General features: G+C 41.9%; 2 protein-coding genes across 2 annotated transcripts in view; one reads left to right on the forward strand and one right to left on the reverse strand.

Annotated features, from left to right (window-relative positions):
* CCNB3 (cyclin B3) overlaps nt 1–20 on the forward strand; it is a 49596-nt gene extending 49576 nt beyond the window's left edge. The window contains exon 7 of the mRNA XM_021711025.1: nt 1–20. This exon is cut by the window's left edge and continues 77 nt beyond it. Coding sequence (XP_021566700.1) covers nt 1–20 — 20 coding nt within the window.
* Nucleotides 21–18912: 18892 nt separating this feature from the next.
* On the reverse strand, nt 18913–60276 carry DGKK (diacylglycerol kinase kappa). The gene is made up of 24 exons (XM_008055319.1): nt 60133–60276; nt 59540–59646; nt 59097–59219; nt 57025–57127; nt 48465–48648; nt 47657–47765; nt 46739–46878; nt 45763–45844; nt 43933–44024; nt 42957–43056; nt 41514–41742; nt 39392–39496; nt 38843–38939; nt 36905–37012; nt 34435–34531; nt 34049–34156; nt 33275–33388; nt 32784–32918; nt 31197–31357; nt 30459–30600; nt 29405–29491; nt 26156–26266; nt 23506–23632; nt 18913–22540 (listed from the first exon to the last, which is right to left on the reverse strand). Exons 1-24 carry the CDS (start codon nt 60230–60232, stop codon nt 22476–22478), a joined length of 2826 nt encoding a protein of 941 aa, XP_008053510.1. The 5' UTR covers nt 60233–60276; the 3' UTR covers nt 18913–22475.
* Nucleotides 60277–68545: the final 8269 nt, after the last annotated feature.

The raw sequence follows: 68545 nt of genomic DNA on the forward strand, positions 1-68545 counted from the left end.
CTAAGGGCCTGGCATTGTAGCAGTAGCCACAGGCAGGCATATTAATAGGCTGTATTTAGTCTGTGCTTGAATTTGTCTTTTTATTCCTTTTCTTCATTTTTTTCTCTCTTTGTTTGTCTTTTCCCAGATAATGTTGTAAATATTTAAATTGTTTTTTATGAAAGAGAAAAAAATTTTGTCATATTTGATTAGAAACTTAATAAAAAATTAATGGTGGTTGTTAAAATGGTTCACCTCCTTGCTTGTTGCTCAGGACCCATGCATAGCCCAAGAATTTTTTTTCCTTCCTAGTAAAGGCTATGCCTCAGGTTCTAGCTTATCCAATTTCCTCCTCTGTTTAGAGGCTTTCTCTTCATTGGAAGAGGAATTGAGCTAAGTGTGAACTGATGAATGAGTCTGTTGAAGGAGCATTCTGGCAGGGGTGGGGGGTGGGGGTAGGTAGCATTCAACCCAAGGAGAAAGCCCCTACCTGACAGGCATGCTTCACTGTTTAGACCTGGGGTAGCTGGTTGCTCAGGCTAATACCCTTTAGACCCAATCTCAGGTTTCTTGCCTTTTTTTGTTTCTTCCTAGATGACGAAAGTTAGGGATCAGGATTTTAACCCCAAATGTAGCCCTGTTTTTGTAGTTAGGTGACTTTATAGAGTCTAAATGCTCTAAAATAATTTTTGGCCCTTGTCTTCTGCCAAAAGAAGAAATTTCTACCTGTGAAATCATCAAGATGTCCCATGAGTACAGTCATCAACCATGCCTGATGTTAAATTCATATAGCCTTAAGAAGTTCTACTCTTTCTCTCTCTGTCCTATCTTTGAATGGGATAGTTTTTTAGGTTGTCAGCAGAGTAGTTGAACATCCTCTAATGCCAGTTGTTCAAGAGCCACTCCCTCAATCCTACCCCTAGAACCTCCCCACAATCCAAGTAATGTCTACCACAGCAGACCTCCAGGACTCTAGGACTCTATTCTAGTATTATGATGGGCAATTATCCTGATCGTTCTATGGCCATTTGTTACCACTTGTCAGATATCAATCCTGGGAGATAGACATCTGATGGAGGGGACCGTCAAAGAAAAAGTTTTGGGGGAAATGCCTTTCTAGGTCTGTTCCAAGACTCCCCATACTCTTCTGGCCACATCACATTTTCTGATGGGTTGGGAACAGGAGGATGAGCATGTCAAGCCCTCTGGTGTCTCAGTGCTTTCTTTCCCTTTGAATCAGTTTCTCATTCCCCCTCCCACCTTAGTTTGCCTTGGAAACCAGACATCATTAGGTTCCTCCTACCCCTTTCCACTGCGTTGCCAGATGACCACAGGGTACAGCCAGAGAGGTCCAAGCTCTGCTTGACAGTAATTCTGCTGGCACAGTCAACTTTGCATAAACATGCTAAAAGCATTGGGCTGGAAGCCATCTTGCAAATCTTCAGCCTTAATGACAAGATGTATCTTGTACCTGCTTTTTAATTCTGGAGCTTCACATCATGGGGAAAAAAATTAACTGGTTGAATTATTCTCCCCCCTTTTTACCAACTTTGTTTTTCAGATGTGCTAATGAAACCATCTTTTTGTTATTGTTGTTGCAAGCTCCTCAAAATTTATTTACATCATTACCTCAAAATTAAGATACCTCTTAGAATTAGATCTTTTTATTTAGTACTGAAATAGGGACCCAGTGCTTAATTCACAGACACCAACATCAAAAGTATAAGTTATAAAAAGGTGAGGTTTTTATTAGCCAAGAGTCCGGCCAGCGGCCACTTGCCTGCTGGACATAACAGTCCCACAGCAAGGGGCACCCATATAGCTATAGGAGCTTACTTAAATGGGGGAAAACCACATTGGGACTTTCCAAGTGGGCCAAACCACAACATCCTGGAGGCCTAGGTACCTTTCAAGCAATGCTAGCGGGGTTCACAGAAGTGAAAAAAAGCTGTTAAACAGTTTAACCTAGTCAGCAGGTGCCAGTTTCCAAGAGGGGAACTTTTTTTTTTAAACTGTGCAAAGGTTGAGTACATGCTTAGCCTAATTTTTGACATTGTAGATGTCTTTTTAAGCCCCCTTCCACATTCCTCCCCTTTCAGTTGTTCCTGGAGTCAAATCATTGACTTTTTATACAGGGGATTATATTGAGTTTTGAGGACTATTAATTTTACTGATGACACACTATTTTTAACATAAACAAGGAGGCTTATGTATGAGTCTCAGTTTTTTCAAGGAGCAATAGTTTCACACCCCCATGCAGCACAGTGGTATTGTCCTGCTTTGTGGCAATGGGCAAGTATAAAAACCAACAGATTTAAGCCCTTTCTCATAAGCTAGTGTGCCGCATTCATCAGTATGTGTGCCCCTGAGGGTTAGACCTGGCCATAATTTACAAAGGTTAAAATTAAGGACAGGCTGCCCGCTTCCTTTGTAGGTGGCAATTACGGTCCCAGTGACGGTATTTCTCAGTTCCCAGGAATAGTTCCCTGGAGTATAGGGATTACACGAGTTAGGCCAATAGGCCTCAAGCTGGGGAAAGTATGCAAGGAATATGATTAAGATACCAGGGCCCACAAAAGTCTTATCTTTAGAGGATCTTCTCCAGTAGCTGGTTTGACGACTTTCCATGTTTCCAGGCCGTGGTGGTGGCTGCCTTTACTTGTGAATGACGAATCTAGGGGCAGACACCGCTGACTTTGACGGCCGTAGGAGTAGTAAGGATCACTATGTGGGGCCCTTTCCACCTTGGGGTGAGAGCCTCAACTTTGTGCCATTTTATCCAGACCTGGTCACCGGGCTGGAATGGGTGTGGATGTTCCGGAACCGGTTTCTGGAAGGCTGCCTGCACAGTCTCAGTGACAACTTGCTGAACTCTTTGAAGAGCCTGCAGTGACTGAAGCAAATAATGGTTAGACAGTTCTAGTGCTTTTTCCAGTCCAATTTTTGGAAGTAATGGCAGGAGCCATCTGAACAGAATTTCAAAGGGGGTTAGACCCTTGATGTAGGGGGTACACCTGGCCCTTAAGAGGCCATAGGGAAGGAGTGTTACCCAACCTTTGCCGGTCTCCAGGGTTAATTTGGTTAAGGTCTCTTTAAGCGTCTGATTCATTCTTTCTACCTGTCCTGAGCTCTGGGGATGATAAGCACAATGTAAGTTCCAATTTATCCCCCAGGTTTTTGCAATACTTTCAGTAAGTTTAGAAATAAATGCTGGGTCATTATCTGAGCCTATTGAGATAGGTAGACCATATCTTGGTATGATGTCATTTAAGAGCTTTTTACTGTTACAGAAGCGGTTTCAGTTTTTGTAGGAAATGCCTCGACCCATCCCAAGAAGGTGTCTACCAAGACCAGTAGGTATTTATATCCATATTGCCCAGGTTTGACTTCTGTAAAGTCTATTTCCCAATGTCTCCCGGGGGTTAGTCCCCTATCTCAGACCCATTGGGTGGATACACTGACCTTAGCATGATTAGTCTGCTGGCATGACATGCAGCCTTGAATGAGCTCCTGGGCGAGCTGGTTCAGATGAGGGAGATAGAATTGTTTTCTCACAAGTTCAGTTAGTTTTTTTTTTTTTTTTTTGAGTTGGAGTCTCACTTTGTCGCCCAGACTGGAGTGCAGTGGCTGCTCCCAGCCACCGCAGCCTCGACCTGTTGGTCTCCGGCGATCCTTCCACCTCAGCCTTCCGAGTAGCCGGAATTACAGGCATGTGCTACCACGCCCGGCTGATTTTTTGATTTATTGTAGAGATGAGGTCTTGCTGCCCAGGTGGGTCTTGAACCCGCGGGCTCAGGCAATCCACTCACCTCAACCTCCCAAAGGTGCAGGATTACAGGCTGAGCCACCGAGCCCGGCACAGTTCAGTTAGTTTTATCCTCCCAAATGAGTACCTCCGTGGAGCTGCCTTAGGATTTGTTGTCCCAGGACTCAAGGGAGGAAGGTTCTGCCCTCCTGAAGTTGAAGTTATCCATCTGGGTTTGAGGTTGTCTGCAATTTTTGTGCAGCGAGGAGGTCCTCTTCTGTATATTTTGGTGGCTCACATAGAACCAGAGGAGTCAGCACCAGCAGGCAGGTGGTTCTGCCGTAAGCAGTTTCTCTGGCTACTTAATCTGCTTTTTTATTTTTTATTGCCTCTTTTGAGTTTCCTTTTTGGTGGCCCGGGCAATGGATGATGGCGACTTGTTTGGGGGCCCATATTGCTGCCAGGAGGTCTAAGACCTCCATTTTATTTTTTCTAGTTTTCCCCTCTGCGGTGAGCAATCCCCGCTCCCTGTAAATTATCCCATGAATGTGTGCAGTTGCAAACGCATACCTGCTGTCAGTGTAGATGTTGACAACTTTTCCTTCACCTGCTTTTAGGGCCTCAGGGCAATCAGTTCTGCTTTTTGGGCTGATATTCCCTGCAGAAGCGGCTCAGCCCAAATAGTTCTCCATAGACTGACCATCGCTGCCCCTGCATATCTTACCCCATTCTGGATGAAACTGCTGCCACCTGAGAAAAGCGTTAGGTCGGGGTTTGTTCTCAGGACATCGGTTAGGTCCCAGCGCAGTTTCTGGAACTCAGTTGTTTCATAACAACAATGAGGTGGCCCCGTGGGACTTTCTTCTGGTAGTAAGGTTGTGGGGTTCAAGCTGGGAATATGCTGGAACTTGATGCAGGGCTGATCTAAAAGCAGCACTTAATAATGAGTTATTCAGGTGTTCAACATCCATTTGTCAGGGGTCCCTTGGAGTAAAGACTCCACTGCATGTGTGGCCGTGACAGTCAGATTCTGCTCCAATGTTAGTTTGTCTGAGTCCTTTACTAACATGGCAATGGCTGCTATAACCCACAGGCAGGGCGGCCAGCCCGAGGCTACCAGGTCCAGTTTTTTGACAGGTAGGCGACCGACCTGTTCCATGGGCCGAGCTTTTGGGTTAGGACTCCCCCCGGGTGATGCCTCATCTTTTATCCACATAAACGTGGAAAGGTTTTTCAATATCCAGCAAGGCCAGGGCTGGAGCTGAGACCAGGGCATTTTTAAGGGCTTGGAAAGCTTTGTCCCCCTCTGGTGTCCATTTAAAATTAGCCTCTGGTCCCTTGGTTATTTCATAGAGGGGTTTTGCGAGTTCAGCAAACTTAGGAATCCATAGTTGGCAGTATTCTATAGCTCCCAAGAATTACTGGACCTGCGTTTTGCTTCCTGGGGCCGGGATGCCTGTTATAGCCCGAATGCGCTGGGCAGTCAGGGATCTTTTACCTCCCTCGAGGTTATACCCAAAGTATGTGCCTACAGTCACACAGAGCTGAGCCTTTTTTGCTGACACCCTATACCCCAGAGTCTGAAGTTCTTTAAGCAGGTGCCTGGTGGCACGCAGGCACTCACCTTCTGATGTGGCTGTGATTAACAGCTCATCTACATACTGTAGCAGAGTCACTTCAGTGTGCTGTTGCTAGAAAGCTCGGAGGTCTTGACGGAGAGCTTCATCGAACAGCGTGGGAGAGTTTTTAAATCCTTGTGGGAATTGTGTCCAGGTTAACTGACCATTTTCCCCTTTTTCAGGATCTGTCCATTCAAAAGCAAACAGGAGTTGGCTCTGCTCAGCCAATGGGATGCTGAAGAAGGCATCCTTAAGGTCCAGGACAGTGTATACCTGCCTCTCTGGAGTTAACCTGCTGAGGAGGGTGTACGGGTTGGGGACTGTGGGATGGATATCCTCCACTTGCCTGTTGACCTCCCTGAGGTCCTGGACAGGGTGGTAGTCTCCTGTGCCCTCCTTTTTGACAGGAAGAAGCGGGGTATTCCAGGATGAGTGGCACGGCACTAGGATTTCAGCTTCCCAGAGACACTGGATGTGAATTGCTATGCCTTTTCGAGCCTCTGGGAATATAGGGTACTGTTTCACCCTAATGGGCGTTGCCTGACTTTTGAGATGTACAACTACTGGCGGTTGATGGATGCCAGCCCAGGGGAGTTTAATTTGGCCCAGACTTGGGGAAACTCAATCTACAGCTGGGCCAGTAGTATGGCGTTTGAAGAGTTAAGAGGGACCACACCTTCTGTTAACATGTATTCCTCACATAGGGGAACAGTAACAAGAATTTTTGATGCCCCAGTTGGGTTTAGGCTTACTGCTGCTGTGGTTTCCTCAAAACCTATGTTGGCCTTAAACTTGTGTAAGAGGTCACGTCCCAGGAGCGGGTACGGGCAGTCTGGCATTACTAGGAATGAATGAGGTACTTCCCCTTTTCCCAAATTTATTGTTCTTTCAGTGGTCCAGGGGCATAATTGAGTCCCAGTTGCCCCCTGGACCAAGGAATGCTTATTCTGAAGCAGGCCGTTGTACTTTTGGAGGACTGAATACTCAGCCCCCGTGTCCACTAAGAAGTGGACAGGGCCTCCCCCCACCGTAAGTTTCACCCTTGGCTCCAGGGGGGAATTGATAGAGCCCCGGCTCCATCAGTCAGTTTGTAATTGAAGCACAGGAGTAGATTTCAGTGGGCACCCCCCCAGAGGGCACTCTTGTGGTTGGGGTGGCCTGCCTGGGCAATCTTTTACCCAGTGCCCAATTTTTTACAGTAGGTGCATTGATTTTTTGCTAGTGGAGTTTTTCGCCTGGCCATCTTTTTGATTTGTTGGTCTTCAAGCAAGTCCCTGCTATGATAGACCTTCTGGACTACCTCAGTTAATTCTGATAAATTTTTCCCTTCAAATCCTTTAATTTTCTGCAATTTTTTTCTTATATCAGGGGCTGACTGGAAGACAAAGGCTATAACTAAAGCCCTCCGATTTTCTGGAGCCTCTGGGTCTATGGGAGTATACGTCTGATAGGCCTCCATAAGGCATTCCAGAAAAGCTGTGGGAGATTCCTGTGGGCCCTGAGTTACCTCACTTACCTTAGAAAAATTTGTGGGCTGCCTGGCGGCGGCCCGGAAACCCCCCATTAGAGTTTGGTGATGGGTGGTGAGACACTCCCTACTGTGATCGGTGTTTGGGTTCCAATTAGGCCTCTCAGTGGAGAAGACACAGTCTACATGGTCCTGCTCTGCCGGTCTGCCGTCTGGTCCCAGACCAATTTCCTTGCCTCCTAATGGATTCATTCTCTTTCCTCCACAGTAAAAAGGGCTTGGAGGAGCTGTTGGCAGTCATTCCAAGTGGGCTGATGGGTGAAGAAAATAGTTTCTAAAAGGCCTATAAGGCTCTGAGGTTTTTTGGAGAATGCCGGATTTTGTTGTTTCCAATTGTAAAGATCACTAGTAGAGAAAGGGACATAAACCATAAAGGGCTGGCCTCCCGAACCTCCTGCGTCTAGTCCTGGGGCCTGTCTCAGGGGGAGGACTGTGGGAGTTTGTGGTTCTGAGTTCCCCAAAGACGAGTTGGGGCTAGTCGTTTTATTGGGGGCAGTTGGGCCCTTGAGAGATGCATGGGGAAGAGGGGGATAAAGGGGCTGATATGAGGACCCACTCCTCGTGAGTGATGGGCTGAGAACCTTGTGGGCCCCCTGCTCCTACTCAGATGTTGAGTAGGGCGGGGGAATTTCATCATCCTCCGGTGGGCTCTGGAGGACTGGAGGTTTGGCTTTTGAAGTTTTCTGTAGGGCTAAAACATGAGAAGAATTAGCTCTCTTTTTGTCTTTCTTCATCCATGATGGCTGCTGCATTACTAGGAGGTACCAGGCAGTGATGTATGGGATCTGGTCCAGGTGGCGTCGATAGATGAACTGTTGGACCTTCCCCCCTATGGCAGGGTTGAAGGTCCCCTCCGGTGGCCAGCTGCAATTAGGAAATGTGGGCCATTCGAGGGAACAAAAGGTGGTTAGGTTTCCTTGGTTTACCTGATAACCTGACTGCTGTGTCATTCCTAGGAAATCCTTGAAGTGGCACAAAACCAGCTGCAGAGGGGTGTCAGGCTTAGAGCACTGCTGCCCCATAATGTCGATAGCAATGACAGACACAACAGTGACTAACACTGAACAAATAAAGATGATAACACAAACTGAACAGACAGACCTAACTGCCCAAGGGCAATACTGGAGGGTCCAGTGACGTCTCACTGGGACCTCGGACCCAGGAATTAGTGCTGCGTCCAGCTTTCCTGTGGGTCCAACCAGAAGTGTGCACAAACAAAACAGGAGCTTGACTCACCTCTCAGAGGCTCTGGGGACATTGTGAGTCTGCCAGAGATGACAATCAGCCATTTGCAAATCCACAGACTCACCAGACCTGACGAACACTGAGGTTTGCAGGTATGCAGACCCACAAGGTCAGCTGGTGATTGGGGCTGGGGATTAAGCTCTCAGATCTCCCCAGCGAGCCCCCAAATGAAATAGGGAGGACCGAGTGCTTAATTCACAGACACCAACACCAAATGTACAATTTATAAAAAGGAGAGGTTTTTATTAGCCAAGAGCTGGGCCAGCAGCTACTTGCTTGCTGGACATAACAGTCCCCCAGCAAGGGGCGCCCATTAGCTATAGGGGCTTGCTTAAATGGGGGTAAACCACATTGGGACTTTCCAAGTGGGCCAAACCACAACATCCTGGAGGCCTAAGTACCTTTCAAGCAATGCTAGCAGGGTTCACAGAAGCAAAAAAAAAAAAAAGCTGTTAAACAGTTTAACCTAGCTAGCAGTTGCCAGTTTCCAGGAAGGGAACTTTTTTTTTTTTTAGCTGTGCAAAGGTTGAATACATGCTTAGCCTAATTTTTGACATTGTAGATGTCTTTTGAAGTCCCCTTCCACAGTACCTTATTAAAGAAACACATCTATTTTCTTTATCAACTGCATTTGTTTTTATATTTTGATGACTTAAGCCAGTTCAGAATAACTGGCTTTCTTTGTAACCTCATGTATTTTTTAAAACAGTTTTATTGAGATATAAGTCACATACCATTCAGTTCACTCATTTAAAGTGTATAATTCAATAGTTTTTAATAATTTACAGAACTGTGCAATCACCACCACAATCTAATTTTGTAACATTTTCATCATCCCATAAAAGAAACCCCAAACCCATTAGCAGTCAGTCCCCATCCCCACCCCTCCATGAGCCCTAGACAACCATTAATTTATTTTCTGCCTCTATAGATTGGCCTATTCTGGACATTTTGTATAAATAGAATCATACAATGTTATAGAAAAACATAAGAACCTAAGATGAGAATATTCCTGACACAAAGAAATATACACTTAAAAAAACTTTCTTGAAACATTTGTAATTTGGGACATTGAACTGAGAGTGTCATTGTTAGCTTTATAAGACTTGTCTAAATGCCTATGGGAGTCTTGGTTTGTTTGCTACTAAAGCCTATGGGAATCTTGGTTTGTTCGCTACTAAGACCACTAGCTGGTAACTTTTTTTTTTTTTTTTTTTGAGTTGGAGTCTCACTCTGTCGCCCAGACTGGAGTGCAGTGGCCGCTGCCGGCCACCACAGCCTCAACCTGCTGGGCTCCGGCGATCCTTCCGCCTCAGCCCTAGCTGGTAACTTTTAAAGAAATGTATGTGAAAGAATTTTCTTTGTCTTGCCCCTTCAAAAATGATATAAAAGCTCTGTATTAACTAACATTAAATTGTCATCTGTTCAAGAAGCAGGTGTCCATGTATATGATCTTCGTCCATCACCTATCCGTCTCTCCTTCAACACTTCCCACGACGCTTGCGGGGCGGGCCCCTGCAAGGTTGTAGCATGTACTTCATTTCATTGTATTGCTGAATGATATTCCATTGTATAGCTATAGATACATTTAGTTTATTCAGTCATTAGTTGGTAGAAATTTGGGATGTTTCTACTTTTTGAGTATTGGGAATAAATCGGCTATGAACATACATATATATGTTTGTGTGGACTTCTGTTTTCATTTCTCTCGGGTGTATACTTGAGAGTAGAATTGCTAGATTATAACTCTATTTTTAATCATTTGGGGAACCTCCAGCCTGTTTCCAAAGTGGCTACACCATTTTACATTTCTATAAGCAGTGTACTAAGGTTCTGATTTCTCCACATCCTCTCCAACACTTGGAATTATATGTCTTTGTGAGTTTAGCCATCCTAGTGGGTATAAAGTGATACCTTATTGTGGTTTTGTTTTGCATTTTTCTGAAAGCTAATGATGTTGAGCATGCTTTCATGTGCATATTAGCCATTTGTGTGTATCCTCTGGAGAAGTTATTCAAATCCTTTTCCCATTTTTTTCTTAAATTTTAGAATCATGGGGTACATATGAGGATTTGTTTCATAGGTATCTTGTGTGAAGACGAGGTTTGGGCTTCTGATGAGCCCCCTTTCCCCAAGTAGTGAGCATGGAACCCAATGGTTATCCCTTATCCCCCTCCACTTTAGCAGTATCCAGTGTCTGTTGTTCCCATCCTTGTGCCCATGTGTGCCCAGTGTTTAGTACCCACTTATGAGTGAGAACATGCATTATTCAGTTTTTCATTTCTATGATAATTCATATTGAATAATGATCTACAGCTGTATCCATGTTGCTGCAAAGGACATGATTTTATTCTTTTTGAATGACTGCACAGTATTCCATAGTGTATATGTACCACATTTTCTTTATCCAGCCCACCTGGGTTGGTTCCATGTTTTTGCTATTATGAGTAGTCTTTTGCCCATTTTTAAATTTTTAAAATTTTTTTATTTATTTGAGTTGGAGTCTCACTCTGTCACCCAGACTGGAGGGCAGTGGCCACTCCCGGCCACCACAGCCTCGACCTGCTGGGCTCCGGCAATCCTTCCACCTCAGCCTTCCAAGTAGCTGGAACTACAGGTGTGTGCTACCACACCTGGCTAAATTTTTGATTTATTGTAGAGACGAGGTCTTGCCAAGTTCCCCGGGTGGGTCTCAAACCCGCAGGCTCAGGCAATCCTCTTGCCTTGGCCTCTCAAAGTGCTGGGATTACAGACTGAGCCACTGAACCCGGCCTTGCCCGTTTTTTGTTTTTTGTTTTTATTTTATTTTAAAGATGTGGGCTACAGTTCAGGGTTAAGTATACAAATGTTCATTATGCAGGCACCCTTGTTGATGAGGTGTGCCCCCCACCCCTTCCCTGGCAGTTTGCCACTACTGCCAATCCCTTTTGTATAGTATTATAATTGTTCAAGGTCCCCTTATGAGTGAGATAATATGGTACTCAGTTCTTTGTTTCTGTGATAGATCACTCAGTATTATAGACTCTAAGTGCATCAAAATTCATAATTTTATCCTTCTTTATATCTTTGCCCACTTTAATAGGGTTATTTGTCTTTTATTATTCAGTGATAAGAGTTCTTTGTATATTCTGGATCATATATATGATTTGCAAATATTTTCTCTGATTATGCAGATTATCTTTTCACTTTCTTCATAGTATTATTTGAAGCATAATAGTTTTTAATTTTGATGAAATTCAATTGATCTATTTCTTTAATATTTTTACTTTTGGTGCCATGCCTAAGAAATCCAAGGTCTTGAAGATTTACCCCTGTATTTTCTTCTAAATGTTTTGTAGTTTTATCTCTTATGTTTAGGTTCTAAATCCATTTTGAGTTAATTTTTGTATATGGTGTAAGATAAAGTTCCAACTTCATTCTTTTACATATGGGATATTCAGTTGTCCCAGCACTATTTGTTGAACCAAGTCATATTTGCCTCACTTAATTGTTTTGACACTTTTGTTGAAAATTAATTACCTGTAAATATGAGAACTTATTTCTAGATTTTCAGTTCTATTCCATTTACCTATATAATGTCTATCCTTATACCAGTACTGCAGTGTTTTTTTAAAAATATTTTTTTTGTGTGCTCCCAGGAATTTTTTCTTTCTTTAAAAAAATTTTTATTTTAAAGATGTAGGATACTCAAATCACTGTATAAAAAGATGTTTTCAATTGACAAATAAAATTTGTGTTAATCTAGCTTTGTAGTAAGTTTTGAAATCAGAAAATATGAGTCCAACTTTTTTCATTTTCTTCAAGATTATTTTGGCTACTCTGGTTTTCTTGCATTTCCATATTGATTTTATCATCAGTGAGTCATTTCTGAAAATGAGTCAACTGGGATTGTATTAAATTTGTAGGTCAGTTTGGGGAGTACTGCCATCTTTAACCATATTAAGTCTTCCAGTCTCTGAACATAGATATCTTTCCTTTTACTTAGGTCTTTAATTCTTCTCAACAATGTTTTGTAGTTTTCAGAATATACATCTTATATTTCTTTTGTTTTATTTATCTCTAGGCATTTTTAATGGAGTCATTAATCTTGGATCAGTTTCAATTTTTTTACTTATTTCCCTACAAACATTTTTACTTCTTTACCTCTCTCAAGTATCTTTATTTCCTGTCTTAGAGGTTGAACTGACCTATCTTATGTTCAAGGCAACTCATCTACCTTAGGACTTTTCTCCATCAAATGTCCTCATTCTTCTCAGTTCCTCCCCCTGCTTTTCCCTGGCACCTTCCTTCTCTTCCTCTTTTCTCCTCACTTCTTCTAGTCTCTCTTGCCACACCCACACAAAATGAAAAGCAAAACAAAATAAAATGATTTATCTGCATCCCCTCCTGCCTGCCATCCATTTCATCTCTTCTTACTAAACTTCTTTAAAAAGTACACTGACTTACTAAATACTATAGATATGAGGGGGACCCCTAAAAAAACCCTAGAATTAATTTTTTTAAAATTGTATATTTATTGTTGCATGTTTAAATTTCAGTCACCTTCAAAGTACTCTCCATTTGATGCACTACACCTATTGAGAAGCTTTTCCAATGCTCAAAATAGTTTTTGAACTCATTTTGATGCCTTTTAGTGCTTCTGCTGATTTTTGTTTTACTTCTCCCACAAAGTGTTTCCCTTCGAGGACTTTTTTCATCTGGGGAAGCAAAAAATGTCGCTCAGGGTAAGATTGGGTGAATAGGGAAGGTGGGGCACAGGGGTCATGCTGCTTTTGGTCAAAAACCGCTGAGCACTCAGTGCAGTGTAGGCAGGTGTGCTCATAAATCACCCATCATGAAATGGACAAACATGTTGAAAAAATCTCCAAAAGAAATTCACTGAAGCCAAACACAACCTCTCACAACTGATGCTGATGGGTTCCTGGAACACTTACCTAATGGGGGAAGCTTTTGGAGGGTCCCCCTCATACTCATGTTCTATTCAATCCTTAACCCTCTGTAATCTGGCTTTTCCTCCCTTGCATGTCATTGATGTGCCTTTTGCTGAAACCATTGGTGATTTTCTGGCTGGAAAATCTAGTGGACAGCTTTCAGCTCTGTCTCACTGGACACCTTTGACTACCTTTGACACATGTACTTGAATTCCTTCTTGGCACTCTCTTGGTTTCTAGGCCATTTTTCTGTTTTCTCATCTTTCTGACTTTTTCTGTCTTCTCTGTAGGCTGTTTTTATACCATCTGCCCCTCACAAGTTGATATTCCCTTAGTTTCTCATTTTGGTTCTCTGATTTATCTCCCTGGGTGATCTTAGCTACTCCCATAGCTTCAGCTGCCATCAAGCCATTGACTTTTGAGACTTGGTCTTCAACCCAAACCTGTGGCCCTAGGTTCAGGCTTATGTTTTTCTTCGGTTGGCCATATTCACCTGAATGCTACACAGTTACCCCAAACTGAACATGTCCAAAACTGAATTTTTCTTCTTACTAACATATTCTGTACCTTAATCACCATCCACCTTGTCACCCAAATCAGACACTAGGGAGTTCATCTAGACTCTCTTTTTCCTCTCTAATAATTATTCAATCATATTGATTTTTTTTTTAACGTTCCATACCTAAATTTAATGCTGACCACTCATGTCCTTAGACTTACACACGTTTCAATTATGGCCTTATATGAGGGTGACCTCATTACATCTTGCTGATTTTATCTCACAAATATTTCTTGAATTGGCATTCTCATATTCTTTTCTACCACTAGCAAGGTTTGCAATCTCATCCTATTGCCTGGATTACTATGGTAGTTTCCTAACTGATCTCCCTGTCTTCAGTCTTGTTGCCTTCAAACTCACCAGAATGATTTATTTCAATCAATTTTAGGATTACAGTTCTGGGTAAGATGGATAAGTAGATACTACCCTTTGTTCCCCACTGATCACAATCATAAAACTTGGAAAGAAAGCTTAGCACAGCTAATTGAGAATTCTGAAAAGTAAACAGCAGTAAGCAGATTGGAGAACTCCAGAATCTGAAGAAGCAACAAACTGGTGGTGAGTTTCTCACTTTTTTTTTCCTTCTGGGATTCCCTGGGCTGAACTTAATCCTGCTGGAAACCAGGAAGGGAGCACTGGAGAAGCCCTTTAGTTCTGACTTGAGAAATAAGAGAAAGAATTCCTAAAGCTCAGAGAGAGGGGGAACATTTCCATCTTTTTCCTTATTCTCTCTTCTTTCATTTCCTGACCCCTGGAGAATTAAGGAATGGAAACAACAATGATAGCGGGGGGTGGGGGAGACTTCAGGAACCAATATTCTCAGGGAGGGGATCCATTATCTCTGTTTGATGGAGCTGTGGCCTCAAGAGAACAGAGCCACACTCTTGCTTTTTTCTCTCTCTGTCCTCCCACTGCTTGTTTCCAGATGTGGCACCATTGCAGACATGATCAATTTCCAACTAGAGGACTGAAAGGGAAGCACTAAGAACTGGGTAGTACTGGGGAGAATGTGGAGAGGTGAGAGCTCAGGAAAGTGACCCCATGAAGTTTTTTTTATGTGTCCCTGGGTGTGTATTCTTATTCGGTACATGGGTTGATCCAGATCCTAATTGGCATGCCAAGTAATTTGAGACCTGAGCTAACAGACATCTATCTAGATTCCAGACTGACCATTTAGTGACATATACACCAGACAGATCTGAATAGCACTGCAAAGACTTTGAAAACTGAACTGACATTAGACCTCCCAACCCACAGAAGGGAGGTGGAAACTTGTGGCCTGAAACTAATAAAAAATATAAACATTTTCTATAGAATTGAAGGGAGACCTACAAACTTATACTCAAAACGCCAGGTTATACTCCAGAATGATTAGGCATTTGAAGAACCATAAACAACTCAACTTGCATGACAAAAGACAATGAAGAGATATCAATAACAAGAGGATACAGGTGTTAAAATGATCTGACAAAGACTTTGTCAGCTACATAAAAATCTCAAATGAGCAATTGCAAACACTCTTGGAACAAATGGTAAAATATAAAGTCTTATCAAATAAATAGAAGATATAAAAAAAGAACCATGGAAATTTTAGGATGGAAAAATACAATAACTGAAATTAAAAACTCACTGAATGGACTCAATAGCAGAAGAGAGATGACAAAGGAAAGAGTAAACTTGAAGGTATATACATAGGAATTATACGATGTGAATGACAGAAAAAAGATTGAAAAAATTAACAGTGCCTCTCGTATTTGTGGGACAATAACAAAAGATCTACTGGAGTCCTAGGAGAGGAAAAAGAGATCGGTGCCAAAAAAAAAAAAAAAAAAAAAAATCTTTGAAGAAATAATGGCAAAATTTCAAAGTTTGGTGAAAGATGCCAACCTGTAGGTTTAAGAGAATGGGTGAACCTCAAGCAGGAAAAGCTAAAACCCACAAATAGATAAATCATAGTCAAACTACTGAAAATAAAGACAAGAAATAGAGGAAAATGATGTATTATGTACTGTAAAGGGGAACAACAATTTGAATGACTGTAGATTTATCATCAGAACTCTGTAGACCAGAAGAAAGCAACACAAAATTTTTCAAGTGTTGAAAGGAAAGAGTTATTAACCCAGAATCCAATATCCAGCAAAAAAATCTTTCAGGAATGAAGGTAAAACTTAAAACACAGTTTAAGATGAAGGAAAACTTAGAAAATTCACTGCAAGCAGAACTCCTCTAAGAGAATTGCTAAAGAAATTTCTTCATACAGAAATAAAATGATGGTTGTAGAGAGTGGAATGATAGACCATGGAAACTGGAAAGGGCGAGGTGTGTGTGTGTGTGTGTGTGTGTGTTTGTGTGTGTGTGGTGGGGGGTGGATAATGAGAAATTACTTAATGGGTACAATGTGTGTTATTCAAGGGGTAGATACCCCTAGAAGTCCTGACCTGACCACTGTGCAATCTGTGCTGTAACACAATTGCATACATTTATACAAATAAAAGAGAAATGAAATGATACCAAAAGGGAAATGGGAACATAAGGAATGAAGGAAGAGCAACACAAATGGTAAATATCTGGGTAAATATAATAGACTTCTTTTGAGTTTTGTAAAACATGTTTGATGATCAAAAGCAAAAATTACATTTTCTGATGGATTTTTGATGTATGTATATATAATACATCAGACAGTGATAGCATAAAGTGGGAAGGATGGAGGGCCCAATATGCTGGTAAGGTTTTTGCATTGCAATTAAAGTGGTAAAATATGGATTCTAAGTAGACTGTGAAAAGTTTGCATTTTGTAATCCCTAGAGCAACTAATAAAAAAATTATACAGAGACATGTCAAAGCCTCAATAGATAAATTAAAATGGGATACTAAAAATATTCAAATAATCCAAACGAAAGCAGGAAAAGGCAAACAGAGAAGTAAAAAACAGGGACCAAACAGAAGATAAATAATAAAATGGCAAACCTAAATCCAGTCTCATCAATAATTACATTAAATGGTCTAAACATAGCAATGAAAATAAAGATATTGTCAGAATGGATTACAAAAGCATGACCCAACCATATGCTGCCCACAGAAACTCACTTCAAATATGATGATATGATAAAGGGTTGAAAACAAATACCATTTGAAAACTAACCAAAAGAGGATTGGCACAAGTGGGACACTGCCAGGGGAGGAGGGGGCACAGAGCATGAATAAAGGCACCTGATCCCAAACCAGGGGAAGTGGGAGCCAAAGAGAAACCCAAACTTCACCTGTACGATGAACACTTATCTACTCTCTCCTGAATTGTTCCCCACATCTTTAAAATAAAATTAAAAAATTTTAAAAAAAAAGGGAAAAAGAGGGCTGGAGTAGCTATATTAACATTAGACAAAGTTGACTTCAGAGCAAATAAATTGTCAGGGATAAAGAGAGATGTTATAGTTTGATAAAAGTGTCAATTCACCAAGAAAATGGCAAACCTAAATATGTTTACTCCTTTTTTTTTTTGATTTATTGTAGAGATGAGGTCTCACCAAGTTGTCGAATCTGTGGGCTCAGGCAATCCACTGGCCTTGGCCTCCCAAAGTGCTGGGATTACAGGTTGAGCCACCGAGCTCAGCCATGTTTACTCCTAATAACAGTTTCAAAAGACAGGAAGCAAAAATTGATAGAACTGAAAGAAGAAATGAAGAAATCCACACTTCCGGTTTTAGTAACTAATGGAAACTAGCATACAGAAAAGTAGAAACAATATTGAAGAAATGAATAACATCCCCAGCCAACTGAATCCAGCTGTCATTTATAGAACACTCCACCAAACAACAGCAGAATACACATTCTCCTCAAGTTCACATGGAACATTCATCGAGATAGACCATATCCTAGGTCATAAAACAAGTCTTAACCAATTAAAAAGGATTGAAATCATACAGAGTGTGTTCTTTGACCATAATGAAATTAAAAATCAATAACAGATTAATAGTAAAATCTCCAAACACTTGGAAATAACATGCTTTGAAATAATTCATGGGTCAAATAAACTGGAAACCACTCAAAGGTCCTTCAGTGGGTGAATGAAAAAACCAACTAACTGGTGGATCCATGTCATGTAGTTGTATTCAGCAATACAAAGGAACACACTATTGATTCATTTGATAACTTGGAAGAATATGAAAGGCATTATGCTGAATTAAAGAAGCCTGTCTCAAAAGGTTACATGTTCTATGACATTCTTGAAAGCACAAAACCATAGTGATGGAAGATAGATCAGTGGTTAGGTTAAAGTGTGATTATAAAGGAATAGTATGAAGGGGATTTATGTGGCAGTAAAAATTGTTCTGTATTCTGATAGTTGTGGTTATATGAATCTCTGCATGTGTTAAAATTCCCTGAACTCTACACCAAAAGGGCAATTTTATTGAATGATAATTTTAAAAATAGACTTAAAAATTCAAGTCTAATGGTGCTTTACTAGTCTACCAGATACAGTACAGACTTCATACTGTGGATGACAGGGCCCACCCTGGTGGTAGCTCCTCAACAGAGCCATTTCCCCTCATAAAGCCTAAGAATGTAGTTTTGATGAGGGTAGATTGAAATGTGGTCCTGGAGGTCACAAATGTTTTATCTCTAAATAAGAAACAGTTTTTAACATTGGAAAGTCAAGGATTTAGAAGAGCCGAGTTCTCACCTGGTGTAGCATCTTGTGGAATCTTAATCTTGTACAGCCTCAGTTGCCTACCTATTAAATATGACTAAGTAACAGGCTCCCTTAGGCTTATTGTTAGTATGGTAGAAATTAAACCATTTTTGAAGTCAGGACTAACCAATTTTGCATCTGAATAGAATGCCTTTTCCTACCTCAAAGTATTCTAGAGGGAAGAAGAATGTATGGTGTATGTGTTGAGGGGAAACAGATTGGATTGTCAAAACATTTTCAAAGTGGTTTATACGTTTGTTTAGCAGTCTGGGTGGTACTCCACCCCACTTGCCTCCCCAGGAACTAATTCTTTTCACTGAGATCTGTATCCTGCAGAGGATTGGCTTCTACAACAATTACAATGGCAGGTATTTCCCCCACAGGATCATCCTGAGGCGTAGCAGGTTTTAGAACTATTTGTGGCAGCTCTTTTGGTGTTGTGATCAATTCTGATGGAGATCCTTGGCTTCTGCTGCTGTCTTCCCTCACCTGCCATTCTGACCTGCATGTGACTTGTCAGACCACACAAGCTTGGATGACCACACAAGCCCACCACCCCTCATTTCCAGCACCAATCAACTCTCCCCATGCTGAGATAAATGATGAAACACTGGTGTTATGTTTATCCATTTATTAAAATATTTTAAGAAGCAATACTTTATTAACTTTGAGGACCGGTGTTCCATTTTTTGGGGGGAAGAGGAATAGGCACACTTTGTGGACCTTTTCTTTCTGCTTTTTCCTGTTATCCCATGATTACCCAACCTTCCTCCCCCAACCAGCCCCTGGCCCCGCTGCTTATTTGCAGGGGCCTCTGAGGAAACAAAAAACCCAGAACAGAAAACAATAATGGATTACAGATTAGGAGACAAATAGACAACTGCATTTCCACAAACCATATAACCAATCAAGGTCGCATATAGGATGGAATGATGCTAATGGGTTTGATTGCTTTGGTATTCATTTCTGCCTCTAGTGAAACTAAAAGCCTTCTGAAACATTTGTCCCGAGGAAAGATGTTGACCCCAACAGTTTCTTCTGGCCAACCTTTAATTTATTAAGTTGAGAATATTTCTTACTCTTCCCTTGCCCTTTCGGATGCATCACAGGGCCTTTTTGGAGAGAGGACTGATAGTTGTTGACCTCCTGTAGTATTGACACCAGAAGCAGTTGGTGGCAGTTCGCATCTATTGGCTTTTTCTTCTCTCCTGTTCTGGCCAGAAATTTCCCACTCAATCAATTCCTCAGAAAGTGCTACCAAAGATGCAAGCAAACCCCAGAGCTTTAGCTCTTAATTGTGTCTGAACATAATTGAGATGGATATTTGGCGTCTGGCCCCACCACCCAAGCAACTGTATTACTGCAAGTAGTTAACAATGAAGTCCTGAAAGGAACTTATACTCCCAGGGGCTAAGACAACTCCCTTGAGAGAGGGATCACTTCTTGCTTGGTTTCCAAGTGAGTACATGCAAGAACAGATGCTTGGCAAGCTGTCTTCCTTTTCAGGAAGCTACTGGTAACTTAGCAACTTAGGAGGTAACTGAGGGATTTACTAAACCACACCAGCTTCTGGGCCTTGTCATATATCAACTCTGCTCTATGAGCTGACTCTAGCCCCAAATCTTAGTGGTTTTATTCAATATCATTCTAACTCAGGCTGGGAGGATGGGTGGATGAAAGGAAATCCAGATGACACAACACAGAAACAGCAGCATTACAGTGTACAAAGTAAGCACAAGAGATGGAGTCCTATTACAGTTTACTATCAGTGATGAAAATAGTTACAGGACACAGCCCTGCTTAGTCACTGCCAAGATAAAGCTACCCTCTCCCAGGTTTCCTTCTGTTTCCTTAAATTTGCTCATTTGGAAAGTTTCCCTTTTGAAAAAGGCTCTTCTGAGGAAAATGCAATTTGGTTCCCAACTCTGTACGTGTGTGTGCAGATGTTAATGCCTGCAGCCATGGATGAGCCAAGTCAGGCTGCAATGGTGACCTTGTTGATTTCATCGAATACCTCCTCCTGGGACGAAAGTGATGCAGAGAAAGCCAAAGACACAGCAACAGCACACTACCCACTCAAACACATACAATAAGTTAACACATTCTAATACTTAAGTAAATTTTAAATGTTTTCTGTCATCTTTTTCATTGACTGTCTTCTCTAGTTGTAGAGCTAGAACTTTGTGTTTGTTTGGCACAGCAATCAGATATTTGGGGACAATCCCCTTGTTAGTATTTTTCTCCTCACCCCTATAGAGGTGGAACACAGGTGGCTGGTTTAAGTGGGTTAGGCTGGTGGAGTTCCAGAGCTGAGAACCAGTGAGTGGAGTCTGGATTGTGCACCTCAATGAACCAGCCATTGGACTGAGTCAGGTAATTGAGCACGCTAAGTTTGTCTGAGAAGTGGGGAGAGGCCAGTTTTCTCTTGATAAGTGGGAAGGGACACTTACCCAAAGGTATGAGTTGAGGGTGGGATGGGGATGCAAGGCAGACCAGAGAGAACCTCTCTGGGCACTGGGGTTTGGTTAGATTTGCCTGACTGGGAGCAGGCGGTTTTAAAATACTTTTTAATAAAAAAGTCAATTAGGATTTGGAGCAACTTAGGCCAGTTTGTTTTCATGAGAAATTTGAAAGAACCACAGAGAAGCAGAGGCTTTTAGCCTCCATTTCTCCAGGCTCATGTTTTTTTTTCTGTTCACACTGAATGCCCCCTGTACTCAAGGGAAAAGGGCAAAATGGGAGCTTTGAGGGGGATTTGGGCAGTGACCCAACAGCCTGTCCAAAAGATGCAGGCCAAGATGGAGCCTGTGGGGAAGGGCCTAGGCTGTGACTTGATTGTCAGGCAGTCCCTAGTTCAGGCATCTAAGTCACAGAGCTCAAGGCCTGGTTGCTCCATTAAGTCATTTTATTGGGGAAAGGGACAGCACAGGCCAGGGTAGTTGCTGATGTAAAGTCTAGGATAAATAGAGCAAAAAAGGCAGCATGCCAGCTTAACCCCCTTCTCTAGGGCATTGGTGTTTTTGTTCCCCTTCTGTGGCCTGGCTAGAATTTTAAGGGGGCGTCAGAATCAGCTGGGCTACAGGTAGATCCCAGTCACTGCTAAGACGCTGAAAATGCACCAAAAGATTAGAAGCTCCACCAAGAACTAGGGTAGTTGGTAGAGGTGTATGTATTATAGGGTAATGGGGGCTGGAGGGGATTCCTGGGTTAGCACAATAAATTACAGGGTCACTTAGAGGTCGAGTTGTATTTTCAGTTCTTAAAAATATATATATGTATATATATATATATATATATATATATATATACATCTTTATGCTATACATAATTTATACTGCAGCACAGCGGCAAACATTTAGTTAAAAAATCCAGCAAGAATGCAGGCAAACACTCCATGGAGGCATGCAGGCTAGGATCAAGGCAGTAAGAGAGGAGCCTGTATGGTTGCATGAGGGGTGAGTTCCAACCAGTGGGCCCACCCAGCCACCAGAGCACCACCTAGACATGTGCAAAGACGTACATGCACACATGGAAAAACAAAGGGTTTGCAGAGAGAGAGAGAGAGAGAGAGAGAACTAGAACACAGTTACCACATCTACAAGAAGAGATTTCATGTGGTCATCTTAACAGGCAAGTGGACAAGCCCCCAGGATCTAATTCTCATTTTAATGGGCCAACTAGAAGAGATCTGGAGTTGCAAGTTGTAATTGGCAGGGATTGGGGGAGACACACAACCAAGCCTGGCTGTCCTGCCCCCTCTCTTCATCTCTCTGAGAGTCTGTCTTTCATTCATTCCTAAGTATCAGCAGTTTCTCTGCAGGTTGGAGGAAACCATTCCCAAACTCCTTGAAGAGGTGAATTCCCATGAATCTTTTACAGATCCCAGGCCATTCATCAAGAGCTTATCCCAATAAATACTGTAAATGCTCAAGTTGCACAGAGAGAAGAAGGAGAACTGAACAAGACAACTCGGAACAGGAATCTTTGGCCAACGAGGAAATGTAAACCTCTAAGGAGACCTGACTGAGTCCAGGAAAAATGTATTAGTGTAAAGAATTGGAGGGTCTTTCTTGGTGGTGCTCATGTTTGTTCTGAAATGATTTAGTCTAGCCTGTATTGAGGTTTTGAGAGTTTTTTCTAGTAAAATTCTAAGTGAGTCTTCCTTCCAACTTTCAAGGGCTACAGTTGAGATCTTGATGGTGCTGGAGGATCATCTTCACGATTTCTGCGATGCCACAAATTGCCTTTAGAGGGGAGAAAAAACAAATATAAAAATAATGAGGTTAGCACATTTCCAGACACTCAAATATGTGAACCCCCAAGAGAGCAAAGAGTGTTAGCAGGCAGACTTGTTTGTTTTATTGTATCAATCATCTCTGAGGCATAAGAGAAAACCAGCTAACACTATGTGAGCCAAACACAAACAGGATGAATTCTCAGAACCTGATAGTCTATGGAGCTGCTACTTACTCCATCAGAGTCTTCAGAAATGCTCTTAAACACCATAGTCTTCCAACTGGCAGGTTCTTAGGCAATCCAACCAGTTGGACAATACCTGTGACAGCTTGGTCCAAGAGATAATCTCTTGGCATCTGTGCAAACTCTTGCTTCCTCAAAAACAAATTGCTAACTTCTGTCCCTTTCCTCCCATGTCCACTATTGTTATATCTCTCAAGCTTCCAGGTTGTCTAGGCCCCAAATAGGTGAAACCATGGACATCAGAATTGACATGACTGACAACTCTAAGAGAATGTTCTTTTGAATCCCACTGATGTACCAATAATGCTTAAGACCAATTCTGAAGAAGGAAGGGATGGAACCAAAATTCAGACAATGAAATATGTAGAAATTTTGCATTTCCAGGAACTAACTATAACAGATAGGAATAAAAAGGGTTCAGCTAGGTCACGGAATCTATTCCTGACCCTTGGGAATGGACCTAGCAGAAACATCACCGCCTATTTGCATTTTTCTTTTCAGCTGTGTATATCATGGAGACCGCTTCTCCCCCTACCGGTGTTCCTGTCACTCTTTAACTCACACGTTGCACAGTTGTCCAAGAGATTGCTTGGAATTATCTACGACTGGTTTCCAGGTGGTCTCCCCCTTTATGCCCATGAACATTTCTGATGGAGGCTTCAGAACCCTAGGAGGTAGCTAGGCTGCTGGGGAAGTCTTCATGATCCCTATGCCTGCGGGGGAGACTTACCAATAAAACCCTGGACTCTTTGGCCTAGTTTAGGCTTGTCTTCCTCTTCCACCTTCTTCTTCTTCCCCAATTTGGGGAACTTAATTTTCAACCTGAGGCTTCTACTGTCAGTGTCTGAAGATTTTTCCTTGGAAAACACAGCAAGAGGAAGGTCAAAACGTTAGTTGTTCAGAAATAATTCCTAGAGTCTGGCAAGGTAGTGAACAAGGATCGCTGCAGAAAGCAGACAGATCTGCTCTCTATCCAGATATGAGAAACACCTCTATCACTGGCTGTATGCCCTGGGAAAGCAGTGGGTCTTTACCAAGAGGCTATCAGGTGCCAGGTGCCTGGCTAGCATTAATCAATTTTCTCATATAAGCCTCAAAACAACCTTGCAAAGTGGCTATTATCATACCTATAGTAAAAATGAGTAAGCAGATGCTCCGAGAGCTTAAGTACTTCACCAGAGGTCATGTGGCTAGGGATTAGAAGGGTAAGATTGCTAGGGCCACTGCTAGCTCATATGGCTTCTCTGCATGAATTAGAAGAAAGCATCCCTTCCTTTAGATGTACGGTTTGGTGAGCCTCTACTACCCCCTTGGCCGAGTATCTTCCTTTAGGGAAGACCTTGTCTCTCAGGCCATCTGCTTTCCTGTCTAGAATGCAAAGAGGGTTCTCTAAACATAGCTCTTAATTATGAATGTGCAGATCATGCAGGCTCTGCAATTCCAGCTCACCCTCCCAGTCTTTCACTCCTGCAAAAGTGTGATCATTTTAGTACTGGTCTCGTTAAACACAGTTTTGAGGTTAACTTTGTTGCCAGAAAATCCAGCCAAGCATATTTCAAGAAGCTTTGGGATTATCTTCCTTTCGGGATTACTTATACATCTGATCCCCTCCACGAGGAGAAGAGTGTCAGCCAGTCCCCACCCGCTTCCTTGTCTCCTATAGCACTGCTCCTGGTTGTGTACACTAGCCTTCAAGGATTGCCTTTCAGACGCAACACCAAGGAAGGGCCCAGGACTTCCCCTCAGCCGGAATCTTCTGTAGCCTTAAGATGGGCAAATTTGGTATCAAGGGAATAAGCAGCACTTTCCTTGCTTTCTTTCAATCCACTCTGCCCTTCTTTAGAGCCTCACTTCTTCATCTCTATGGAAATGCTGGAACCCAGAAAGAGATGATGTCTTAAGCCCAGGCAGATTCACATGTCATTTGGAATCTCAGGACATGGACTGTGTTTGCCTCATTTCTCTCAATATGCAGCCCAGTTGCCTAGTTCAGGAGCTTTGTGAGAGAGTGCTGAACTGGGTAAAAATGGAAGGGGCTGCAACAAGAGTTTGCTTCCTCTTCTGCCTAACAGTATGTTTTCCTTTCCCAGAGAGCTATGGGTTAAGAGCAGCAGGCCACAAAGGGCCTTGAAAAGTGCTTGAGTCATCAGCAAAGGCACATGAGAAAGTTGTTAAAATCCAAGACCTGAATTTGTATGTGGATTTTTTCTGAAATGGTAGCCTGACTGTTGCACTGTCCATGTCCAGACATGCCTATATGGCTTGATCACATGCATATAATCAGTGTATGGAGTCAAAAAACAGGTACAATGTGTAGGGGACTAGAGATTCCAGCAAGTTGAAATGAGTGGTTCTATGGTGGGGAACTTTCAAGAACAAAACCGTGTCAGACCATAAAAGGATAGTAGTAGATCTTTATGTCATTAGATTTATGAAATGGGATTATTTTTCAATCTTAGGAAAACACTCAGAGTTGTCCAAAAATGATAGCATCCCTATAGCTATATTGTAGCCACTGATGCTGTGCTTGCTTTTCTTTTAAGCCACATAGCTGCTAATCTCCCAGAGGGTGAGGGATAGGAAGCAGTAGGGAGAGGTGATATTTGGAAGATTTAATCACCGGTATGGCCTGGGCACCATCCATTTAAAAACAGGTGTTGAGCCGGGCTCGGTGGCTCAACCTGTAATTCCGCGCCTTTGGGAGGCTGTGAGTGGATTGCCTGAGCCCGCGGGTTCGAGAACCGCCTGGGCAACTTGGCGAGCCCTCATCTCTACAATAAATCAAAAATCAGCCGGGTGTGGTAGCGCGCGCCTGTAGTTCCAGCTACTCGGAAGGCTGAGGCGGAAGGATCACCGGAGCCCAGCAGGTCGAGGCTGCGGTGACTGGGAGCAGCCACTGCACTCCAGTCTGGGCGACAGTGAGACTCCAACTCAAAAAAATAAAAATAAAAATAAAAAATAAAAAATAAAAACAGGTGTTGTGTTGGCTGTAAACAATTGGCATGGCCATACTGGTATATGTACCAGATAAAGTTCAGCCCTGGCAGCAGGTACTGAGCAGGGAGGGGGTAGTTTGCAGCTAGGAGAGCAACACAGAAAAAAATGATCTTGCTTATTCTTTCTTGATCATCTCTTACTATAGAGTGAATCTTCTTTCTGGTTCTTTCCCACGGTCATCTCACTTTTCAGTATTTTATGCCTTGTCTTATCTACTTACGATGAAGAGATGGAGGGAGGAAGGTCCATTTTAAGCTGCAGCTGAAAGTCACCACTGGACTCCCTCTACTACAGTCATTCATGTGTCCTGGCCCACACTGGAAGGTAAGGAACTAAGAAAGAGTCCCTCTTGCCCTTGATTTCTCAATCCCCAGGTTACGCACCTCTGGAATAAGGATTGACTTCATCCAGTCGATTTCTGATAGCTTTTCAAATTCCTTATTCATGGCATCCAGGGCGGTTTGCAGTGTGGCCTCATCTTCAGCATTTCTCAGCTGATACAGATGGGGAAAAGTGAGTGTCCAATGCTTAGTACCTTTGTAAGACTTTTGCTGTCTCCCCCACCTCCAGTCCTGACTAGTGGCCAAGAGACCACACGGTGCCAACTTGTATCTACTTTAGCCTGTAACCAGCTCTTTTCTTTATCACTAGGGATATCCAGAAAACAACCAGATTGGGGGGCTCTCCTTGGGGCTGGGCATGCTCACAGTATAGCAAGTGGAGAGGACTTTTGACTAGTATCAATTAACACTGAGTTTTACCCTTGTAGCTTAGGGTCCAGGACAAGGGTCCTACTCTTGACCTCAAGTTCCTGGAGATAGCCCAGTGTTCCCCTAAATAACAGCTATCAAGTTGTAAGGGCATACTGTAATCCAGGCACTGTGCACACATAATTTCATTCCATCTTAAAGCCTTATGATGCCTTCCAAGGTACTATTCTCATTTTATAAGTGATGGAACAGACTCAGAGAAGTTCAGTGCTCAAGATCACATAGCTAGACAGAACCCTGGTCTGCTTAACTCTGTAGCCTACCCTCTGTGCAACACTGTCCCAGCAAAGACATGTGGGAAGGCCAGATGCTGGGGGGAATCTGTATTGCACACTTACTGTAATTCAAAGGCTGTTTTGTGGAGTAGGAGAAAGCTAGAGGGAGACTGGCTTAACCTTTCTCTTCCTGGAAGAGAGGGTCTCCCTCCCCAGACTATGCTTTAGCTTCCTAGCTACTTACTCTTAGTAATTAAGAAACGAGTTCCAGATGGCTTGTTCTACAGGTTCAGGAAACAAAGATTAGGTGCTCCCTTGTAAGCCCCAGAACCCACAGGATGAACTCTGTACAGTCTGTGGGTGACTTAAAATAGATTCTTTTGGGACCATCTCCAACTCAGTTAGACCAGCAACACAGGTAGAGATTGTTTATGTTCTAGCAAGCAGTGAGCTAGGAGAACAGATGCACACTGACATCTTGAGCTCTGACATGCTTACAGCCCACCTAACCTGGCCTCACCTCTCCTCCCCGGCATGTACTCTTTCAATCTGGCACTTATGTGGCTTCTTGCTATGCACAGGCCACTTGCTGCTCCAGCCATAGGTCAAGCCTTGCTAGCTGTCACAAATGGGTGGCATGTGTTGGGAAGCAGATAGGGTGGGAGGCTATGGTCAGTAAGGATGGAATACTAAGGGAGTAACAAGTCGGTGCTGTCAATCTCTTTTGCTTTACAACTATTGACTTAGGACAACACAGGCTTAGACGCATGAGGTGTGTATGCCAAACAAAGGAACTGGGAGTTACTGAGTGCACTTCCCTTTATCAGTCTATATCTCTTTGCTAATACTAAGCTTCTTGCTGCCCTCCTCAAGGGGCGGAATAGCACCAAAGGAAGCAAGCCTTCTCCACATCCCTCCTCTATGACAGCTTTTCTGGAGATAGATAGATGGTCATTCTTAGCTGCTGCCTGCCTTCTGGCCTCATGTGGATGTGTGTATGTGTTGGGAGTGAGGGTCCTTACGGGTTCTATGGGATGGGAGCCTTCTCAAATGTGGTATGTGCTCAAGTTGGGTTGTTGTCTGCTACAAACCAATTTCCAGGTCATAAGCCTCAAGAAAACCTGAAGAGCAACAAGAGACTAAATTGCCTTATTTCTTACTGCCCAAACTGGCAAGGCCATTGAACTCTGCCTGTATATAGAAGGCACATCGGTTGCTTTTGTCTATGACTGAAAGACTAGGTCGGGGCTCAGATGCTGGGATAGCCTGGCCTGATTGTCTTAGCACTCTGCCCCCTGTGCAGTGTGCCAATTAGATGTGCACATGAAAAGAGGAAATGGATGCACTTCTTGCAATATCAACTCAGAAGTCCCTCTTCAAATAAATCTTAATTAGATGAGAGGCAAGCACAGCACCTGCCTCAGGGCCTTAGCAGCCAACCCCCAAGTGGGACAATCATGATTAGTTACCAGAGCACACTCACCAAGTGTGCCTATGGGCTTTGCATTCTGAGAAACATACAACTAGTCTTGTGACTCCAAAATGGAGCCTCAGTCCATTCTTGCTACCACTAATAAAGGCTACCATCTGTTGAGCCTCTACTGTGTGCTAGGCACTGATAGATACTGGATAATATACAATAGTTTGCTTAATCCCCACAACAACCTGGGGAGGTAGGGATTATAATTCCTATTGTGAGATATGGGAACTAAGATCCAGAGAGGTGAAGTAACTTCACACAGCTAGTATTATGGGTTGAATTGTGTCCCCTGCAAGAAGGTATGTTGAAAACCTAACCTATGGTACCTCAGAATGTGACCTTATTTGAAAATAAGGTCAGTGCAGATTTAATTGGTTGTTTGATTGAGGTCATACTGGATAGGGTAGGCCTCAATCCAATATGACTAGTGTCATATAGAAGAACATGGCCATGTGACAACAGAGAGACACAGGGAGAGCATCATGTGAAGATGGAGGATAGGAGAGATGCATTTACAAGTCAAGGAACACCAAAGCTTGCCAGAAAATCACTAGAAGCGAGGAAGAGGCAGGGAAAGACTCCTATACAGGTTTCAGAGGGAGCATAGCCCTGTAGACATCTTGATTTTAGATTTCTAGCTTCCAGAACCATGAGACAATAAATTTCTGTTGTTTTAAGTCACCTGGTTCTTGGTATTTTGTTATGGCAGCCTTAGGAAGTGAATACAGCTAGTAAGTGGCAGATTTGGGATTTGAACCCAGAGTTGTCACATTTTCCCCACTATTCCATGCCACCTTCTCGCATGGGAAAGAGGTATGTAGAAAATTGGGAGATACCAAACAGTTCAAAAGAGCTCACCCTATTCTACTGCAGCCGTATCAGGTAAGATGAGAACACCCTACTTTTGATTGGCCTGGCTTGGACCCAGGAGACATTTGTCAAAGGAGAGGCTGAGACTTTCTTTCAAGGGTATGGTAGTCCCTATGGATTAGCATAACCCATGAAATGATATAATCAGTGACAATCCTGGGTGACACAGCAAGGACTTCCAGGCAAACACCTGGCCAAAAGCTCCCACATGTCTCCAGTGCCCTAGAACCAAGCACAGACCATGACCATCTTCAGATGGGGTACTTTGCCCTCCATGCTCCAATCCCCTGCACTCACCAAATTTTCATCCAGGAAAGCTTTGGTGTCATCGTAGAGCCCTTTAAGACTAAATGTAACATCTACTGCATCGTTTCTGCTTAGAGTCTGAGAGGAGAAGAAAGGAAAAGAAAGGAAGGGAAAGGACAAAGACAGAAGAGTTGTTGGTTAGTAAGCATGCAGCTGGATTCTTCAGAAGGTAAAAGCAGGCTAATAGGACATGGCTGCAGGTGAAAAAGTAATATTCAAAATATAGCACAACTAGCACAGCAAATGCCAGCTGTCAACCACTGGTACAGCTATATTCGTATGTCCTATGAAGTGACACAGCACAACTTGGCTTTTGGCATCATTGATTGGTTGCAGTGGGTATAGGAACATAGGGAATATGTAAACCGAGAGTAAATTTGAGGTCACTTGTTATCCCTAGGCTAAAACCATCTTTCCCATGGCAGGTAGAGTTAGACCTTACCATCTCTCTTCTTGAAACTCCAGGCATTGAGCTTCAGGCTTTCTAACTAAGTTCAGGCCCTGACCCTATTGTATCTTTCACCTGGCACTAAAGTCACTTTTTAAAAACATCACTTAAATATTCCAGCAGTGGATAAAGTCATGGGATAGCACATTTAACATTAGGTGTCCTTCGCTTAAGAAGGAAATGAAGGCACCCTGGAGCTTTGGTTCCAGTGACAGTTATCATCACTTTATCAGGCTATTCAGGGATTCACCTGGGATGAAGAATGGCCAAGGCCAAGTTTCTCTCCATTCATTGACCATCTCTCCCCTGAGGCTGGTATGGTGGATGGCTATCAGGGAAGAGGACTAGTTCTCAGGCTGATGAAATCTGCTATGGGATTCCCCCAGTAGCTACCTTGAACCTATAACAAGTCCAGGAATGAACTTCCCATCCACTCCATATGGGAAGAGTTCTGTCTTCCCATCCACTCTATCTACTAGTTTCCTGCCATATCGTTTTCCCAGTTTCTCCATCCAGCCTCTGGCTCCCCTTCTTTCCCTTTCATCCCCTTTTCTATCTGGTTTGACCTCGTTCTGTCATCTGCCCAGTCCCCCTTACCTCAATGGGAGTACAGGAAGCTGCTCCTGCTTCATTGCCACTGTCTTGGCCATAAAATATATCGTTCAGGATGTTAGCACTGGTATTCACAGAATCCATGAGGACAGACACATGCTGGTGGACCTTGCTCAGGTCATTAAGTCTGTAATAAAGCAAGGATTTATGAATTGATGAATCCTTGAACTCAGATTGATGAATCAAGAGTTCTGAAGGACTTCTGGCCTGGGATCTGGTGAGGGTTGAGATAAGGGTAGAAATTGAAAGCCCTGGGTACCTGACTTGGACTCTTTACTCCTTGTTACCTCTGCTCTTCTCTAGGCAGCCACTCATGTCAGAAAACTTTTCTACTCATCTCTAGGTATTTGTCTCATTTGATTTAGATACTAGGAACTCGGGGAGGGTGGGAAGCTGGAATATAGGGAGAAAACTGACTCTAGGAACTCCAAGATCCTCTTGACATTTAAGTGCAAGGATAACATTCTTAGTTCTATCATGTCTGGGGCAGCAGGAATAGATCCAAATTTATCTCTGGGCCTAACTGGGGATGTCCAATTGGCTTATTGCTGAGCACAAAGAATATTTCTTGTCTGGATTATCAGGGTCCCAGGCAATCTTCAGAGTTCTAGGTGAGACTCCTTTCTGAGGCCAGGCTCCCCAGTAACCAACAGACACAAATTGGCTTCTTCTCCCTATCCCTTGTTGGGATTCCCAGCCCTGTATCTAGACCAGTTCACTCACCTGCTGATGAGGTTTTCTGCAAGCCGAGCTAAGTGCTGCATCTGGGCATACTCCTCACCAGAGAGGCTATCTTGAGATTCCTGGGAGTCCAGCTGGGGTTGAGAGGCAGCTTGGATTTCAGTATGTTTGCACTCCCACATTTTCATGGAGTTCTCAAAGTCCTGGAGATGAATACAGTGGCAGATCCCAATGATTGCTGTAACTAAGAGGGCACGTGACAGATGTATCTGTGAGTCTGACATATGTGGGTAGTGTGTAGGTGGATGGGTACTGTCTATATACCTACATATCTATCCATCATTTTATTCAATGTCATTTCTAGGCACTTTTAGTTTTTGCTGTTGTCAGTATGCTGGGTCTTGGGACACCAGGCTTGGATCAGATAGACGTCTGTTTTCCAGAAGCTCCTATATAAGGGCACCATGGCCGATAAGACAGTGGGACACCTTTCATGCTTTTCTTTGTTTGCTTTTTTGCCAAATCTAGGCAATTTAGAGCCAGACCTATATAATTTAATTTTGAATTATGCTTCTGTCATATACTAGTGGTGTGAGTGTTAGCAAATTATTTAACCTCTCTGGTTCTCATTTTCCTTGCCTAAGTATAAACAACTCATAGGATTGTGGGGGAGGACCTACATGAGAGAAATGTAAAGTGCCTAGCACAAAGTAGGCAGTTTGTAAATTGGACTTTCCCTCCCTTCTCTATTGCTGTTTCTATGGTCTCTTCACAGGTCAGAGCACAAGAAGCCTCCAAACACTGAACATCTATCTGATCTATAATGGCTCTTTCCTAAGCTTTAGAAGATTTAGCTGAAGTGGATGACATTTGTGAATGCAACATTTTAAGGAAACTTAGAGGAACCTAAAGACCATATTCAATGCAGAATCTGCTGTTGATGGAGCAGATTTTTCCATAACCACCTAAGGTCTTTCTCTGTCTTTGCAGTGGAGAGAGGAGGATAACCTTGTTCAGAGTCACGGAAGGAAGCTCATTGTCTCATTCTCTTGAACAGTGGTTTGCAAATGTCAATATATATCAGAACGTCTCGAGAAGCTTATTTACAAATGCAGGTTCTTTTTTTTGAAGTGGAGTCTCACTCTGTCATCTAGGCTGGAGTGCAGTGGCATGTCCACAGCCACCCCAGCGTCGACTTGCTGGGCTCCGGTGATCCTTCTGTCTCAGCCTTCCAAGTAGCTGGAACTATAGGCGCACACTATCATGCTTGGTTAATTTTTATTTATTTATCATAGAGACGAGGTCTTGCCAAGTTGCCTGGGCTGGTCTCGAACCTGCAGACTCAGGCAATCCACTCGCCTCAGCCTCCCAAAGTGCTGGGATTATAGGCTGAGCCACCGAGCCCGGCCCAAATGCAGGTTCTTAAGAACTACTTATCCCCCTTCTGTTCAGTGGGTCTGGTGTGTGGCCCAGGAATGTGCCTTTATAACCGGCACCTCAGATGACTGTGATGCAAGACACATGCAGACTTCCCTTTGAGGAATTCTGCTTGACTGGAAGTGTTCAGTACTCAAGTAACAGCTATGGATGAGGCAGTGTGGGACCCCAAGCAAGTTTTTCCCCTCTTACCCGATCTCTTGTCAGCATCTGGGCAGCGTTCTTGTATCTAATCTTGATAAGGCCTGGCCTCTGAACCCAGGCCTCCCCGTCCACCTGCACCGGGATACCTTCTTCACCATCAATGGTTATCATCACTTCACGGCACTGCCAGAGAAGACAAAGGAGAATGGGTAAGAGAAACGAGACAACTGTAGATAGAAACGAGACAACTGCTATAGATCACTCTGACAGTTATGGCCTGAATGTGTATCTGAAGCAGCACTGGCAAGAATGTGAATCAAATTATCCCAGGAAGAAACACCTGTTTCCTAGGGGATTTTTGCTCCATCAGTCTCTGCCACCTCTGTCTCCAAACTCAGCCAGCGCCTAGCTGTCCACCAGATAACCTATCCCCTTTACCCTGGCACTTTTATACCAGTTAATTCCTAGGACTACCCCACATCCTGGGTTGTAGTAAAAAAAACTCACCCCCCCCTTATGCCCACCCAGCTTCTGCCTACCTGGGCAATGCGATGATGATGCAGGTTGATGATACGGGACATTGCCATCTGCACAGAACCAAAGATTGCTACCACCTCCAGCTTCCCATCATCTATGGCAGGAGCCTCATATTCCTGAGGAAGAAGAACCGCATCACATTTCCCACACTTGAAAAACCACACCTTGTCTATACCAAGCAGATGTGCTTTGAAGGCTCTTGATGAGAATTTTTCTACCTCATGAAGAGTGGAAAAAAACTGCATTATTAAAACGGGAAAAGATGAGGCCAGAAAGCCAATCTGGGAAAAAGACACTAAGACCACAACTCTTAGCCCCCTTTGAGATCATGACTCTAAGCCAGTTCCCTCCTTGTCCAATCCAGCATCATAAGTCCCCAAGGCCAGTCTTATTTGCCCCATGGCCTTCTGGGGGTGAGCTCACAGTCAAGAGATTATTGCTAGCTTCCTAGGGGATTTTACTGACAGACTTCCTTGGAGAAAAGATCATGACCTAGGTAGCCTTTAAAGGATCTGTCAGGCCTGAGGAATGAAAAATTCAAAGCCCAGGCAACACCTAGGAGCTGACCTAATCCTGAGGTCTTTGGCTGAGTTTTTGTGCTCTGGGATGATAATTGCCTTATACACTGATTATACAGCCACTGCTAATAATGCTTCCCAGCCCACCTCCTCTTCCCCCATTCTCCACTTTCCACTCCAGTCAGCCCGAAACTCCTTCCTGAGAGACCTCCGTGGGATCGTGCCTTTGGCCCTTCCTGTTTCTTGTTCCATACTCACTGTGGTTGCTGTGTTGCTTCCCCAGAAGTTGACACCTCCGGCATAGCTGGTAATGTTGAGTACTACAATGCCTTGCAGGTTTGGCAAAGAGATGGCTTCTCCATCACACTGAAAGGAAAGAGTAGCTCTCGTTGGCTGGATCACCAGGTACCAATATGAAGGAATGTTTACGGAGCTAGGGAAAGGGGCTCAGTCTTCTCTTCACACTATCATTTGCTTATTCATAAAATGGAAATCTATCTTCATGCCTTCCTCCCATGAGCTGTGAGTGAGGATTACAGACTTAAAGCTCAGGAAGAAACAAAGATATAGGGGAAAGTTGATTCTCAAGGCCATGAGATTTCCTTTCTCCACGCCTAGGAAGGACCATCCCTTTCCCCACTAACCTCCAGGTGCACTCGTTCTTCCAGTTTCCTGTAAGAGCGCTGCAGAAGTTCCCTGCTTCCCAGAAGGCCATACCACATCTTGTTCTTAAGGCGGCTACTACAGGGAGACAAGGGCAGAGAAAGATAGTCAGATGGTGAATAATGTATAGATAAATGAATGGAGAAAGACAGGAAGGGAAATCATCTTATTTCTTAAGTGCCTTTTTATAGAGGGGAGTCATTCTAAATGGTAACTGCACACAGAGGGGCTGCTGGGATAGTATAACTGGTATCCCCACGCAAACACCTGCAGAAATGGGTTCCTGGGCCCCTTTGAAGCCTCAGCATTCTATTAATAAATACATTTTCCAATTCTCCTTACTGCTGGATGAAACAGGCTATATTTAGAAAGCAATGCTCATAGAAAGTTGTGAGCATAGCTGGCTGATACACAACAGCTACCCTGGCAGTGCCACTCCAGGAGCACAAGATTTCAGTTTCTTGGAGTCAATTTCATCTGAAACACATGACTCTTAGATTGCAGTTTTTTGAAGCAACAATTTTTCTTGCAAGGTGGAAGAGTTTTCCAAACACCAGACCCACATATTAAATACTTAACTCAGTACCCTAGAATAGAGCTAAGCTTAATAGGGAGATTTTTAGAGGAGGAGCCAGTGGAGAAAAATGTGAGACAAAGATATCAGGAGAGTTAGTGTAGAGATGGGAAGCACAGGGTCCTTTGATAAAAAATGATGGGGTGCTTACAATCACCATAATCCCTTGGATATAGTTTACTATGAGTAAAGTAGAGCTATAGCAATGAGTGATCACAGGGAGTGAGTTTGGAAATGTAAGATGGCTAGCACAAAATTATTTGGACTCTGTTTAAAACCATGAGTTCTCTGGATGCTTTAGTGTCTATAAAAACTGGGGCTTGCATATATGGAAATACACAATACCTAGAACAAGCAAAACAATTCTGAAAAATGAACAAAGTGGAGGACTTTCATCTCCCAATTTCAAAAATCACTATAAAACTTCAGTTATCAAGACAGTGATGTATTTGCATAGAATAGACACATAAATCAATGGAATAGAAGTGAGAGTCCAGAAACGAACCCTTACATTTATGGTCAATTGGTTTTCAGAAAAGGTAACAACACAATTTATTGGGGGAAGGATAGCTGCTTAAAAAATAGTACTAGGGTAATTGGATATCCATATGCAAATAGATAAACTTGAACCCTTACCTTAGACTCTTACACCATACATAAAAATTAACTCAAAGTGGATCATACACTGTTTAACTCTTAACATCATGTAATAGTTAAAAATATTACAAATTTTAGAAGAAAAATGAGGAGCAAAATTTTAAGACCTTAGGTTAGGCAAATATTTTTTAGATATGGCACCAAAACCATGTTCCATAAAGAAAAAAATGATCAACTGAACCTCTTCAAAATTAAAAACTTTTGTACTTCAAAAGATACCAGTAAGAAAATGAAAAGATAAGCAACAGACTGGGGGCAAATATTTGCAAATCATATATCTGATAAAATACTTGTTCCTCAGCCCAGGCTTGCTCTGAAAAAGAGGTTCTAGTGGCAGTGACAGGGGTGGGATGGGGGTGGTATGCTTCTTTTATAGCTTCAATTTACCATAAGAACTCTGAGGCTACCTTATTACGTCATGTCTGTAGTACAAAGGTACCAGAAGGTGCCAAGCAGGCAACGTTGGACAGGTAAAATCAATGGGTACAGGGGAACAACGTTAAGAACACCAAGAACCAGCCGGGCTCGGTGGCTCAGCCTGTAATCCCGTGCCTTTGGGAGGCTGAGGTGAGTGGATTGCCTGAGCCTGCGGGTTCGAGACCCGCCTGGGCAGCGAGACCTCATCTCTACAAAAAATCAGCCAGGTGTGGTAGCGCGTGCCTGTAATTCCGGCTACTCAGAAGGCTGAGGCGGAAGTATCGCCGAAGCCCAGCAGGTCGAGGCTGCAGTGGCCAGGAGCGGCCACTGCACTTCAGTCTGGGTGACAGACTGAGACTCCAACTCAAAAAAAAAAGAACACCAAGAACCAATAAGGAAATCTTTGGTACTCTGTAGCCTTGCCAAGTAAAAACAGACCTGAAGCTACTACTAAAACCTGGTTAAGCTCTCACAGACAAAACAAAGATGGACAATGTGCTGAATCGAGTCAATGTAATCTGTTCTCAATAATAGTGACACAGGTAGCTGTGTTTACACAGCAGTCCACAGGTCTAGTCTATGAAGGCAGCTCCAAGTCCAGGATGCCAGTGCAGTCATCACGGATCACCCATACACTTGGGGCATACTGTCCCAGTAGGCTAGTCCTGGGATCAATGCAGTTTATTTCCAAAGGGCCTCTTTCTTTCTTTCTGTTGCTTGTCTAAGGGGTAGGGAATGTAAGATTATATATATGCATTGTGATTGTGTGTTTACATGTAGGGAGGGGAGTTTCTTTTCCTTACTTGTATTGTTCTGGGTGTTCCTCTCTTCTGGTATTGAACTCCAGAGAAATTTTAGCATCCAGTCCAATTCCAAAGTAGTTGTTCATGACACATTTTTCTTTGAAGCGTCTGAAATTAGCCAAAGAAGAGGAAAGACATTGGTGCAAAAAGGTGCCAATACTATCATGAATCTGCATGATGGAAAACCACTGAGGGAAGGCCTCCTCCACACTGGGCACAAACCATAATGTGCCATTGTGTTGCAACTGGTTTATTAGTTGTAAGAAAGAGTGCCCAGTCAGCTGGGAAGCTTCAGTTGGATTTGGGCTCATAGTAAAGAAGCAACATTCATGATCTTAGTCATCTTTAGAGGCCTCATATATGAGTGGTCCATATTTTCTTCATTTATAGTAAAGGGAAATAGAGTCATTGGCTTCATAAAGAACTCTCAAGTATCCTGGATAAAATATGGCCAGGAGTTGTGGCTCACACCTGTAATTCCAGCACTTTGGGAGGCCGAGGTGGGAGGATTGCTTGAGCTCAGGAGTTTGAGACCAGCCCAGGCAACATAGCAAGACCTCATCTCTACCAAAAAATTACCAGGCATCGTGGCTTACGCCTGCAGTCCCAGCTACTCCAGAGGTTGAGGCAGAAGGATCACCTGAGCCCAGGAGGTCAAGTCTGTGGTGAGCCGTAACTGTGTCAATGCACTCCAGCCTGGGCAACGGAGTGAAACTTTGACTCAAAAAAACAAACCAAACCAAACCAAACCAAACAAACAAAAAAATAAAAGTGTCATGACAGTCAAGTCTGCACTACAGCTCTCAGTGATGTTGATATCAAAGGGCAAAGTGACTGCACGCTTGCAGGGAAAGACTGATAAAGTAAGGTAGATATGTATACAACAGCAACAGCAACAAAAGTCAAGCTGTTTTCAAGTCTCCTGCATCTGTCTAGGTGTCAATATCAAAACCAATGATGTGCTAGAGCCAGTTGGTACCAGCCCATGTCAACTGATTATGCATATCTCTTCCCAACTCTGCATTCAATGGCATTATATCAGTAACTTGAAACAGGCCACGATGGGAGGGTTTACACCAGAAATAAATCAGGGCTTTTCCCTCTTAGAAAGCTAGTTGTTAAGCATTTGCCAACACACTATTGATCAAAATTCATTAGGTAGATCCATGAGATCTCAGACATAAACTTGAGACATTGGTAAAGTGGAGATACGTAGGAGTTAGAAATAGGAATAAGAATTATTTTCTTAAATAAATTATTTAAGAAAATGTACATAAATTGTTAGCTGTGTCCTTTTGAGAAATTGAAAATGGGTACAATTTAGCTATTTAATCATAGAGTACCTTTTTATTCATTACTAAACTGACCTTACATCTCTCACGTGAGATTTACTTTCTTTGACCACACTCCAGAGAGTGGAGTTTCTCTAACTGATATTCAAACTGACCTTAATGGAACTCAAAATGAGTGAATGTGGCAGAACTTGGCTGCAGGTAATATTCTGAAGAGGTAGGACTGGAGAGATAGATGTCCTTAGATTTGCTACCTGGTCCCCTAATGATTTTTGTATCTTTAACCATTTACTGTTAAGGGCAATAGTGAAAAAAACAAGTCTGAAAAAAAACCAACTTACATTTATTAATTGTTTACAATAATAATGTTAATAACTGCTAACACATATAACACTTAACTACAGATGCCAAGCACTACTCAATGCAAGTACTTTTTGTATATAAACTCAATAAATACAACAAACACGTGGCAAGTTATAGAATTATCTTCATTTTACATGTGAGGAAACAGGCTTGGATCGGTGTGTCACTTGCGTAGGTCACAACTAGTAAGTAGAGTCAGGATTTGACTCTGGATATCCTGAGATTGTGTTCTTAGCAAAGAAGGGAAAAAAGCATTTAAAAAGTGACTGAGTTAAATACTTACATAGTTTCAGGTGTAAAATGTAAATGTTCCAAGTTAAGGTTATCTAGGTCCTCGCTTTTGAGAGAAGATATAGAAGCTAAAGTGTCACAACGAGAACCTAGATACAAAAGACATTACCTTGGTGTCAGATGCAAACAAACAAAAAGCCCTTTTCCCCACTTGTATTTCACCCCATTTCCTCTGTGGAGGCAAGGTCAAGCTCAGTGACCTTCTCCTAGATAACATTCAGGGTTCTCATTCCAAAGTAGGATTTTCTTGGGTGGATAGGGACTTCCACTGAGAGAATAGTAAGGTTGAGCTGCTTGCCGGCTGGCAGTGCAAACAGCTTAAAATCTTGAGTTTCATCAGGCCAGCGTTTTCAAAGTTACTAATGGGGTCATCACTCTGAACACTGGCATGGGATCTTACAGTGTGAGATTTCTTGGAAAGGAGGAGGGGTGACTACTGCAGGATTATGACTAAAAGAACATGAAAAACACATATTTATTCTATGGGAACTAGACAACAGTGATGAAACCTAGAGTAAGAGAAGAAGAGAAAGAGCCTTACGGTGTCTTGGGCTCGTCTGGTTAATATCTTCTGAATCATCTCCCAGGAAGAAAGTTGAAGTAAAGTTCTTAACAGATATTGTCTGTCTGCTTTCTTCATCTAGAACTATAGAAAAAAAGTGGGAGGAAGAAAGGAAAGAAGGGAGAGAGGGAGGGAAGGAGGGAAGAAGAAGAGAGGAAAAGAGGATTGTTTATACTTATTGAACATTTATTCATTTTGTTTAGTTAATGCCAGTCAGTGTGTGGGTAGATGATGGAGACTCCCATTTGACTATCACCTCTGCTCCATGGGGCTGTTTGTCATCTCAGCTTCCTTACAGTGTTGCTGTAAGGTGTTTTCATATTCATGCCTGAACTTTCTCTGTTTTACTGGTTACTCTTTTCCTGTCACCCAGTACATATGGTTGTGAGTAGAAGCTTGGAACTCGGGATGGGAGAATCAGAATGGGAAGCCCTCTGCTCTTCTACCTCCATTCTCTTAGTTCACTTACATGACTTTTGTCCAGAATTGAACCTCTAAGACTATGCCATTCTTTTACTCAAATACCTCATCCATACCTAGAACATTTGAGAAGTCTCCTTCCTTTCACTAGGCTATACGTTGTACGAGGGGGTCCCCTCCAAAACAAAATTTATTTATTTAAAAATTGTGTATTTATTATTACATCTTTAAACTTGAGTCACTTTCAAAGTACTGTCCGTTTGGTGCAATACACCTATTGAGATGCTTGTTCCACTGCTCAAAACGGTTTTTGAACTCATCAATTTTGAGACCCTTATTGCTTCTGCCGTTTTTGGTTTACCTCTTCCTTTGAGAATTTTTTTTTTAAATCTGGTGAAGCAAAAAAAAAAAAAAATCAATTGGGGAGAGATTGGGTGAATAAGGAGGGTGGGGTATCGGGGTCATACCATTTTTGGTCAAAAACTGCTGAACACTCAGTGTAGTATGAGTAGGTGTGCTGTCATGGTGGAAGAACCAGTCATCTGTTTTCTGATGTGTTTCTTCCACAAATCGTGACACAACCTTCTCAAAATTTCCAGATAAAAATTTGTTGACCATTTGATCCAGAGGAACAAATTCCAAGTGTGTTACAAGAAGTCCACCCTCCAAAAGATAATTCTAGTTCTTTTGAGGAGGGTTCCTCCTCATATAGTTCAGGTGCTTAGCCTGTGCCAAAGCTTATAAGTTCAATTTCTGTCCTAATGCGGGGGACGGGGGAGGAGGGCAGAAGGATTTCTCCTACAGCCACAAGCTTCACTTCTAAATCTAACATGTGTGTTTATGAAGCAGCCTGAGGGTCAGTTGTCATTACATCAGATTAATCTGCTTCCCACTGCTTGGAAACTAACTGTAGAAATAGATGCAAAGCATCTGTTTAATTCTTCCACAGTACAGAAAGGAGACTTTCTTTCTTTCTTGGAAACTTAACTGAGCTTGTACCTAAGGAGACTTCTTTGCTGCACGGGATGTCTGCTCAATTCCAACAGCTCAGAACACACTTGGTCTTACACCACCTTCTGATCTGTTTTTCAAAGAAGCATTGTAGAAAGGAAGTGGTCACCAAAATGTTAAAGAAGTTTGGGAAGTTGAAAGAGTTTTCATACTGTGTTGGAAAATTTGCAGACTGTCATGAGTTCTGAACAATGGTGATCAAGGCCAAAACTGTCAGGACCACTCTCGGGGCCCCTGTGCCTGATTAATACTGTGTAAGACATGCCGAGATGACCACCATTTTCTTTCTAGAATAGTCACAGGCTTGGTGGTTGGAAAGAAACAGAAGCAGGTAGGAAAAAATTCCACCGTTAGTGTTGGAAGCTAACAGAGCCTTTAGCCAGACCACTTAACATCTGTAATTGTTTAGGTTGAGTGTTGGTTTCAAAAATAAGTGAGTAGCAAGAGCTGACTGCCTGGAGGTAGGAGAAGTCAAAGAGGCAGCTTATCAGGACTGGGGCTTTTCAAATCTATGGTCTGAGCATTGACTCTGGATGCAATATGAATGCAGAATCTAGCCAAGTTTTGGTAGTGGAATCAGATAGCAAACCAGAGTGAGGGAGATCCATAAACTATCCACTGGAATCTTCTATTTCCCTTATCTCAGTCACTATAACTCTGGGCATCTTACCTTGTTGAATCTGGAATATGATGAGTTTCATGGATTTCTGGATATTCTGGGCCTTTGTGGCCAGCTCCAGCTTGCACTTGGCTATGTGGTCTATTTGAGGAATGAAGGGCTTTCCATCTGCCTTGCTACTGTCTGCACATTCTGTAGCACTTTTCTCAGCAGAGGTAGCTGCTGCCTCCTCAGCCAGGACATCAATCAGGACACTGAGCTTATCATACATTAAGTCGCTCTAGATAGAAAGGAAGGAGACAGGACATTGTTATGAGGGCCCAGTGGTTGAGAGGTCAGAATGAGGAGCAAGAGTGCAGAACTGGTATGGGGAGGGGTGGCAAGGAGTAGGTGTTGGCTGCGAACTCTGAGCATAGAAAGCCACATGTGGGAAGATGAAGTCCATGGGGAAAGAAGTAGGTGGGTAGATGTAATGAGATAACTAATGGGTGTTAGGGGCTCAAACACATATCATTTAATCATTTTTGTCTCCTCCTCTTCCTCTTCCTCCTCCTTCTATCCTTATCCTCCTCTCTTCCTCCTCCTGCTCCTCCTCTTTTTCTTTTTAGAGGTGAGAGTCTCACTATATTGCCCAGGCTGGTCTTGAACTCTTGGACTCAAGTGATCCTCCCATCTAAGCCTCCTAAATTACTGGGATTACAGATGTGAGCCACCACATCTGGCTTATACCACTTATTTCTGAGCAGCCCCAGGCATCCATGTATATCACTGAATCTTTCTTGTGTCAGACTGGCTTTTAAAATGATTTGTAACATGGAAAACTTGAAGAAAAATAGACATTTCTGGACTGGCATTTTCATGGGCATGCTCCTATGAATGTGGATGTGCCTCTGCATGGGTACTTGGTGTCTGTTTTTGTATGGATGTAGGTTTGGGGACCTACATCTGCTGCATGATTTAAGGCTGCATGATTTAAGGCTTCAATTTCCAGTTTTACCACTTAATAGTTTGTGACCTGAGACAAGTTACTTAACCTCTTTGTGTCTCTATATTCTAGAGCAGTTGTGAGGATTAAATAAATTAATATATTAAAAATAGTTAGAACAGCCCTCGCACAGGGTAAGTACTGTATAAATGTTAACTATTGTTGTTATAGAGGTCAATGTGGACACATTTCTAGTGTGTTTGTATGTACATATCTTCAAACATGTTCTGTTGTACAACTAAGTGCATGCATGCTTGATGTGCACTTGTGTTTACCTGTGGGCATATGCTTAGGTACATGGTATGGTATGTGTGTATGTATGCATAATGCCATTCTTTATTTGGCAAAAAGAAAATGGACATTTGATGAGAATGTCCCTATCAGGGAGGCTTACCAGATGTCTCTCTTTGCTTTTTATTTGCAATTCCCGGTGAGAGGGACATTTGCATTTATTAAAAAGGGGCCCCTGGTACCACAAAGAGTGTAACATAAAAGGAATGGAAACTTACTTTCAAAATCACAGATTCTATTGCTGTATTGTTCTGTTTTATCTGACCCCAGGCCTTTACAATGTCAACTACAAAATCTTCTACTGTTGAACACAGGAATCTGGAAAGATAAGATAGATGGCACAATGTAACATGGACCATGAGGTCCAGAGATCTTCATTCTTATGATGACATCAGTCTCCATTTTGCTTCTCCTCTCTGTCTCTCTTTTCTGATCTCTCCTCCCTCCTGCCTTCAATCTCCCTCCTCTCTGTTTTTTTCCATATATTTGGTGGAATATGCTCCATCCCTACTGCAGTCCAGTTTCACAAAACTTTTCAAAAGAGTTTGACTAGCATGTCTTAGTATTAATTCTGAATTTCTAGAAAACACAATTCATTTGGTCCAACTTGGATCAGGGTTTCACTCCAGGTCAGTAAGCTATGGCTCAAGGGCCCAGTCAATTTAGTATAAACATAATGATATTGGGAGGACATTCCCCGTAGGGAATGTTTCTCAAAGGAGAGTGTGGTAAACTGGGCAGGAATGCTCCAAGAAGTCCTAGGAAGAACAAATGACCCACATATTTAGAAGGGGTGAATATATTGCTCAGGTTATGAGAGCAGCTGTAAGTACTACAGAGACTTTTCTTAGTGTCAAAGATGGAAAGTAAGATGTTCCTACCGGAGGGAGCTATGCCGTGCCTTTAATGATCTGGGATGCTGTGTTTCCCTTCTGTAACCCTCCTTCCAAATCTCTGGCTTGCAATTTTGTCTTTTTGGAGCAGCAGGAACCCTCATATCAATCTCATCTTTCTTTCCTTAGCTTTCCATTCAGGAGGTTTGAGTTGGGCGAAATCTGACTTGGGAAGATAAACATATACTTTCCTTGGCCTCAATACACCCTAAACTATCAAAAATAAGCCCCATATCTGACCTGGGAGCAGCTTGTGAGGGGCAACCACACCCCAAAGGATGAGAGCCAAAGGGAGACTGACCTGCTTGCGATGATGATCTCCGTGGGGTACTTGGCCTTCAGGATTTTGTTCAACTCAGTGGCTGCGGATTCTAAGTGTTGGATGGCAGCAGCCTAGGGAGAAAAGGAGTGCTCAGCCCTGGACTCTGAGCACTGTAACATAGTGTGCCGCCCATCCTCATCTCCACATTCTCATTATTTCTTATTGACTCTTTACCAGCAACCCAACTGCCTTTCTTTAAATAATCATGATCAAAGAATTCTTGCTGAAGGTCCCCAGAGATGACCTTAGATCTGTGACCATTCTAAGAATAAGGTATATTTTATTTCCTCTTATTTAAATTAATAATCAAAAACTCCTATGAAGGAGTACTGTTTGCTTCGTGTTTTTAATGAACAATCTCTTATTACATAGACTAAAACTGGAATTCAGTTCTACATCTTTCCAGTGTCAGAATGACACTTCTTATATAATACTATTACCAATAATAACAACATTCACTTATTTAGTACTGACTATGTGTAAGGCTCTGTTCTAAGCTAGATGTATATATTTTTCATGTAATCATCATAACAACTCTATGAAATAAAGATTATTAGTATCTCCATTTCACAGAGGAGAAAACTAAGGCACGGAGAAAAGGAAGTTGATAAGTGGCAGAGCCAGGATTCGATTCCAGGTAGTCTGGTTTTTGAGTCTGTACTCTTGATTACAACTTCCACTTCTTCCTCTCTATCACCACTTAACATTCAAACATTTACCAACCCCTGATCATTCTATTTCTTCAGTATGTCTCAAATATGTCCACGTCTCCTCATCCATGTTACCACTTCACCAGTCCAAATTACCATCATCTCTTGCCTAGACAATTACATCTTCTAGCATTTCTCCTTGCCTCTAGTTTTTATTCCTTCCATTGTTTCTCCATACAACATGGAACTCCTCTGATTAAATCCCTTCTGTTAGATAGCAGATGGACAGATGACTGGGTATGCAATAAAGTAAGTCTAGTGAAGTGTTAGTGGAAGAATCTACCATTTCAACTTTCCTGTATGCTTGAAATTTTTCATAGTAAAATGAGAAGAAAAAACACTTCTATAACTCTTACTGCTCTTAGGATAAAAATCTAAACTTCCTGCCATGATTGACCATGCCTTTCCTGGCCTGGCTCCTGATGACTTCTCCAGCCTCATCTTTAGTCACTCTCCCTGCATGCCCCCTCATGGGCACCTATGCACCAGCCATTATGAATGCATTTCAGTTCTGTGAATATTCCATGCTTTCTCTTGCCTTTGGAATAATACATGCTGTTCCATCTGCCTGAAACAGGCTTCCTCTTTCTTATTCTCCTGGTTAACTCCCTCTGGTCTTCCGGTCTCTTCTGAAATGTTACTTCTTCTGAGAAGTTTTCCCTGATACTCCCCAGACTGATATAGATCTCCCTGTTGTGTGTTTTCAATCCCCTCTACTTCCTTATATACTAACACTCATACTGATTGATTAAAACAACTTATTTTTCCATCTCTCCAAGTAGATTATGAGCTCCATGAGAGCAGGGACTATGTCATTTTTCTTTACTCGCCAGCATATAAGAACACCTCCTAAAACAATATCTCACATATAGTAGTTATTCCATAAATATTTTGAATGAGTGGATAAGTAAATAGGTGAATGAATTATATCCCTAATGTCTAACATAGTTCTTGGTAAATAGCTGCTGACTGACACGTCTCCAATCTTCTATAATCTCATCAAGTCCAAGGACAATACAGAAGCTTCTCTCAGGGCTTTGCCAATTATTCCACTGTGTAATAAAGACATTTGCCTAAATTACAGCTGGGCAGTAGTTACCTCAAACTGTGGTACATCTATTTCAACCTGTCCTTTTAGCAGTGGGGTTTGTCTGGGAGTCTCACGGATCATCACACTCCATCTGAAATGAAGTTCAAAGACAGATATTTAGGGTTCTGTTTCATCACAGGTGAGAATAAATGCTTCAAAGATCAAGATAGAAGTCAAAATATTTATGTGTTGGGGACAAGTGGGTGCCCAAATCAATTTTTAGTCATCTCAAGGTATACCACAATAGTGGCCTCTACCTCACAGCTGCTATAGGCCAGTGTGTTGGAAAGAATTTCCTCACAGGGTTCTCAGAGGGCAGTGCTTCTCAACTGGTGGTAACCATCAAGATATTCTGAGGTGCTTTTACAAAATACACATACTAAGGACCTGCCCAAGACTTACTGATTCTTTATGGTGAGCCCCTGCTTGGTATTTTGAAAAGAATCCCTAGGAGATCCTTATGAGCAGCAATAAATCAAATATTCATATGTGCCCCAGCATAGAGAGTCATTTTCTTCCTCTGCAAATAAGATGGTAATACTCTCCTTTTCTCTAGAGCAGAGACAATCTAAGCCAGTTATTTCTAACCCTTCCTTCCCTTTTTTTAAAGTTTCCTTGAAAATCTGATGAAACTATAGACTTTTTCCCCAAGAAAAAATATGCTTACATAGATAATTGGCTATGCAGTTTGAAGCAGGGTCACAGTTCTTGAAATTTATCCATAGGGTCTCTGCTCTAGAATCTTTTAATTTTGAAGAGAGGCTTCAATGTTGTTTGAAGGATACATGGTAGGCCTTAGCTTCCCAAGATACAAGGTCCCCCAAACTGCTCTGTACTGAAGCCAGAAAGGAAATGAGGCTCTGTGGGACAGGTTAGAGTATTCCTGATTGAGATGATATAATTTAGAGTAACTGATGTGGGACTAGAAAAGGCATAAGGACAATGTGTTCCTACAATGTGTCCAGACACAAGAACTGCCACTTACCTGTCTAGAATCCTCACACTAGCCTGCTCCACTCTGTTAAGGATGTCCAAAGGTGACTTGCTTTTGTTCCAGAATGCACCCCAGCCCAGGACACGGGCCAGATCATTGCCGGTTCCAAGTGGGATGATTGCCAGTTGACACTGCAAGAACAAAAGGAGGCACCCTTTTCAGACAGTCCTTATACCAAACTTCACTCATAAAAGAACTCAGAGGGTGTTCCTTGGAAAGAATTATGGCCTTAAAGTCAGTGATTTTAAAATACTTCAGATTCCAGGAAATATAATGGAAGGAAGTTTGAAGTTGGGCAAAATTTTCCCTAAGGATTAAGGCCCCAGTGTAAGCAATACAGAACCTACTCAGTAAAGGAAAGTTGCTGGAATATGCTAATATTCATACCCATGCTTCTAAAAGAGACATATAGCCAACAATTTCCATCTGGGCTGTGCCAAGGAGGTGGGGTGCCTCAGAAGACAAACCTATTGGAGACAGAAGGGCAGGGGGATGCCTAGGGAGAGCAGGGAGAGGCAGAGGAAAGTTCTTGTCTCTGTTGAGACTCAGAGAAGAAACTCAGAGACTTCAGGAGGGTAAGGAAATTGGGGTCTGAATGCTGTCTGAGGGCACTTCTTTTTTGCTTGCTCTCTTCCCCTTCAACTCTTTACTTTGAAACCTGGGGGAATAAAGCACTGCTTATTCTCTCTGACAATACTTTCATTTCTCCTTCACACAGATAGACAGCCAGAAAATGGTCTAGGTGGATAGGCTTAGGTTGGGAATCTACCAGTCAGGTTGACCATGAAACCTGTGGAAAATATGTATTTTACAGATAGGGAGAGTGATGATTCGGGACCTCTTGGGTTGGACAGCTCCACACCCCTACTCTTTCTAGCAATGACTAAACTGAGTCAGCCAGGGACTTACCCTTTCATGTAATCCAAAGGCATCAATCAGAGATAAGACCCAGCTCACGCTGCCATCTCCACCACAAACCAGAATGCGAAAGCGAGCAAAGTTCTTGAACATGCACAACCTGGAAAGAAAGGGAAAAGGGGTCATTTAATGACTGCTGGGTTTTACTACTCTTTCCTACAATGTGTCCAGACACAAGAACTGCTGCTTTAGTACTCTGCTAACAGGCTACCTGCCTTTTTTCCCCAAGCCCCTATCTCTCTGTGTATCTAAGACCACAGGCAATCCCAGAGATCAGGCCTTGGCCCAACTCGCTGTCTTTTGTGCCCAACCTTGCTCTGGAAGACACTAGTAATCTAGCCAAACCATGTGCTGAGGCCTAAGAAGAATGCCTTGCATGGTAGCCAGTGGGCTCACAGGAACTCAGGACTGAGCAGCCAGATGGTCCCCAAATAAAACAGATCTATAGTCTAGATATATCTATTTGGCCCTGGGGGAAAAAAGTGGCAGGAAAGATAACAATATCCATTTGCCTCTTCCTCTGAGGTCAGGAGGTGTAGTTTTACCTCTTCCAACTGGAAAAGGTAAAGCAAATCTGAGACCAGGACATGGGCTTGAAGGGATTTCTGGGAGAGGGCTGGAAGTCCTCCAACCAGCCAACCCCAAATGCTCTGGAATTGTGTTTCTGTTCTGACTTGAGAAAATAGATCTTTCTAGCCCAAGTACAAGAACTGATTCCAGGAAGCCCATCCTCGTCTAGAATGTATAGAGGGAGGAGACTCCTTTACATTTCCCAATAAATCCCTTAACCCATACTTACCCTGCTTCAGGTCCACCCTTCGATAGGTCAAATACTTGAGACGGATTAAGGTATTGTTTGAATTTTCGGAGGAAGACGATCCCTTGATGATCGCCGCTTTTGGAGTTGATGAAGATGAGCAAGGGACATGAACAGGCTGATGACCAATCAAGAGTCCAGAAGTCTGAAGATACTACTAATTGGCCTGATACACACACACAACAAAAATAAAAAGAAGGAGAAAAAAGAACAGGGCCGTTGAGATGGAAACGAAACATGACTTAATGTCACATTTTGCAAGGACTTTTTGAGTACAAATCCCAGTCTTTTGAGACTGAGGAGTAGAGGAAAAATCAGAATACCATCCCCAGGGGCATAAAAGTCTTTGTCCAGTTCTTGTTAGGCAAGTGACATTTGCTAAGCAACGACTATGTGCCAAGCATCATGCTAGATACTGTTAGGGTTATAGTCTCTGCCATCAAGCTCATGAAATAGACTCATAAACAAGAGTATGTTGGAACACAAGGAATAAGGAAACTGGTGCCACAATCAAAGGTTAGTAAAACTCTGTGAAGAAACTGAGGAAGGAGAGGATTGAGAGCCCAGTATGAGGCCTAGTATACCAACTAGTCCTTCCTCTGCCTGGGATAGCTCAGTTCTCGTAGTGAGAAGATATCAGGTCAGGAAAGAGGGGGAAGAAAGACTGTCATTCAGTTAGGAGCTAGTGACAGAACATATAAGTGCGAGAGGAAGCAAAGAGCTTTAATCACTTCTCTATGGCTCTAGCAGAGCAATCTGTATTATCACATCAACTTCCAGGGGAAACAAGACTATAGGAAATCTGAACAAGAGAGAGAGCTCTTAATAATCCCCAACACTGATGTTACCCATAGAGAAGTGGGGTTATAACAGTCTAAATAGCCAATGCCTGCCAGCTCATGCAGAGACCTTGAGCCTGTTGGCAGGGAGACAGGCAGTGTGCAATGGCCTCCTAAAAGACATTAGACAAATAGTGAGTCCCCACACCTCAGAGTTCATGGCTTGGCAAGGACGCCCCACCAAAAATAAATACACAGGGCAAAAAGCACATGGCTCACTCTTTAATGAGAGTGGGCAGGGGGAGTTGGGTTGAGAAGTCCCATTTGTTTTAACCCGGGTGAAAGGGAACCTGAAGGAAATCAGCTTGAGCAGATTTCATGGCTGGTTTGCCTGGGAAAAAATCTAAAGCAGACTTCCTCTATGGACCAATTCTCACTCACTGGGCAGCAGAGCTTGAAGGCATCCTAAGCCGACTAGCTAGTCATGCACCGATGTTTTGGGGCTTTCCAGGACTCACAGCTACAAGGGAAGTCTGCTGTGTCCCCTCAGTAGCATGCTTGGAAGCAGTTACATTTCCTGAACACATTATCTAAAAGTAGTACCCTTTTTAACACTTTTTTTTTTTTACAAATGTAATATGTTGACACAATGGTAGTTAAGACACATTAATCCATTCATTCAACAAACATCCATCAAGGGCATTCTCTGTGCTTGTCCTTGCTTTATGTTCTAAGAATACAGTGGTGGTCAGAATAGAAAGTGTCTCTCCTTGTGGAACATATATTTTAATGAAGGAAATAGACCATAATAAATAATTATAAAAATAATGTATTATGAGGAGAAATAAAAGCAGGGAAAGGCAGTGGAAATTGATGAGGCTATTATTTTAGGCAGGGTGGTCAGGGATGGCTTCTCTGGGGAGGTACCATTTGATATGAAACTTGAGTGAAGGGAGGAAGTAAGCAATGCAAATATCTGTGGGTAGAGGTTTTTTTGAAAAGCAGGAAGAACAGTAAGTGTGCTAGGACTCTGAGAAGGAAGACTGTCTGGGGTGTCTGAGGACCAGTGGAAAGAACAGCATGATTGTGGAGTGAGTCAGGAGGAAAGCTGCAGAAGATGAGGTCAGAAAGGTGACAGAGGCCAGATCAAATGACAAGATATTAGATAAAGCAGTGCAAAAATAAGGGAGAGACTGTTCAGTATGGAAACATTAGGGGTCAGGTCACAAGATATATGAAGAAAATAGTCAAAAGGTATTGTCTTTGTATGTGCTTGCTCCCATATCAACTAACAATATAGGTCCCAACCCGTAGCCTGGTCCCTCTTCTTTGTTTTAGAACCTGGCTCTGTTCTGTGTTTCTCTCCTTACTCAGCAGCCTCCTGTCAACACCCTCTAGGTGAGCGTGTGACTTTGGGTATGTACCTTAATTAAAGGACTCATGGAAACAGCTCTTTGCCAGTGTCTAGTGGATCTGTGAGGTATGCTTGTAAGCAAGGACTCTCCCTGCCAGAGGGCCTGGAATAGGACTATCTATGCCCTCAGTGTATTTTTGGAACAGTGTTAAAGGCCCTTTGGGGGTAGTCTCTCTCCGAAGGTGAAGCAGCAGTGGCAGTGAGACTAAATACCATGCACCATTTGTACCTCAGTTTCCTTATCTGCAAAATGGATCATTCAAAAATCTAACTAGTTTTTCAATGCTTGGATAAAAATGCATCTAAGCTAGACATTATGCACTTGAAAAATAGAAATATAACTTGGCCCCTGAAGATGAAAAAATGATTAAACTTATAATAAATATACAAGTTAAAACTACACCATGGTACCATTTTTTTCTTGTATAGAAGATTAGCACAAATTTAAAAATTAGATAACATACTTTGGTTGAGGAGGCCATGGGGAAATAGACACTCTTATATGCCAAGGATGGAAGTGCAAAGTGACACAAGCCCTGTGGAGGGCAATTTGACAATATCTATGAAAATCACAAAAGCATATGCAGTTTGACCTAGTAATTCCACTTCTGGGAATGTTTTTTTACAGATGTATATGTAAAACAGCATGTATGAGGTTGTTCGTTGCTTCACTGTTATAGCAAAAGACTGAAAACTACCAAATTATCCATCAATAGGGGACTGGCTAAGTAAGTTATGGTATCTCCATATAATGGGATATCTCGTAGCTGTAAAAAAGTGAGGAAGTAATTTTTTGTTGATATGGAAATATCTCCAAAGCATACTGTGAAGGAGGAAAGAACAAGGCATAGAACGGTGTGCATAGTATTGAAAAGGGGGGATAAGAAATTTATTTATATTTACTAGTAAATACATGAAGAACTACTGAAAGTTATTCAAGAAACTAATGGCAGTAGTAGACTGTGAGTGGGGATGGAGGAGCTGTAGAAGATTGAGAAGATCAGAGAATAGATAGTAGCAATATTTTTCACTAAATATTATGTGTGCATGTGTACGTCTTTTTTAAAAAAATGAAACTGTGAATATATTAATTAGTTAATAATTAAATTAAGAAACAAAAAATGTACCTAATCCTGAATTGTGCCTCACATCTTAAAAAAAAAAAAACAACAGGAAAAAAGAATTATGCTAATGCTATCTATCAGTTAAATAGCCATGAGGGTGTAGTTAAAATCGTTTTTTCATCTCTTTGGCAGCTTGGAGCATGGGCTGCCTCCTGTAGGATACTTCTGCAAGGGAGTTCAGCTGTGTGCTACAGCTGGTTGCCCTCTAGGCTTATTCACTAACCTAGAACAAGCATCTTAACATTTCTGGGTGTTCATGTACAATGATTAATAAAATAATCTAGAGTGAGAATGGAAAGCAGCTAAATAAAATTCAGTAATTAAGGACAACTTGAACTTCAGCGTCAAACCTCATTTGGTCACAGATGTGAAGACAACAGAAAACAGCCCCAGCAGGGAAGCCAGTCCCAGAAGAATATGGGCACAGCCCCATCTAGCATTTCCTCCAGAGGAAGAGAATATCTGAATTTGAGCAAGGCCAAGTTTGTCAAGAGAATCTTGTGAACAAGGTGACAAAAATGGGTGCCATGATGGCTGAATTGTTAAGGCAGATTTATAACCAGAGAAACAACCCTACTCACAAGGTTGCTTTTGAACAGGCTGATTTTAATCATAAGGGAGTGTCCTGTATGATTTCACAATTTTCACTGGCAATTCACATGGAAACATAGAAGCTGACTTGTGAATTCTGAAGTACCCAAAACTGGAGGGAGCTACTGGATGACAGAATAGAGATTGAAAAATGACCTCAACAGGCTGATGGGTCAAAGTCAGCAGATTAAATGTAAGGGGAATAAATGTGAAATTTGGCCTTTAGGCACAAGGACATAAATTGTGCCAGAACAGGGCAATAGGAACTTGGCAGCATCAAGTGTGAAAAAGGTTTAGGAGATTTAGTTGACTTTAGCTCCAGATGAGTCAACAACCCGAAAGAATCTTTCAAAAAAGCTCATATTTCCTCTAGCTGCATTAATACAACCACGGTACCCCAAACCAGGAAGCCAACAGTCTTGCTCACATTTATTCTATTCCCTCCACAGAAGGATACTAAATTGGTGTAAGGTTGGCTTACTGCTCTCCTTCCCATACTTTTAAAATCTTTTTTAAGAAAAATGTCACTTCATTTAAGCTTCATAATGTACCTGAGTACAATTATCATTACCTATTGGCAGAAAACAAATGACAGATGAGGCACAGAAAGGTTAAGAAACTTGCCCAGGGTCACATAGTAAATGATGGAGCATGCTCTTAGAACTAGTAGCATCTGTAGCATCTGGGACTTGTTAGAAATGCAGATTATCAGGCCCCACCCATATCTACTGAATCAAAAACTCTGGGGGTAGGGCAAGAAATCTGTGTTTTTTAATAAGTCTTTCAGATGATTCTGATGCATGCTCGTGCTCGACAATCACTGCACTACACTATTTTTCCTCCATATGAATCAGCGGTGCTGTCATAGTCATCTTATTCTCTAAGATTGCTCAGCACTGAGGCTTACATACAGGCAGTATTCAGCAAATGTATTAATGCATTTAGGTAACAAATCTTGACTGTCCATATACCACATACCCAGGTCTGAGCCAAGTGCTTGGAGTACAGAGAGTTCACAGTCTGGGGTAGGAGACAAACACAATTATAATGTCATGTGTTTAGGTGCTCTGAGATATATGTTCTTGGTTTACAGCAAAAGAAGTAATTAATTTGTTTGGGGAAGTAGGAAGAGGTCATTACAGAAGCCATCAAACAGAGAAGAATGTTTGATTTTGGGCTGGAGCTTACAGGATTTACCGAGAATAATTTACCGAGCAGACTTGGTAGGGGAAAGGGGTAATTGGAAGACATTTTCAGAAATTGCAGTCTGTTGACTAAATAAATGAATGTGTCAATAGATGAGTGTTACTCAAAACTGGCAAGGGCTTCCTCAAAAAGTCATCAGCGGCATAGCCTCACTACAGATGCTGGAGAAGAGATTCCTTAACCTCTCCAGGGTATGGCGAACGAAATCATTTTTAAAGACCTTGCCATCTCTAAGATTCTGTGACTAGAAGATTCAAAAGAAGATTTCTCTGGGATGGGACTTCTCACAGGGAACCTACCCATTAAAAGACATAATTGCCTAGGCCAGGAAGACTCAAGAAGATAGGGAGGTCTTGAAAGACATTCCTAAGAAGTCCTAGGCTAAGTCATGCATGACAGAAAGAGATTCAGTTGGATCAAGACTGAAGATGACTAGGAGCAAAGGCTAAAAGCTAACTCATGGGGTGTTAAATGATGTCATTATATATACATGTCTATAGGAAGAATTCCCAGAAGTTCAATTACTAGGTCAAAATGCATACGCCTTTGTAATTTTCATAGATATTGTCAAATTGCTCTCCACAGGGCTTGTGTCACTTTGCACCACACAAAAAGAATAGCTTAGTCCATGTGCTCTTAAGCAATAATATTACATCATTGGTAGGAAGCAAAAGAAAGTAGCAATGCCATTCATACACAATCTTTAACAAGAATAAGAGCTGGTATAGGATTTAAAAAAAAACAAATTAAGAAACCCCACCAAATTCCACAAGGACAGGAAGTCCAGAACATGTTTGGCCCAGTTACAAAGGAGAGGTGGCCTCCCCCTCCACACCTATTTGGGGTGATTTGTGGGATGCTGAGGTGGGGCCTCTGCTCAAAGACATCTTCCTCAGGTCCCTGGGTGTGTGCGTGTAGGGTGAGGAAATTTCTCTGATTCAAAACTAGGTTGATTTCACTAGCAGCCTCTGAGTTTGCCAAGCTGACTGGTTTGCTACTTTTCCTCTTGTATTAACCCTATCTTTCCCTAGTCCCTTCATTCTCCTATCTAGTCAAGCATCTCTTATTTACCAAGTCATCAATCTCATCACCTCCCTGGTCAACTATCTGATGGATAACTCTATGTGGATAAATATTTGAGTAGATCTGAGAATAATATATGCATATATCCCTGACTGAGTTCAGTTTTATGTTTATAAATGTCATATGAGTACACTTGCCTGCAGAACCTTGTGTGAATGACTCATTCCATGTACTAAGGTCTATATGTATCTATGTTAGGGTTTGAAAAAGAACTGAAAGAGACCAGAGTGACTGTGAGTGTGTGTGCACACACGTGCATATATATGAACATACACATGTGCTATGTTTAGTTCTAAAACTGTGTTGTGATGGTTATGAGAATCTTTGCCCCCTTTTGTTCTCTGACTAAGAAAACCATCTACTTTTCTTTTTTTTTGCTTTCTTTGCTTCCAGTTAATGCTGGCTCTTCTCTGGCAATGAAGTGAGCAGCAGGCATCTACATGGGGATGATTTTTAAGTCAATGAAATGGTGGTTCCCTAATCACTCTTGAGCCAGTGGACATACCACATGTCAGAGATGGATACATCAGAATATTAGAGAAATATAGATCAAAAAATTCAGAAAGGATTCGAACTTTTCTCTGTAAGTGAAATTGACCATATTTAGAGTGAAACTAGCCATACATAAGCTGAAATTCATGAGCAGTATATCTCTTCTTTGGCTTAGTGTAATAGTAGCATGCCAGTGGTAAATATATTAGAGTTCTGCATTTCTTAGTGTTAGCAAAATAGGTTAGGTCTTTTTAGCTGTGATATGTGATTTTGTTCTTTTATTTTATTTATTTATTTATTTTAAAATTGTGGGGTATAAAACTGCTAGGGGAGGGAGGGGCATACCTCATCAACAAGGGTACCTGAATGATCAATGTTTATATACCTAACCCTGAATTGTACCCCACATCTCTATAATAAATAATAATAATAAAAGAAAAAACATATTTACACAAAACATCAGAAAATCAAAAAAAATTGTGGGGTACAATTCAGGGTTAGGTATACAAATATTCTGATTTTGTTCTTGACAGGCCCCACTCTTTAACAATGAGTAATTGGAGAAGGAAATGAACAACATGACGGCAAAATGGAGAGTCTCTCAGGAGAAGCAAAGAAAAAGTAGGGAAGGAGAGGTGAATTCAAAAAGGCACCATTAGCAAGTGCCAAAGTGTGAATCATCCCTGTGGGGGTCTACAGTTTTTATTGGGTTAGAGGACTGGTTATTTAGTTGCCCAGGAAGACTAGGGATTGAGTTTTATGGTCTTTTGGGCTATGTTTCTAGATACTTATGCCCTTTACATATTATCATTTATCCTTGCAATAGGCAACTTCATTCCCATTTACAGATGGGGAAAGCAAAGTTGAGAGAATGTAAGTGACTCCCCACTATCACCTAGCTAGTAAGTGACAAAAATTAACGGTTGCCTGGCCCTTCCCCCCCCCTTGCACCATGCTGCCTCAAGGTCTTATTTTAAAAAACAAAACAAAACCCCCCACCCACCCCCCCCAAAAAACTAGCCTCTCCTTGGCTCCTGCTTTCTCTGTTCTAGCATTTCTTGACCTCTTAATAGAAGACTTGACACAAAATTTACTCTTGCTGCATTGATTTTATTACTACCTCTTTTTTACTCAACCTCCTACAAATGGCTAACACTCCTAACATTTTCTGATCTCTGAGTGTCCTACCATTCCTTTGGTACTTAGCGTATGCTACAATAAATTGTTAATTGTTATAGTATATCAATATCCTGGATCCACAATTATCAGCTCTGCCAATGCTCATGTTTTTGATCTCTCTATAGTCTTTAGACACCTTGTGAATAGAGTCCTTAATAAATCACTGGTGTCCAGGAATTGACAAAGTGTCAATGAAGAAAAGTGTTGGGGCAATGATCATGTTAATTTCAGATTTTGGAATAACCTTGGTGTTAGTTTCCCTTTTAAAAGTAACGTAACTTGCACCTTAATGCAGTTCTTCCTTCCTTTCCTGATTTGGAAACAAACAAACAAACAAAAACCCCAAAAAACAAAAGATTAAAAATAACTTATTTCATGGATTATCTAGTGTTTGAAAATCATGAAAAAGCTGAAATCAATTCTGGTAAGTCAGAAACAATTGTGATAGAGGCTACAAAGAACATACCCACATACATATACACCAGGATGACCAACATTCACCATCCCAAAGGTTTAAAGAGAAATGTGAGCTGTCTATACACACATACACATTCTTACTCCCCCAGAATGTTTGACTGACTGAGGAGAATAATTTAATTGCAGTCTTTCTTCCCAGCCTTTGCACTTTCCCTCATTCCCTGAAGTGTTTTTGAGGTTAAGGTTTAGCTACTCACCATCGCCTTTGGGGTCGCTTAGCGCAGTGGGAGGGACGATTGATGGGCGATGACTTCCGAAGCAACATTCCTTGGAAAACCGTCTCCTGCAGTCATCATGCACCTGAAACGACAAGAGAAAAGCAGAGAAAAAAAAAGGAGGGGGGAGAGAAAAGGAAAACATTGATCAGTCTTGAGTTCCAGTGTCAAGATTTAGATCCCTAGTATTTAAATCTCCCTTTCTGAGATTTGGTGCCATACATATACTCCTAACTCATCTGAACACCCTACTCCACCCTGAGCCTGCACTGTCCCTGAGTGTGGTCTCAGATCGCTAGACTTTTCAAAGGTGGCTTTCAGAAGATATCCATGTATAGGCACTGAGAAATTAGGTACAATCTTAGTAGCCTATAGAATGGAGGCATACTTGCAATATAAGAGGGTCAATCCTGATAATCTATTATTACACTTCAATCCTTACAAGTGTGTGAGGTAGAGAGGACATTATTGAGTTCATTTTTAAAAACAAGGATACCAGTGCTCAGAAAAGTAAAGGGTCTTGCCCAGGGTCAAACAGCTGGTAAGTGACAGAGCTGTGATTCTGCTGCCTTTTTCACATATTCTGTAGCTATTCTTCCCAGATTTCTGACATCTTCATGCACCACTTTCTGGACAATTACACAGTTTCTAGGGGGCATGAAACTGACCTGGTTATTCAAAAGCAATTGCAAGAGAGCCAGAGGATAACCAGAGTCTTCTAAGTAGTAGACGCTTCAGTTTCTTCTTATCCAGAAAACTCAGTTTAAGAGAAGTATCTAAAAGGCTAGAAAGTCTAAATCAGGGTCTTTCAACCTTAGTATTATTGATATTTTGAGCCAGATAGTTCTTTGTTATGAGATGCTGTCCTGTGTATTGTAGGAAGTTCAGCAGAATCTCAGGCGTCTGCTCACTTGATGCCAGTAGCACTTGCCTCCGTCACACCCCAAATTGTAACAATAAAAATGTCTCCAGGCATTGCCAAATGACTCCTGGGGGTGGGGGAATCATCCCTAGTTGAAGATTACTTGCTGAGAGGCATAGTAGTGTTGTCATCAAGAGCAAAGTCTTTGCAGAACTGTGTATGAATTAAGACTTTTTGCCTACTGGCTGCATGACCTTGGGCAAATAACTTCACTTTTATGAACCTCACTTTCCTCATCTGTAAAAGGAGGACAATGAGGCCTTGTTTAGGGCTGTTGTAAGGATTAAATGAGATAATGTATATGAAGCACTTAATATATAGTGGCAATAATGTGTTAATACTATTAACCATTATTAATTAAGAAAGATTACAGGTTCCTAGGAAATAGTAAACGAGGAAATGTTTTCTTAAGGGTATACTCAGAACCTGTTTTCTTTCTTTCTTTTTTTTTTTTTGAGTTGGAGTCTCACTCTGTCACCCAGACTGGAGTGCAGTGGCCGTTCTCGGCCACCGTGGCCTCAACCTGCTGGGATCCAGCGATCCTTCCGCCTCAGCCTTCCAAGTAGCTGGAACTACAGGAGCGCGCTACCACGCCCAGCTAATTTTTTGATTTATTGTAGAGACGCGGTCTCGCCAAGTTGCCCAGGCGGGTCTCAAACCCGCGGGCTCAGGCAATCCACTCACCTCAGCCTCCCAAATCGCGGGATTGCAGGCTGAGCCACCGAGCCCGGCTCTGGTTTCTTTTTTTAAAAATTTTTTTATTCTGAAGATATGGGATACAATTCAGGGTTAGGTATACAAATGGTCATCATGCAGGTACCCTTGTTGGTGAGGTGTGCCTGTTTTCTAATTGCCTATACTGCCATTAGAGAGTTCTGCTTTTCCCATTTGCTAGTAGATCTTGCCAATTAAGAATGATCAAAGATAAGAGTCATAAATCTTTCTCGCAAGGACTCCATAGCCAAATCTGGAAAGGCAGAACACCGAGCTCTATATTACAGAATCTGTATAATCCATTTGGGAATAAGGGTTTCTGAGATTTCTGTCTATTCATATGCACAATCAAGTTCCATCCCATCCCTTCTCCAAAAGCCAAGTTCTCTAAGTATCAAAGAGATGAGAAGAGTCTTACCGTAGAATTACACCAGAGGCAGCGGAAGTCTTGAAGTCTTTGATAATTGCCACAGCTCTCATGACAAACTGCACACTGAGAGCTGACAGGCATGTTTCCTTCTACCCATTGATGGGGCATGTTCTGTCAAAGGATAACAAGAGACAAGAGATAGAAGTTAGAGATACAAGGAGAGAGTCAGTTGGAATAATTATACTACCCCATGGAGGACACTAGGTAAAAGTCCTAAGTTCTTCATAGCACTGCCCTCCCTGCTCCAATGTTAGTAACTAATGACAGGTGAGAGTGAGGGGTTTTTACTCTTCCAGATGGTTTGGATTGTGAGCCAGGGAAAGAGGACTACTTTACTTGTCTGGAGACAGGAAGAAACCTTCCTTCCCCTGTGTCCTGGCTAAAGGGGAGATAGGAGTGGATGACTGTGGAAGGGCATGTCTGGTACTTACTACTTCATCTGCAGGCAGGAGGAGGTCATCAGTGATAGACAACGTATTCCACTTGCAGTCTTTGCTTGCTCTCAAAGCACATAATCTGTGAGATTTCACTTTGCACACTGTAAAAAGTGGAAGAAAACAACAGGTGTGAATCTGGTGGCAATCAAGATTTTAATTCTCTTCCCCTTCCTAAGTTACTTCGAAAGTTAGAACCCAGATGCATTTTAAATAGTTCTGATCCACCTCCAAAAACCTATTTCCGGTATGATCCAATTCCTTTTTATTTTTACTGGCTAAACTTTACAAAAATTACTATCCAAATTGAATAGGGGATTCATGCTAAAGTATTTTAAGAATGAGACGACGATGATTTGTCTTTTAAACACTTGTGACCATATCCCATCTCCTCATATTCAATCCTCTGTTTTCATTCATGTTAATTCCCCATCATGCTAGTTTCCTCTATTCTCTTTTCCTCAATTAGTGTTAACCTCACACCTAAGTCAGGAACCTAGTGTGAATTAATGATACCAAAGCCACATGAGTTCCTTTACTCCTATCTCCACCCACTGAGCTTCACTTCCCTAAAAAATTCAGAAATGTACCTTCACACATGATAGAATCTCTAGATAAGGCAGGGATGCTCTCTCGACAAACATTGCAGTGCTGGGTTCGGTGGCTATAGCTGGAGTACCAATAGTGCATTCCAACTAGGAAAGGGTTGTTCTCTGCTGCAGGTATCTAAAATAAATAAAAAAGAAGACAGAATGGAGGGTTAATCACAGAGATGGATTAAGGAAGGCCAGAAAATCTGCTTTTAAGGCTAAAATGGCCTGTTATATAGGTACATATCAGAGCATGTGAAGGGGAAGTCTGATAGTTGGAGTCAATAACTGTTTTGTGTGTGTGTGTGTGTGTGTGTGTGCACGCGTGTGTGTGCGCGCACGCGTGTGTGTGTGTGTGTGTGTATGTGTTATCCTCAGTGGCTTTAGAAATAAAAAAGAATAGAGGAGCAGATCCTAGGATAGAAGCTGAAAGCAGAAGCAATGATTGTCATACTGCTTGACCAACCATTCTATTGGTTTAGCCCAAGCAAAATTTGTTCTGTTAGCCTTGACCTTAGTTCTTGGTAAGTAGTAAGTAAAAGGGGTTGGGGAGTTGGAAATTCAGTGATATCCAAATGCTCTGAGCCAGGAAGAAAGGGAGAAGGCAGAACTCTGACTCTGGGCTAAGGAATACTTGCTAGGTTTTAATTATCTCCTGAAGATGTACACTTCCCTTTCTGATAGCCAGGTGAGAAGAGCATTGCTTTACCCAGACAACAGTTTCATCTCAGGGGATTCATGGTAAAGTTGCATTTTCCCCCACTGAATATCATGTTCTGACTGCTTACAGAAGTCTCCTGGTTAATCAACTTAATTACTACAATAATGTATTAAACAAATATTTACTAAGTGACTACTAGGTGCTTGGCACTTTTCAGGCATTTGGGATAAAGTGATGAACAAGATAAAATCCCTGCCCTCATGGAGTGGTGTTCTGTTTGGTGTCTTCTTTCATGGTATTGTATCTGACATTTTTTGTTAACAAGTTTGTGAATGCCGCATTTGTGTATCACAGCATGACTTTCATGAGTGTGCCGAAGGCACAGGGTATACTAGCAACATTTTAAGGATTGAAAAGAGAAGGAAGGGGTGGGCCCCCCAAAACCCCAAGTTTATTCTGGGTGTGCCTTCCCAGGACTTTTCCACTTTTTCTCTAATTGCTGTGAATGTCTGATTTTCTCCTTCTCTTCCTTTCTCTGGAGTTTAGATATGAGTGTACACAGAGCTTTTTATTCTTGACATTATAATGGGTTGAGTGTGTAAAGGCATGACAAAACTTTAAAAAGAAATTATATTTTCTCCCTGACATCAGCTGGCAGTAATCCATTAGAGAGAGCACTATTGAGGGCTCTAGCACATTAAATGTTCAACCTTGATCAATTTATAAAAATTAGCCATTTAAGACATAGCCTGCTTATAGCTTTCTGTGATCCCTCCTTCCCCCTTCTGGCATGCTGGCTATGTGCTAAGCTGTACTGACCTGGGAGCTCCCAGGAGGAAAAGCTATTTTGATAAACTAAAGGTTCACAATTTCTGGGGTTGCTTTGTAATAGCAATGTTTATTGTGCACTGGGATACTAGAAAGCTTTAGGAGAATCAAAATAGAAGGTAAAGGGTCCTGAGGAAGTGACGTAGTTATGGCTTTGGCATCCTGTGCTCACAGCACCTTTCTACTCTCCAAGCTACTAGATCGTAATTCTGTAAGCGTCTTCCCTTTACCTCCCAGTCTCCTTCCCTCCTCCAATGATTATGAAGAGCCTACTCTGTGTCATCTATCATACTAGGCATTGGAGCTACAGAGATGAATAAACCACAGTTGTTTCCCTCAAGGAGCTCGTAGTTTACTGAAGGAGAAAAATTCTGAAACAGATCATTCCAGTGTAAAGTGACAAGTGAGGTCTTCTAGAATACTCAGGGTTCTACAGGACCAAGTATGAGAAATGCAGGACTCTGCCTGGATAGAATATTGAATTTTGAATACCACATGTTCTCACTCATAAGTGAGTTCTGAACATTTATCACAATACTACAAGAGATAAATCAGCAGTAGCGGTACACTACAGGGGTGGGGGTGGGGCACATAACGTCACTAAGGGTACCTGATCCTAAACCAGGGGAAGTGGGAGGCCCAAACTTCATCTGTATGTAGACCATTTATGTACCTAATCCTGACTTGTACCCCACATCTTTAAAATAAAATAAAGGGAAAAAAGAATATTGAATTCAATGGCCCAATTGCCTACATAATATAAAGGAACACAGGAAATGGACATTGCTTAGGTTCAGCAGTTGAAGGGATAAAATTTATATTCCTGTGTGCATCCTATTCTACAAGAAAACTTTGATGCGTCCAACCCTGGATAAGTATGCAGTGAATTGAATTTTGTCCCCTCCACTCCAGCCCCAAATGTGTTCAAGTTCTAAGCTCTGGTATCTGTGGATGTGACCTTATTTGTAAATACTATCTTTACAGACGTAATCAAGTTAAGATGAGGTTGTACTGGATTACAGTGGACCTTAATCCAATGATTGGTGTCCTTATAATAAGAGGGAAATTTAGACACAGATACACAAAAAGAGGAGAACACCTTGTGGAGACAGAAAGCACACAGACACAGGGGAGAACGCATGTGAAAATGAAGGCTGAGATTGTAATGAATGATTAATCTGCAAGCTAAAGAGCACCAAAAATTTCTACCAACGACCTGAAGCTAGGCAGGCAAAGACGGATCCTCCTCTAGAGCCTTTAGCGAGAACAGGACCCTGAAGATGCCCTAATCTGGGACTTCTAGACTCAAGAACTGTAAGATAATAAGTTGCTATTGTTTTAGTTCACCCCGATTTGTGGTTATTTGTCATGGAAATTCTAGGAAATTAATACAGATTTGGGTACTAGGAAGTGAGGTGCTTCTGTAACAGATACATAAACATATGGAAGTGGATTTGAAATTGTGTCATGGGTAAAGACTGGAAGAATTTTTGAGGCACATGCTAGAAAAGCCTAGATTGCCTTAAACAGAATGTTGTATCAATAAAGGTACCTGATGTCAAAGTGGGGACCAAAGGGAGGCCCAAACTTTACCTGTACAATGAACACTTGTATACCTAATCCTGAATTGTACCCCACATCTTTAAAATAAAATTAAAAATTTTTAAACAACAGGATGTTGTTAAAACTATGAACTTTTGGTGAGGTCTGAGGTGAAAATGAGGAACAAATTATTGGAAACTGAAGGAAAGGTGATACTTTTTATAAAGTGGAAAAGAATATGGCTGAATTTTGTTCTACTGTTGGGTAGAAAGTAGAACATGTAGGCAATAAATTTGAATAAATAAGAAATTTCCAAGCAAAGTATAGAAGTTATGCTCATATTTCTCCTTGCTGTTTATAGTGAAATGTGAAAAGAAAGAGATACAATGAGGGGAGAACTTGTATTCGTTTGCTCAGGCTGCCATAATAAAATACCACAGACTGGATGACTTAAACAATAGAAATCTATTTTTTCACAGTTTAAAGCTGGCATGTACACGATCAAGATGTCTACCAATCCAGTTTCTGGTGAGGGATTCCTTTCTGTTTTGTAGATGACCTGCTTCTTGTTGTGTGCTAACATGGCTTTTCCTCAATGTGTGCATGTGGAGAACTCTATTTTCCTCTTATAAGGCCACCAGTCCTATCAGATTAGGTCCCCATCCTTATCACCTCATTTAAGCTTAATTACCTCCCAAAAGTCCTCTCTCCAAGTACAGTCACATCGGGGGTTAGGACCTCAACATGTGAATTTGGGTGGAGGGCACACAATTCAATCCATAGCAGAACATTAAGCAAAAAAGTAATCAGAACTAAAAGATCTAGGAAATTCTCAGCCTATCTATATTGCAACATGCAAGAAAGTGTGTTCTGGAAAGAACACCAAGGGTGTGGCAGGACAAACGTTTGCTGGAGAGATTAGGTGTGGGACACATGGATCCAATTAACCATTTCAGCAGAACACTCATCCCGGACTGAAGGGGACAGAAACAGGACAAAATAAAGGAAGTTTTTCAGATTTCTGAGATTCTACAGAAATGAATCATACTGATAAAGCCACTCTGCTGTGAATGTGTTATTTTTCAAGAAAATAGAAGAATGAATTCCAAGGGTAGCTCTAGAGACCAGTAAGGCTGCTGAGAAAAGTTCAGAGGCCAGAGGTGCTGCTGTTGCTGTTACAGGCTTAAAGAGTGTGGGTTCAAGGGGTGGGGCTGCTGCCTTCTTGGTTCTAGAGGGTAGAGTTGCCTCCTGAGTTCCAGAAGGTGAAGTCACCTCCTTGGTTATGGGATTGGGCTGTCATTCCAGTGGGCTGAAGTGAGGTCGGAGAAAAAAACATCAAGCCACGGATAATTATTTTCAGGCCTGGAAAACCTAATGGAATTTTCCCTGCTACGTTACCAGCAACCTTTTTATTTCTTCCATTTTCTCCCTTTCATAATGGAAATGCATATCCTATGCCTATCCCAACATTGTATTTTGGAAGCAGATAACTTGTTTTCTAGTTTTCACAGGTTCACATATGGAGAAGAATTTGCGTTAGGATGCACCATCCAAAGCCTCACTCATAACTAACTTAGATTATTTAGAAAATGATATTTTGGGCTTAGAGTTTTGGACTTAGAGCTGGAATGGGTTGAGACTTTAGGGGATATTGAAATGGGGATGAATGCATTTTGCACATGAGAAAGACACGAACTTTTAGGGGCTAGACGGAAGACTGTTGTGGGTTGAATTGCGTACCCTAAAAAATATATTCAAGTTCTAACTTCCAGCATTTGTGAATGTGACCTTATTTGAAAATAGGGACTTGGAAGATATTATCAATTTAATGCACTCATACTGTACTAGGATGGACCTCAAGCCGATGACAGCTATCCTTATTTTCAAAAGGTAAATTTGAACACAGATATATACAGAGGGGTGAACACCATGTGAAGTTATAGAGTGAACAGACATAAGGGAGAATACTATGAGATGATGAAGATAGAGACTAGAGTGATGCATCTGCAAGCTAAGGAACATCAAGAATTACCAGCAACTGTTAGTAGCTAGGAAGAGGCAAAGAAGGATCCTCCCCTAAAGCCTTCAGAGAGATTATGGACCTGCTGACATCTTTATTTCAGACTTAGCTTCCAGAACTGTGAGAGAATAAATTGCTGTTTTTTTAAGCCACAAAGTTTGTAATTTGTGTAATTTGTTGTAGCAGCCCCAGGAAACTAACGTAGTATGTCGTTGCAAGCCTTTTTACTTGGTGACACATGTTAAAACTCCATTTTGAAGATGGAGTCAGAATTGTGGCATATACAAAAACCACTGATCTCTGAATGCTAAAGAAGGCAGTTTTGCTTAAAGCTTTACATGTGTGGTTATTATTTTTATGTGTTTAATTTTTATCGTTTCTAAAATACTTAGGTGAATACATTCATGCAGAGTTCATTGCTCCACTCAGATTCTTCACCTGCAATGGACTGAATGTTTGTATACCCCTCTCCATATCCTATGTTGAAATTCTACCCCTCAATGTGATGGTATTAAGAGGTGACACCTTTGGGAGGTGATTAGGTCATGGAGGTGGAGCCCTCATGAATGGGATTAATGCCCTTATAAAAGAGACCCCAAAGACTTTTCTCACTCCCCTTTCCACCACACAAAGACATGAGAAGACAGCTATCTATGAATCTGGAAGTGTGTCTTCATCAGACACCGAGTCTGCCAGTGCCTTGATCTTGGACTCCCCAGCATCCAGAAGTGTGAGAAATAAATGTTTGCTGTTTTAAGCCACCCAATCTGTAGAATTTTGTTATGGCAGCCCAAGCTGACAAAGAAAATGGTATGAAGAAGTGGGAGTACTGCTGTAACAAATACCTAAAAGTGTGAAAACAGCTTTGGAACTGCGTAATAGGTAGAGGCTTGAAGAGTTTTGAGGTACATGTTTAAAAACCTAGATTGCTATAAATGGAACTTGAAAGGCAATTTTGGTGAGAGCTCAGAAAGAAAAAAGAACTGTAGAAAAATCTTCTTGGAGAATAGCTAAGTAATCATGAACAGAATATTGGTAGAAATATGGACAGTAAAGGCCATTTTGATGAGGTCTCAGATGTAAATGAGGAACATATCACTGGCCAATAAAGAAAAAATGATTCTTGTTATAAAGTGGCAAAGAACTTGGCTAAATTGTGTATCTATTCTAGTGTTTTGTGGAAGGTGGAACTTGCAAGTGATGAAATTGAATATTTAGCTGAGAATATTTGGTTCCTTCTGACTACTTATAGTAAAATGTAAAAGAAAGAGTTATGACAGCAAAACGGTGGAATAGTAGTTCCCAGCTTCACTTCCTCTCACAGAAATCCAACTAGCAACTATCCACAGGCAAGAATACCATTGTAAATATCCCAGAACTTAGGAGTGAAGCTGAGACACCTCCTCAGACAACAGAACCAAGAAAAGTCACAATCAGATGGTCAGAGAAATGCTTCTCTTTGACCGTGCTGTCTCTCCCCACAGCCAACATAGTGTCACACAGTGAATTCCCCCGGACTTGTGGTTTCTACAGCAGGAAAAATGAGCTGGAGGCATATATTCAGCTTCCTCACCATTTTGGGAATCCTTCACAGGAAGCACACTCCTATCTTGTCTCATGGGAAACACCAGGAGTACCAGCAGGGCTAAATCACCTGGGGTCAGTTAGAAACAAAGAATGGCAGTGGGGCTCACAGTGACCAATGTATGAATCTTGTTGGCTGCTCTGTATTCCTGCCAATAGAGTTGCACATCAGAGAAACTAGCCAATAGTATTATGCTACAGGAAACATGGTCCATGGGTCTTCTGGGCTTGAATCCCTAGCCAGCTTCTTTATACAGCCTGGGTTCTCTCAGTAAGTCTTCCCCAGGCTGAGAGGCAACTGTTAGGTCAGTGATTACCCATGGAGGGAACATATGGCCCTGTCCAATCCTAGCAGCAGAGAGGTGATCCAATAAATTCTGATGCTCACATTAAGTCTTTCACAGACTGGTAGTAACTGAAGGTCAGTAATTACCCAAAGAGGGAGTATCTGGTCCTGCCCAACCACAGCTGCAGAGCAGTGACTCCACCAAACCTCATTGCTCTGTTTAAGCCTATCCTAGTCTGGAAGGCAAGCCCAAGTTCACAGATATCATCTGTGGAGCACAGCCTTTGCCTCTGCCCACTCCATGTGGCCAGGCAACAACACCAGAGACTTCACCCAGCCTTGGGGACTTACAAGGTCCTGCCCAACTATAGATTCCAGCAACTGGGAAAGACAACCTGCAACCCTGCCCAATCAGAGATGATTGTGGTGCTCAGCCAGGAGCTCCACATGATGGCAGAGTGCAGCCACAGGTCTTATTGAACCACAGAGCAGAGCAAGCAGAACTATTCAATCTCAGGGCACAGGAAATGAAGGAGTCCAACTAGAGAACCCAACAACAAGGTCTGCCTGTCCAGGGTAGCTACTGGCTGACCCATCTAGAATCCTAGGCTAGATTAAATTGTAAAGGTCTATTTACACCTGCAAAGGCTAGAAGAGGAGGCCATCTCCTCAAATGTGTGAGCATCAATATAAGGACCCAGGATTATGGAAAATCGTGGAAATATGACACCACCAAAAGAAACAAGTAAAGCTCCAGTAATAGACCCAGATGAAGTTAAAATCTAAAAAAATTACTGACAAAGAATTCAAAATAACCGTCTGAAAGAACTGCAAGAAAATACAGATACAAAATTAAATGAAATTGAGGAAAAATTCATGAACAAAATGGGAAACTTGACATAGAAATAGAAATAACTTTAAAAAATCCAAATAGAAATCCTCAAAACAAATAATACAATAATTGAACCGAAAATTTCAACAGAAAGCTTCAACAGCAGAGATAAAGCAGAAAAAAGAATCAAGATAAAGCTCAAAGACAGGACATTTGAAATTATCAGATCAGAGGAACAAAAAGAACAAAAAATGGAAAGAGATAAAGAAGACCTATGGGAATTATAGGACACAATCAACTGAATTAACCTTTGTATAACAGGATTTACTGAAGGAGAAGAGAAAGAAAAAAGTCTATAAAACATTATGGAAATAATGGCTGAAAATTTCCCAAATCCGTGGAAAGACAACAACATCCAGATAAAAGAAACTCAAATGTTGCCAACCAAATTCACTCTCCCCCCCCCAAAAAAATTCACCAAGACACATCATAATCAAATTATCAAAAATCAAAGATAAGCCGGGCTCGGTGGCTCAGCCTGTACTCTCGCGCCTTTGGGAGGCTGAGGTGAGTGGATTGCCTGAGCCTGCGGGTTCAAGACCCGCCTGGGCAGCGAGACCTCATCTCTACAATCAATTAAAAAAAAAAAATTAGCCGGGC

The sequence above is a fragment of the Carlito syrichta genome, unplaced genomic scaffold, assembly GCF_000164805.1.
Source record: "Carlito syrichta isolate Samal-C Ts95f unplaced genomic scaffold, Tarsius_syrichta-2.0.1 Scaffold301818, whole genome shotgun sequence".
Lineage (NCBI taxonomy): Eukaryota > Metazoa > Chordata > Mammalia > Primates > Tarsiidae > Carlito > Carlito syrichta.

Bases quoted from the DNA above. Each gene is read 5' to 3' on its own strand.
- DGKK (XM_008055319.1), bottom strand. From the start codon at position 60,232: ATGCACTATTGGTACTCCAGCTATAGCCACCGAACCCAGCACTGCAAT. The intron at 33,389-34,048 runs GTGAGTATGGAA...CTTCTTCCTCAG, and splicing joins GAAGCAACACAGCAACCACA to GAATATGAGGCTCCTGCCAT. The intron at 32,919-33,274 runs GTAGGCAGAAGC...CTTCTCTGGCAG, and splicing joins ATCATCATCGCATTGCCCAG to TGCCGTGAAGTGATGATAAC.